The sequence below is a fragment of the Cryptomeria japonica genome, chromosome 10 (assembly GCF_030272615.1).
Source record: "Cryptomeria japonica chromosome 10, Sugi_1.0, whole genome shotgun sequence".
In the NCBI taxonomy this organism is placed as follows: Eukaryota; Viridiplantae; Streptophyta; class Pinopsida; order Cupressales; family Cupressaceae; genus Cryptomeria; species Cryptomeria japonica.
The window spans coordinates 292,209,092-292,281,180 of record NC_081414.1 but is presented as its reverse complement, the minus strand read 5'-3'; positions in this window follow the sequence as shown (position 1 = coordinate 292,281,180).

Genomic DNA, 72,089 nt, shown 5'->3' with positions numbered 1-72,089 from the left:
GGATGAATACCCACAAGTTGTTCTTGAACTCTTCTGAAGTCCGCTCTGTTAGGAGCCTAGTCTAGTTAAAGACTTTACAACAAGTTTTGCTAGGAACCGATCCTACTATGGATCAACCAGTTAAGGGATGGCTAAATACCCGGTTAGAGGTTAAAACCCTGTTAAAGGTTACCTTGTAAGAGGATTTGAAGAACTCAATGATTTTGAGTCACCCTATTAAAGGATTTACAAAAATCCTGTTAAAGCTATCTGGTAAAGGGATTTTCCATCTGTTGAAATGGTTAGAAGTCAACAGGTAATACACTGATCTGATAACAACACTTAATGCCAAGGCAGATCCACTTTAGTTCCTTTACATCTGCAATCACACTCTACAGATCTTTACTCACTCCTCCGGTCTGGCAAGAATCACTTCACATACATTCATTTGCCAACAAATTCAAATGAAAATCACCATCGACCTTATAGACAACAATAAGGTCGGTGGCCAAAACCTAAAACCCTAAGCATCTAGGTTAACAATACAGTCAGTCCAATCCTGGCTGTTTAAACACATTACATAGGGTAAAACAATCTTGAACAAATATCAATTCATTCTCCATCGTCCATTCTTCACTACTTCTGGAAGCTGATAACCCATCATGCGCTCTCCACCATTTACTAAGATTTTGCACATTCTCGAGGTAGATAGAATAAATCTTCTTCATGCAAGATCCTCAAGGAAATTCTTCATGTGCACAAGGCTGACGTGGCAACATGATGTAATCTTCATTTCAATGCTAACTCATCACAGGATGTCGTCGGTCAAATCACACAGACTTGGAATGCATAAACCGGAAACCCTGAAGGTGAGACTACCAACTGGTAGTCATATCAAATGAAACCTCGATACAAACTTTGCATATACCGGTTCACACTCCAACATACCGGTTCACTTTTTGCATATACTGGTTCATACCATCATACCGGTTCACTTGCCAGTTTGCTTACTTCAATATACCAATTCATACTTCAGCATATTGACATCAATGACAACATACAGTCCCATCATGTCATCAAGCTCTGCACATATGCCAACATCCCCATCAAAACCATCTAATCCAAGCATTTTCATAAGTCACTCCTTCCTAATAAAGTTGTACCAACATTCAGTGATCACTCCAAATGGGCTCCTACTACCTTGATATGGAACTTCATGCTTGAGTCCTCCATCCATCTCCTTTGACACCTATCTTCCAAATCCATTTATCCTCATCCATATCCATCCATGGATTTCCTCCTAAAAATCAAAAAAATTAAAAAAATGAAAAATTGAAAAAATAAAATAAAATCGTCCATTGGTGAAAACTTGGCAAACAAGTGCCTTGGACATGTACCATGATGAAAACCTGGCAAATAGGCATCATGCATAATCCCCCTCATCCTTTTTCTCTCTGCACTTGGGGGCAACTTTTGTTGGACATCTGGTTATTTCCTCCTCCATTCCATCTGCCTACCATACCCGTCATATCTTATCCAGTTCAATTCCTTCATCCTCCCTTGGATCTTGATACAAAAGAAAGAAAATCCCCCCATATATACATGCTTTGGACACCTCTTTTCCTCCATGTCCCTATCAAGTCGGCCCTTCATTCATCCTTCCTACCATCCGTATAATCCTTCCTCAATGGTCCTTATCCATTTATCACCATATCCTCATGTCAATCATCTCATCATATCCTTTCATCCACCAATCTTTATCTCTCAGTTCCTCCTATCCAGTCATCCTCCAATCCTTGGATCTCCCAGTTCCTCAATCACTTCATCCATAACCTGATTCATCCAACTTTCCTTATCTCCCAGTTCCTCCATCCCTTGTCATATCCATTCATCCAACAATCCTTATATCATTGTTCCTCCTTTCCTTCATCCATAACTGGCTCCTCTTCCAATCCTCTTTTATCCTCATCCACCCCTTTGTCCATGATTCCTTTATCCTTTCACCTCCCAGCCACATCCATAATGCTTTTGTCTCCAATCCTTTTCATCCTAGCCTCCATCCTTTCATTCCTCCCACCCTATCTTCCTATTGCCTCTTTCATCTTATCCTTGGCATCTCGCCCTAGGTTCCCCCTTGTTTTGTTTGGTGTCATCCGTCCTCCTTCCTTCAGGTGGTGAGGACATGATCCTGATATGACTAGAATGCTCTCTTGCATCCCTCTTCCAAGAGGGAAAGTGTTCTCACCTCGGTGGGAACACATTCCTGCCCGGTGGGATCGCTATCCTACCACCCTTTTGGTGGCGAGAATGCTATCCCGTCGTAGCAAGAACGCATTCCCACCTAGCAGGATTGCTATCCCAATATCCTTTTAGTGGTGGTAACACAATCCCACCATAGCAGGAATGCATTCCTACTTGGCAGGAACGCTATCTCATTGCCCGTCCGGTGGCGAGAATGCGATCCTACCATGACAAGATAGCTATCCCACCACCCCTCCATGACGAGATTTATAGCCCACCCCCATATCTTTCCCCCTATTTTTTTTCTCCTTTTTCACGTTTCCCCTTGACCCCATCTTGGGGGTGCTTCCCCCAAACCCCCATTAAAAAATATGGGGAGAAAGCACACTGATAGAAGTAGGTAAAATTTAACCTTCAAGTCTAATTAGGCTCCATATAACAACACCTCCTTCACTCAACCTTTGAATCGATTCATTTGACTCTCAATTCCCCTTCGCATTCCAATCTTATCCATTCTTCTAAATTATCCAATCACTCCTATCTAATCGAATCCTCCAATCATCATCATCATCATTGGGTTTCTTCCAATAGTCATCATCATCAAGTTTCTTCAAATCACTCCTATCTAGTTGAATCCTCTAATCATCATCATCATCATCGGGTTTCTTCCAATCACTCCTCTCTCGTCAATCAATCTAGTCAATCATCAATCTATCATGACTTTTTGTCTTGACTGGGGCAACATCATGCCTATCCCTGGGTCTTCTTTTAAGTCATCTTATATATAGTGTCATGTATATAGGTGTCATTGTACATAGGCGTCCGTCGGTCCTATCCTTCGAGATCATATCCTATTAGCTGGCTCTTCAACAATCAACCTAGAGCATCTTTGTCATCATGATTTTATTAGGTACCTTTTTTCATCCCATCATCAATCTCTTATCCTGGTGTTGTTCTGAGATGTATCCTTGTCTCCAACACCCATTGCTAGTCTTTGCAGGATGTATCCCTCCTCAAGTCAGACATCTTTGGGATGTATCCTTCCTCAAGTTAGACATCTTTGGGATGTATCCTTCCCAAGGAAATCAAATCCGTATCCTTTTGACGAAAGACATCTGAGACACTCATGTTGGTGTTGATTCTTTTTTATCTTTTTAAGCTCTTGAGGGCTCTTTTTCCTCTTGGTCTCCACAATCTTTTATATCATGGTGCGATAGGAATAACAAGGTGTAGTATCATAAAATTGTTCCTCCTACAATTTTAACCATATTTGAGGTCCTCACCTTGACAACAACATCCTCCTTCCTAGCCAAGACCTCTTTCTGCATTTTCACCCCTTGACCCCTTCCTATTTGAGCCCTGAGATAGCCTCAGGACCTTATCTAGGCCCCAAGATAGGGCAGGATAGGGCATGGTGCCCCTAACCCACCCTCTTAGGGTGGCCCCAAGATAGGTTCCCCTGACTCCATCTGCACTTCGGGATCCTAAATCTCCTTGATGTCAGCCTTTTATGAGATGAATTAATCTTGAAGAGGCATGTATAAAAGGGAGTTAGTTTTCTCATTTGCATAAGGAAGAATGGGAGGCGAATTTCAAGCGAAGGGATCATAAACAAGCATAGGCGAAGATATACATCATGAAGCATTCAAGTCTTCTTCATTCATCCATTGGAGCAATATTTCAACATTCATTTACAAGCATGTATGTGTGTTAGGGTTTTGTCATGCTACATGCCATTTCATACAACATTTGTGGTTACATCCAAGAAGCAAAACAATCATCATCAACAAGTTGCAGGTCTACAAGGTATACATTTACATTGTTTACATTCAAGCATTTGCAATTAGTTTATTTCAAGGTTGATTCCTCAACCAAAGTCAAAACCCTATCGACAACCCCTTTTCCTCTCTTTTCTTTGTGTAGGTTGTAGGTGCGTAGCTATAATTGTAGGTTTGGGCTTCATTTGCAGAGACAGAAGAACCCTTTTTGTTTCACAGATTTTGTGGAGGACCATGAACATTCCCGCCACGGTCCTGACGACTTTTCTCCAAATTTGTAGGGAAAATTCATGTTAGTCTAATTAGCTCAGATCCAAAGTTACAACACGATCTCAAACTGGTAGCTCCTCATTTCACTCATTTCCTCTCTCTTTTTTGCATAGTCAACAAGTCAACTTTCCCATTTACAAAAGAGGGTAAATCACACTTCAACCCTTGCAATCCACCTGGAATTCACATCCTTGTTTACCTTGGATTTGGATCTAGTAGATTCAAGCCCCTCTTTTGAATGTAAAGTTCCTCCAAGTGAAAATCATCCTAGTGACTTCCTTTCTCTCTCCTAGGTGGGGAGTCACTAGGGTCGAGTTTTCCACTTTACATTTTGGTGAACCTGACATCTTACACATTAATTCTAATTTCTCATTATTAGATCTAATTAATTGCAATTTGGATTTCAAATTTTTATTTCCAAGTTTGATCTATTTGCAAATTTTAGAGGTTAATTGCATAAAAACCCTAATTTTTTCATTTTGAGGAAATTAATCTTGTGAAGTGTAAAATTTTCATTACTTGTTTCAGATTTGATTTCTATTTCAAAATTGCAATTCAGATATGTCTCTTTATTATGAAAATTTAGTGGTTAAATCATAAAACCCTAATTTTTAAGATCCTTCTATTTTCGACCTTTGACTGCAAATTTGACCGATCTAGACATCTCCAAATCAGTTGTTTTTTGGATTCCACAATAATATCATAATACCTATCATCCCTAAAAATTTCAAAAAAATTTGGTCAAACCGTGTGCACTTTCGCCAAGGGCCTCAGCTTTTTTCTCAAAATTTTAGGAGATGGAATTGACTGTGTTTTTTGGCTTAAATCTAGAAAATTGGCATACTTTATCAATTTTAACACCCTCTAAGGTCGAACAAAAATTCAAATTTCACAAATTTAAATTCAAATTTCAAATTTGCAGTTCAAATTCCATTTTCCCTCCTTTACTAAATTTCTATGCATATATGGGGTGAACATTATTATGGTTAAATGACATATGCATTTCTTGTTTGATCATAAGTGCATATGGAGTTCTTATCTTATTTTGATAATTTAATTTTGAATAACATTAATGATGTTCATGATGTTATCTTTCATGCATATGATGATAATTTAGTTCTCCCTTTCATTCATAGTTATAATTTACCCTCTCCCAACATTAATCTCATTAATGAGAGCACATTGGTGCAAAAAGGGAATATGGACACTTCTTTCAAAGATCTCCCTCCTAAAGATGAATCTTTGGAGAATTGTGTTCCTTCTTCTCCTACAAATTACCTCCCTCATAAGGACTATTTGGTGCAAGAGGATGATATTCTGACTACTTATCCTAGTGATACCATACCTTCTTTTCATGATCTTCCCTCTAAAGATGAAGCATTAATTACATATGATAGTCCTTATTCTAATGGGTGTCTTGAACATAAAGATACCTTAGAACAAGAGGATGATATATTATTTCTCATCATAATGCTCTCTCTCCCAAAAATCAAGAGCCTGACAAAAATCAAATCAATGCCATTCATGTTCCTAGGAAACCAAAAATTCAACCTGATTATCATGTTGTGCCTTACACATATACTAATGAGGTAATTGATGAGAATATAAGTGAAGCATCATATGCTCTCTTAGTTCCTAAAATCCTCTCTTCAATTCACTCAAATACCCCATCTCCTGCCAAGAAGTTCCTAAACAAGGACTCTTGGAGGATGATTGGGGGTCCTTAGATTTCACTCCTACCTTTCCTAGAAAGTCTAAGATGCCCGAATTTCACATTCTAATTTTTTCTCTTAACACAAATCTTGACATTGATTGGGCCTCTTTAAAATTCAATCCAATTCCCCCTAAGAGGGAACCTTCTTTTGAACATACACATGGATGTAATGGACAAATGTTTGAATGTGAGAGACAAAGTCATAAGAAATCACACTTTCCTTTGTCCACATCTTCTTCTCCATTGTCCTGTAACCCCACACCTTCTCATTCTAATTTTGGGTTACAACAAGAAAGTGTGTTGACCAATCTTCTAAATTACAAGTTAATATTGCCTCTTTGTCCTAAATGAAGAAGAAAACATAAACAACATTCTTAAAATTCTTCTTTCTGTAAATATCATCAAACCCATGGCCATTCTACTAATGAGTGTCAAGCTTTGAAAACACAAATACAACATTTAATTGTTTCAGGCATGTTAAAAATAACATCTGACAATGAATGGCCTATTCATCATGATCATTTAAAATAAAATTCAAGTTCCTATTATGTTTCTCCTCACTATGTGACATAGTTAGCCTACTTATTGGGGGCTCTTTGTCATTTATGGTGGTACAATTTTAGGTGCAATCATACTTAGTGAGCAATATAATAGTCTATTTATTTTCATCTCTATGCTTGGGGGGAAAGAATATTTCTTTTCCTCTATCTAAGGTTTCACTATTTTCTTTATGGAGTACATTATTCATAAACTTGATGTCCTTTCTGGCATGGAGTATTCCTTCATGTGAGTGCATGTCTATTCCATGAGTGCGATCTTCTCCTTGCTTGAAACAGTACATCTATTATGAATAATCTCTATTTTGAAAACCTTTGTGAGCCTCCTTCTTCTTTCTCTCTCTTTGACAATTACCTCTTATATTGTGTTATTCATAACTTGATGTCCTTTCTGGTATGGAGTATTCCTTCATGCGAGTGCATGTCTGTTTCGTGAGTGGGATCTTCTCCTTGCTTGAAATGGTATGTCTATTATGAACAATATCTTCATAGAAGACTTTTGTGAACTTTCTTCTTCTTTCTCTCTCTTAGAAAATTAACTCTTTTGTTGTGTTATTCATAACTTGACGTCCTTTCTTGAATGGATTTATCCTTCATGTGAGCACATGTCTGTTCCTTGGCTAGGATGTATTCCTTGCTTGAAACGGTATGTCTTTTATGAGTAATATCTCTCTAGAAGTTGTGTAATTGTTCTCATTGTCCTACACTTGGGGGGAAATGATCTCTCTCCCTCTCTCTTTTTATGTGGATCCACTTTTCCCTATTGTGTGGATGGTGTGAGTTTTATTACTTGATGTCATTCCTTGTGCAAAATTGTTGGTTGTTTTCTTAAGGATTCTCTCTTATACAAGAGGTGTAAGTCCTTGATTACAACCTATTTTCCACTTGGTAATGTACATCTATGATAAATTCACCCATCCCTATTGGGGCTAAACACGAGTCATCCTTCATCAAGAATCCCTTTCACCTAGCAATAGGAGGATGAATTGCATTCTTTTTCTCTTATGCGCTTCATTCTAGAAGATGTTATATTTGTCTAAGACAACTCCTCTTGGGGGTATATGTATTTTGAACAAATATCTCTTCTCCTCCAAGGATCACCTTTACACTTACAACAAGATATCTCTTTTCAAATATCTTATCCTTGCTTGAAGAGTATTCCCTCTCATGCTTGGATTTATGACATTGTTGCATAAAGGATATCTTCTTTATGATAAAGGTAGGCATCCTTGTTCTATATTCCTTAAGATATCAACATCAACCTATGTTTACATCTTAAGGGGGGGAGGGCACCCACACTGCTCCTTTGTACTATAATTCTCTCATGTATTGTATATAATGGGACATTCTTGGAACCAGAGGGAAGCCTCTTAGAGAAAGGTATCATTACTTTTCTTATACAATGAGATATTCTTGGAACCAGAGGGAAGCCTCTTATAGAAAGATGTCATCACTTTTCTCTTGTACAATGGGTCATCCTCGAAACCAAATCATATAATCTTAGAGTTAGATGACACCACTTATTGCAGGGTGATTATTCTCAGAACTAGAGTGCAAACTCTTAGAGTGACATATCATGCCTTTCTTAACACATGTACTATACATTATATACAGGTTGTAGCATACTCGGGCATGGAATCCTATGAGGCACTTTGAACCTCACTTGCACTCACATGCGCTTGAGGTTGGGTGGAACTAACAGTGTTCTCACTCTCCTCCCTTACATGGATCACCTAGATAGGCTTTGGGGGCTAGATTTTCATGTCCTTCTCTCCATGGATTACCTAGTTTGAGGGGCAAGATGTCCATGGTTTCTCTCTTGTTTGCCTTTCTTCTCATGGATCACCAAAGTGTGTATTCATGTTCTCTCTCTTCTTCCTCTCATGAAATCATATTTTTACTATTGATGGTTCGTGGATGATGTCATCTTTTCTCTTTTATGTGATCGCTTGTGTTTATGTGGTGGCATTGGTCTTTGTGTCTTGATTAGTTATTGAGACATCTTAGTATTGAGGTCTCTTCAGCTAGTTGGTTTGTCATCTTGTGTCTTATCTTGTCATGTGTCTTTTGTGCTTTGTCTTTGTTTTGTGCATCTTGTTTCTTTTGTTTTGTGTGCTCTTGCATATGTTTGAGTGAGTTAATATCCTAGGGTTGGGGGCTTTTGTTCCTCAAGATTAGTGACGTCTTATACTCCTTGTGGTATTGCTTTGCATCTCTCATCTTCATCTCTCTCTTTCTTTTACTTTACCGACAATAGTGGTGTAAGCCATACTACCACTAAAGTGGGGGCTAAATGTAGTGTCATATAATTGTGCCTCTCGAGGGGGCATTTCTAGACATTCCTTTGTCAGGCCTGTGGTATTTTTCACTTCCTCGTTCTCAGGTGTTTTATTTTTCTTCACACCAACACTATTTTAGCGCCACCACGAAGAGGGGAAAAATGTAGACACCAATATTTGGTTAACTAATTTAATCAAATTTAAATCCTTTTCTTCTAATTAATGAATCTAATTAATTAATTCCCTATCCCATTCCTCCTAATTAAATAATTCCCCAACATATTGCCTCCTCATTAATTAACCTAGTTAATTAATCCCCATTTTGCCATCCCATTTGATTAATTACCTTTAATTAATTAAATGTCCCTTTTCTCAAAACCCCCAGGATTAATTAATTTAATTAATTAATTAGACTCAAATCCTGTTTGAGCACATGGCTCATACATTTTAACCACTTTCTTCCAAGCCTCTCCCCAATCCTCATTGGAAATATGGATGAATTTATTATGTGTTGCATTGATGTCAACACTAGCTATTATGGTTGATTATCGGCAAACAGGTTTTGGTTATCGGTAGAAGATCTAGTATTACCAACAGAAGAGACTATTTGTTGGACACTTTCGACATGTTTGGATCAATGGAGTATGTTTTTTTTTATGTGTTACATGCTTTTGGAGCATGTTTTGGTTAGTTGGTATTGAATTGGTAATCAGATGCTATCATACACTCTTGTAAACCCTTATTGGCATTGGTTTAAGGTTTAACCGACAGAGCTTTCATTGAGAAATCTTGACAAGATGCATAAGTGGTGTTGGTGTGGCTTCTAGATGGATTTCAGGATGCTAAAGATGTTCTTTGATCATGCCTCAACTGTTTGAAGGCATTGCTTTGGCGTGGTGGACCCATATTAGGTCTAGTGCCTATCTAGGTTATGGACCAGTATCATGTTAACGTGTTCTCCACACGTTACCAGGATGATTTATGGATTGGTTATTGTTGTTTTGGTCTTAAGACTACATGGAATATCATTGTAATATGGATGTATGTAATGATCTTATTGTAATATCTTTTAGGTGGCTGACCTAATTGGTTTAGGCCTTAGGGTTGGTATAAAATGATGTAAGATCTCATTGTAGATTATAGAATGGAAAGAAAAATAGTGTATCGTGGTCTTGAAATGTAATATCATATGCGAAGGAGATTTGGTCAATCATAGGTGATCGAATTGGGATTAAGGAAGAGGTCAAAGGCCTCTAATATTGAGCATAACTGAGACTATAATCAGGCATGGTAGATGCTATCTCTGGCAGTTCATTATTCTGGATTGTTGTCCATTTATCTTGAGATGGTTATTACCTCTCTGTAGTCAATGAGACTTTTTTGTAATGACTAGTACGCTCTAGGTAGTGTGCCTTCCTACATGTGCATGCCCCTCATTGTATCACATACTTTCTGTAGAAGTATCATTTGATTGTGGGTAGGCTTCCCACCATGGTTTTTCCCTTTCTGGGTTTTCCACGTACAAATCATGGTGTTATGTTGTATGGTTGCATTGTGTTTATTCTATGTTTCATTCTTAAGTTTTATTGCTTATTGGTATCCATTTCTACTATTTCGGTACTTAATATTTATGTGATCTGGTTAAAGGTTATTAAGTGGATTAATTGATATAATCTGTCAACAACTGATTCACCCCCCCTCTCAGTTGTTCATCGGTTATCCTAACAGTCCTATCCTAACCAACTCCATCCTTCCAACCCACTTCCCTTTCCTAGTCAACCCTCCTAACTAGCCTTATCCTATCCCTTCTAACCTCCCACACATGTGTGCATATTCTAACCAATTTTCCCCATTTTGAGGAAAACATCCTATTTTGGGTGGCCTTGCCCAAAATAGACATGTGTCCTTTGGGACACATGTCTCTCCCTCCAGTTTTGGGTGGCTTTGCGCAAAATGGACATGTGTCCTCTTGGATGCATGCCATCCCTCTCTCTCCTAGTTGAGACACTTGTCCCTTTTTGGAGGACAAGTGTCTCCTCTTCACCTCCCCTTCCCTTCCTCATCTCTTGTAGTGTCCCTCCTAGACTCATATTTTGATTTATTCTTTGATAGAGTTATCTATACTTCAACTAATATTTTGATGATGTTTATGACTCTATTTCTATTCAATAGACATTGATGATGCTAGATGGACATATGGTATTGATGGCTCTTGTTGATTTATGTGACTGATGATACATTATAGATTATTTGATGCATGATTTATTTTTGGATGGATTATATGCATATGATGTTCTTATATGGTTTACATGATTTTATGATATATGATGGTAGTTCTAACCCCTATTTCATGATGATGACTCTATGATATGTATTGGCACTGTGTGACTGTCTTCATGAAAGGGACGATGCCTTCTCACTCATCATGAGCATGATAAGGTGTTGCAACTCTCTTTCACTTGTCTATCATTATGATATTGCATATGTATCTCTTGTATTAATTGGTGGATGCGGGATTGCAGGTACCAGACATCGACTCCACCTAGCTTCACAAGTTTGAGCATGTCCTAATCCCAATGGCAGTTGTTGGAGATGACTTGGTTTTCCCTCACTTACTCTAGGTTTAGTTGATCACCTTGTCAATTGAGTTGTGGTGTAAGTTGTTGTCTAGTATGGTTAGTATTCCCCTTTTCGCCAGTATGATAAGTATGCGAGTGTATGGTTATTCATTTGATCAATAGTGGGAAGTTGTGATTTTTTGATTATTGGATTTTATAATCCTATGGTTGATTATTGTTGATTTATTTAAATTACTTGTGGATAATTATTTATCTAATATTAAGGTTTTATTTATTTAATTAATTATTGTAGTCACATAAATATGTCTATTTAATTAAATGAATATTTACTATTTATTTGATTAATAAACCACCAGTCACCAGTTAATTAAATTAATATTTAATTAATTCGTCGTCAAACCATTCTCTTATTAATTAAATAAATTACTTAATTTATTTCAATTAATTCATTAAACCACACCTCTAAATCAATTAAATGAATAAATCCTATTTATTTAATTTAATCCCTTTTCCTCTTTTAAATAAATAAATAAATATTTTTTTAAATCACTAAACAAATTCCCCCCACTTGCATTCTCCTACAAATGCAAGTTGCAACCACAATTGAAATAAATTAATTTTATTTTAAATAAAATCCTATTTTCCCTCACCCACCAAACCCACTTGCAATCCTAAATCCCCTTCTAGACTCTTTTAACCACTTTCTAAATTCTTCTAATCATTCCTAATTAGCCTAATCCCATTTCCTAAATATTGTTGCATTCCTAAGCAACTTGAAGTCACTTCTCAAAGCCTCCAAAGTCTTTGAAAAGCATTTAATGCTTTATGTGTCTTCAACAAGTTAACCCCTAAAGTCTTTTAAACCATTAATGGTTAAATCCACTTGCCTACATGGGTATCTACACTAACTCTTGCACAAGAGTTTACCCATTGGATAAAGACTTTATTTATTGGATAATGGATTTATTCATTCAACTCAACATTAACCTTACCTCCCAAGTTAACTCTCAGGTCATGTCAAGCATTTAATGCTTCTTCCCTCTCCCCTTAACCCATCTCATGTTGACATTTGTCATCCTAGGATTGGATTGGAAGCCCTCACATAGATCATAAACCCCTCAATCATGACCCTTGATGAGATTACTATATCTCAACCATCCATTGCTCCATTTTACCTATAAATAGAGCTCATTTCTTCATAATCCAGATCTTGAAATCTTGTATGCATCTAATTTCTAGTGAAATTTAGAGAGCATTTAGCATAATCATCTACATTTGTCATTTTGGGCTAAAATTAACATTAGATAATTAGATAATATCTTGTTTTAGCTTGTTCACATTTGCATTCTCATAATCATCCATTCTACAATCTTGAACCTCCATAAGACATCCAAAATAGTGCAAAAAGCTATTGAGAGCTACACTCATTTGGGAACTTGGAGAGGAGAGGAACAAGGGAGGAGAAGCTACAAGCATGGTGGAGGACATTTTGAGATGCCTTGTTGCATTTCTTATATTTATCAAGCTTTCTATTTTATGTTTTGTGTCTCTCTTGATATGCTTGCTTAGGATAGTGTTTGATTTGTGATTTCTAACACTAACACTTGTTTTGTTGTTTGTTTGTTCTGTGTTTGTCTTGACAATATCCTAACCATTCCCTTTTGCAGAGCATCAATTATTATTTGATTTATTAATTATTAGATTTATTATTGATTGATTTATTAATTATATGATTTCTCTTAAGTTATTATTAATTTAATTGGTTTTATTGATTTGATTAATGTTTACTTATTTAAACAATTTATTATTTATTGATGTTATTTATTAATTTGATGTATTGATTATTTGACTGATTATTTAATATATTTAATTTATTTAATAAAGCTATATAGTTATTTATTGATAATATAAAGTATTCTATTATTGTTAATTGTATTTTCTATTTTGCATGAGGGTGTAAAATAAAAATATATAAATATAACTTACCCTTCTTGGTAATTGGTTATTTTTACTTGGTAGGTAAGGAATATTATAAAATATTATATTCCTCGATCTATAGGGTAGGTAAGATATATAGTATTTTTTATTATTTTGATTGGCCGATGATAACCTATAGTTTTTCATACGAAATTTATTTATTGATTTCCTGTGAGTGTTGTTGGAACTTTTCAACGGATTTTGAATTCTGATTGCGATTGAGGATTGTTGGAGTTTGATTTGGATTGTGGATTTCTCACCTTCAATTTTCATTCCAGGATTTGTGTTTGCAGGTTGGTGGATTTTTCCAAATTTATTTATGTTTTTTGGAAATATCATGTATTCTTTGTGTTTTCAAATGGATTGCTTGTCGGGAGATTGGAATTGATTTTTGGGAAGTTATCTATGTTTGTTTAATTCTATTGCATTCCAATTAGATTTGGGAAGGGAGATTGTAGATTGTTTTGGTTTCAATTTCTGAATTAATGTTGGGAAGTGCATTGTCTGCACATTCCCTGCGAATTCTTTCCCACCCATATACAATTGTATTGGATTTTTTTGCATTGGTTATCATTATAAAGTAGAGTGAATTCCTTTTGTGAGACCTTGTGTAATAGGAGCCTCTCTTTATGCTTTATGTGATTCCATGTGGCTGTTGGGAGCTCACTAGACTCTTTGTGTGAGTGTGGGCCATGTTTCAGGTTGTATTGTGTTGTGAATGCAAGTGATTATTATGTTTGTAAGGTCTCCATTTGTCTCTCAAGTTGTTTGTAGGATTAGGCTATAGCTCTTTTCTCCTTATCCCTATATTTGCAGATTTTTGTACCTTGACTTTGTGGGACTTGCAAAATATGTTCAGTGAGTTGAATGGTGAATGTTGAGAGTTCCTACATGTTGTAAGGACCTAATCCAACCTCCTCCTTGAGCCAAATAGGTCATTTTTTCCCCTTAGAAGATCTGGGCATTAGATTGGATCATATGATCTCTTGACACCTTGATTTTGCATACTTAACCAAAAATGCCATCAAAACTACCAGAAACGCCACCCTATCAACCAAGGGAACCAACCTAGCAACTAGGAATGCCAGTATGCATACTAGGAACACCATAGTTCAGACCTAGAGTGGTGGAAAACTGATTGAGAGAGCTAACCTTCAGACTGAGAAAGCTGACCTAGGAACCAAAATGCTGACCAGCGAACCCAAAAAATTGTGCAATCATCCCAAAATGCTATTCTATGTTCCCAAAACTCTACCCTACATACCAAGGGTGCCAAACTACATACCAAGAGAGCTGAACTGGTCTGAAAGACCCAGAAAGGTCAATTTTAGTGTTGTAAAGTTCTAGTTTGGATTGTGTGAATTCCTAGAGGCATGTGAAGTCTTTGTTGAGAAATTTTAATTGGTTCATGATGTTCCATGATGTATCATGATGTATTTTGTTCTCCAGTAAGTTGGTTCATGCACTATCATTGAGGAGTTTCTTTATGTAAAAGTTGCTCTAGCAAGAGGTTGTTGCCTTGTTGTTTGAGGATTGTTTCTATGACTCCAGTGGGATGTTTTGTACCTCGCTATTGAGAATTTGTAGTGGTTTATGATGTGCTTATATTTCATGTTATTGCATTGGTACTATTCCTATGAGGCATTGGTGAAGGCTCTTTTCTTGTAATGGTTCATATGTATGCTCTATGTGCAATATGTTCTCAGTGATGTTATGTGTACTTGGAAGTCTTTTGTGAGCATTCTTTATGTGTTGTGATGTCATTTTATGTATGTTTTTTTTTGGGAAAAGGGGTAAAATTTTTATTGAGAATCAGAAACAAGAATTACAAAAAAGAATCAGAGGCCTAAGGCCCTAGAGAAAAACTACCAACCCAGCCATAGATCAACTAGCTTCAAAGCCGTCCATGTCCTCAATGAGAATCTTCTACAATTTTTGATAGTAATCCCCAGAGAGATGCTCCAAGCCTTCCACTTTCCACTCACTATCATGTTCTGAGGCCCACTTGGCCAAATAGTCAGCCACTCCATTCCATTCACGAGGAATATGGATGAAGGACACCTGCTCCATTAAGGAGCTAATTTGGAGAATCTGCTGAACAATCCCTACCAACTGCCACTGAATCCCACTCACCTTCTGATCAGACAACAAGTTAACAACAATTTGGGAATCTGATTCAAAAATCACCTTCCTAAAACCCCATGCCAAAGCCTGCTCAAGTGCATAAAGAATCACAAAACCATCCATAAAATTATTAGACTGACACCCTTTATGCTCCAAGAAGAAGAAAACTACCTCCCCTCTGCTATTCCTGCCAACACCTCCTACCCCAGCAGGGGCTGGGTTACCTCTAGATGAGCCATCAGTGTTGATCTTGATATACTCATCTTGAGGGGGTGACCACCTTCCAACGCTTTGCACCTTCTTCATAGCCCATCTACCTTTCCTAACACAAGCAGAGGCAGGAGACAACTCCTACAAGCCAAGCCTACTCACAACATCCACCTCATCTCTACCCAATAATAAATTTACCTCACATTTATCTTCCACTATCTCCCGAATCATAACACTAATCCTATTCCAAACTTGTTGAACAAACAGTTTGGCCTCCCAAAAAATCCTCCTATTCCTTTTGAGCCAGATCTGCCACATAATGAAGATGGGCCCAATATACCAGACCATTTGGAGGAAGGAGGATGGAATAGGAGGTCTGCCCAAACTGCTCCAAAACTCTACCAAAGAATCCACATGGACACAAGGATGCTTCCACACCCCCCACCAATAGTGCCAGATAAGCATAGAGAAGGGGCATCTAAAGAACAGATGTGAGGAATCTTCCTCTCTGTTACCACACAAAACACAAATAGAAGGCCCCAATAATCCTCGCTTGCGAATATTGTCCCAAGTTAGACATCTATTCCAAGCCAAAGTCTAGACAAAGCAATTACACTTCAGCCAAGAAGCATTATTCCACACCTATTTCCACCAGTTCACTTCTCCTCTCTCAAGTCTTTGACTCAATAGTTCCCCGTAACCACTAGCCATAGAAAAAATGCCCTTAGGATTTGGAGACCATGCAAGCCCATCCCTACCCTTAAGGGAGCTACAATGTCTATTGGCCAAAATGCCTTGCAACTCTACACACTCTTCCTCCATCCCAACAACCAGCCATTCATTAGGAGTCTTCCACCACTCTAGATCCAGCCAAATGCACCTATAGACAGCCTTAAAGTCACTCACCCTTGACCATCCAGCTTCCAAGAATCTTTAGCCCAAGTTTCCAAGGTTAGGAAACTGATCAAGGATGGGAGGGTATCCATCCCAAGAATCATTCTAGAAAAGAACCTCTTCCCCCCTTCTGTAGATCGAAAAAAGCCTTGCCTTAATGAGAGAAGCTCCCCTCTTGAGAGTGTACCAGATCAATGAGCCCCCTTCTAGAGGATATCTAGGGATTTCCTCCATTGGGATCCTCTGCATATATTTGTTGGCCAAAATCCTGGCCCAGCCTCGGTCCTGCTCAACACACCACCTCCAGTACAATTTAGCTACAAGAGCTTCCCCAAAAAGAATAGACTACCTTAACCCAAGCCCCTTGGACTACTTCAGGGTACAAACCAGGTCCCAATTGACCAGACTCCATTTGGAAGAGTTGAGATTACCTACCCATAAAAATTTCCTAGCTAGAGAGTCCAACCCCTTCAAGAACCACTTAGGAGCCACCTGAAGCATACATCGATAGATTAGAAGAGCTTGAACCACTGACTGAATCAGTAGAACCCTCCCTGCAAAAGATAACCATCTATGAGTCTAGTGTTCAACCTTGGAGTGGAATTTATCCAAGATCCCTTGCCACGACTCCCTAGGGGGATTGCCAGGAGAAATAGGGATACCCAAATACGTCAAGGGCAAGGAGCCAACTTGGAATCTCAAGATAAGAGAAATCCTCCTCTGAATAGACTCAGGAGTGTTGAAACAGAGGATAGAGGATTTATCCTCATTGATCATCTGGCCAGATGCTGCAAGCTAAACATCTAGAACCTTCCACAAATTTCTAGATTCATTGATTGGTGCTAGCCCCATAAGGGTTGTATCATCCACAAACTACAAGTGAGACTACGACTGTAATTCATTACCCCATCTCCAACCCTGAATAGAACCTTGGCCCACATTATGCTTAATCAGCCTCCCCAAACCCTCAACAAGAAGAATGAATAAATAAGGGGAGAGGGGATCTCCCTGGCGGAGACCCCTAGAGGCACCAAATAGCTCAGTATGGTCTCCACTGATAAGCACAGAGAAAGAGGTGGATGTAACACAACTCATAACCCACTGTACCCACTCGTCTGCAAAACCAAAAGCCTTGAGGATCTTTTGAAGGAAGGACCACCAGACTTTATCTTACACCTTAGCCATATCCAGCTTGATAAACATAGCTTTTTCCTTGGAGGTTGCCATAGAATGAATGGTCTCTGTAGCAATGAACACCCCATCTAGAATTTGGCACCCTTCCACAAACCCACTCTGCTCCTCAAAAATAACACTCCCCAAATACTTCTTCAATCTATCCGCTATCAGCTTCAAGATGATCTTATAAATCACATTACAGAGGGAAATCAAGCAGAACTGGCCTAACCGGTCATCCCCTGCACACTTGGGGATTAGAGCAATGAAGGTCACATTCAATGCTCTAAGCATCTGCTTATTCCTCTGGGACTCCTGGACTACTTCCAATAAATCTAGCTTAATTATATCCCAAAACTCTTGAAAGAATTCAATGGGGAACCCATCCAGTCCAGGAGCCTTTCCCTTCCTCATGTGGAAGACTATCCTCTCAAGTTCCTCCATCAAAATAGGATACAAAAGCTGCTCATTCAACTCCCTTAAGACAAGAGAAGGGATGCAATCCAGAACTAGATTCTCCTCCACTGTTTCCCCCTGAGAGTCCTCCCTAAAGAGGGATTGGAAAAACTGGAGAGACTCCCTAGACATCTCCTGCAAGGATAAGCACTGCTCACCTCTATCATTAAACAGAACAAGAATGGAATTTTCATGTCTTCTTGCTTTCACTGAGTTGAAGAAGAAAGCAATGTTCTTGTCCCCCTCCTTCAGCTAGTCAATACGAGCTCTTTGCTTCCAATATATTTCTTCCCGAAGCTCCCATTCCTCTACCATCTTGATAGCCCTATCTTCCTCTCTAAGTAGATCCTCAGACAACCCATGCTCCCTAATTTCATTAGTGATCTCATTCGGCACAATTTGAGTAGCTTTCTTCTCATGAAAAATGTTCCCAAAGCCTTGTCAGTTCCACTATTTAAGCTAAAGCTTAACAAATTGCAGGTGCTTGGCAAAAGAGTACATGGCAGTGCCAAAGGTCAGCCTCCTTTTCCTCCACCAGTCTGCAACAAGGACCTGGAAAGAAGGGTCCTGCAGCCACATAAGTTGGAATTTGAATGAAGGCGAATGGGCAACTCGAGCTGAAGACAAAACCAGCTTGATGGGCCAGTGATCCGACCCTCTCCAGTCAAGAATCTTAGAACTTGTGGACCACCCCCCGCCGATCCAAAAATAGGAAACAAGAAAATGATCCAATCATTCAACAATCCAATTCCCTCCCACCCTCCTGTTGTTCCAAGTGAACAAACCATTGCTAGGCTTGATGTCAACTAGCTATAGCAAGGAGATACTATCCTGGAAAAGGAAAGAAGAAGGTTCCAACTGCATTACACCCCCCTTCTTTTCACTCAACTCCAGGATGGCATTGAAGTCTCCCGCCATAATCCAAGGGTGAAAGGGGGCCAACCTTCGCATACCTGAAACATGTGACCATAAGCTTTGCTTACCCTAAAAATTAGTGGGAGCATAGATATTCAAAAACAAGATGACTTCCCTAGTCTCAAAACTAGATAGCACCCCAGATAATGAGGATTTGGAAGCAACCCACCAGACAAGGCAGAACCTTAAAGGGTTCCAAAGGCAAGCCACCCCTCCCAAGGAACCAGTTGCCCCAACACACTGACACTCACCTCGCCCCCATAGCTTTGGCACAAGACCCATCATACTCTCCATTGAAAGTTTAGTTTCTTTCAAGAAAAGGACATCAGGTGAATGATTCCTAATCAAATCCCGAACAAATTTTTGTCTAGGGCTGATGTTCAATCCCCTTGCATTCCATGAAAGCACAATCATTTAGGAGGGTTGGAAAAGTGCGAATCCAAAGTCTTCATTGATCCTGACTCAACCAAATTCTCCCCCATCAATTTGATCTTATCCAGATCCTTCTTTCTGCCAACCTTTGAGCTCTTCTCTAAAGCACTTTTCTTAATATCTCTCTGATGTAGACCTAGGTGAATGACTGACTTATTATTGTCATTTTATGTATGTTACCCTATGGCTTGGCATATAATTAGGGGAGTGGGCTTCCTTGTGATGACTAAGGTCACATGAGTTAAGTTGTTTGGCACCTAGACCACCAGGGCACTTTGGGAGTTTTCTTTTTTTGTAATTCAATGATAACATTTAATAATTGATTGGGCTTGGGTTTCACCTAATAAGATAATTCTATTTGGTTGAAGCCATATGAGATGGAAAGATAATCTCCCTTGTACTCACATAGGTTGAGATGGCTCCACATGTTTGTTAAGGGATTGTTTTCACCCTTCTTTTGTGAGGGTAGCTTGTATGTCTATCAGGAGTATGGATTGCTCTTCTTTGTGAGGATAGCATACATGTCTACTATGGGTGCATATTTACCTTCTTTGTGAGGCTAGCACGTAGGAGTGTGACTAGTAAGGATGGCCATATTCCCTTCTATATGAGGATGTCATGTGATGACACTCCATTCCTACATGTGACCATTTCCATATGCCATGATTTATTGTATGCCTTTGAAAGAGTTTATTTCTAATTTCGGCCTTGTGATGTCATGTGATTATTGTTATGTTGAGTTCATTATGTGCTATGTTGAGTCACATGGTTTTTAGGTGTCAACCTAGGTCTTGAGTGAGTGTTGGAACCCATGTCATCTCTTTGCATAGGGGTGGTTCCTATTTGGTTCCACATGGTTGGGTGGTTTGATGCCTTCTCCCATTGCCCGATATTCTTAATTGGAGTTGCATTCATGGATGTGGATTCTATTATTCTCCATTATGTGAGAAGAATTGCAGCGGATTCTATGTATTGTATTACTCATGTATTCAAAATGTGTATTGTATTAAGGAAAGGATCATGTACCTTGTAAAAGTAAATATATTTAATGTGACATTGTAAGACTAGGAATTGGATGTAATAAGATGATTAGTTCATTTGGATTATGTTGTAAGCTTCTTATATGTATATTAAAATGGAATTGCCTAAGTATCTTAGAATGGTTACATGATTCATGATAGTTAGAATTGTGTATGTTTTGTGTACTTGTCAATGGAAGTAACTCTTAGGTTATGTGTATGAATCTTAGAGGGTGGTATAGTCTTAAACATAGTAATAGATGGTTATGGGACTAGATTCCTAATGTTTAGAATGGATGTGTTATATGGGATTAGGAACATTTGGTATTGGTGCTTAAAATGAATCTAGACTATGGGATGTTACTCTTCAGTAGTGACGTTGAGATACCCTAGGGGAAAAGATGATATGATATGTTATTCCGCTCGGGTAATTGTGCTATGATATTTTATGCAATGTAGTAATTAAGATTATGATGTGAATTGAATTGATGCATTTAGTAGATGTTGTATTTGATATGCGTTAGATGGATGATAGAGTTGCATATGTTGTTTAATAGATGTGGATTTTTAAAAAAATTGTCTCCAGTGTGGTTAGATTAGGTGTATTTCTCTAGGGTATTTTGGCGGGCATTACATATTTCCTATTTAATCCCTCCATTTTTAGACAAAATGCTCTCTGATCCACCTTTTTTTAATCATACTGTCATAATGCCAAAATAATCTCTCACCATATCCATTATCATTTTCATCAAATCCATTATCATTTACATTATCATCTTCATCAAATCATGGAGCACAATTGAGCATCTGAATACGTCATCGAGCATACATAAAAATTGAGGAACTACCAAATCTAAGAAGGATTTTGGTTTGCATTTTCTATTTCATTTGAATTATGTTTTCATTTTATCGTTCTAATCTTGAGGTGTATGATGTATTGTGTTTTCTTGATTATTTAGCTTGATCTTTTAACCCTTAGTTTAGATAAACACATTTTTCATTGCACAGTAATATTCCATAAAATGTTAAGCAACAAGTGAGTTATTCTTTCCAACCTTGCTCGAATATTTAAGACAATCAGGACAAACTTGCAATAGAATTTCCTTAATAAATATTAAGGTACTTTATTTTTGTTATATAAGTGATGATAAAAAAATATCCACCACCTATCCTAAAATTTATCATTCATTTCTTAGTTTTGGCTCCAATGAATAAGGAATCTCTTGTCTCTTGTATGCATAAGTTGATTAGTTCTAGGGTCTACAAAGAACACGTATATACCATTTTTCACAATCTTTGTCTTTCACTTTTTTGTAAGATAGTTTGCCATTAAATATTAGTAAACATTTTCTCTACAAATTGTTGATATTTTTTTTTCTCACTAACTAAATTTATATGAGATATTATCGACTCCAATGATTTTGAAAGTGTTGGGAAAATAGGTGTTGTGCATCTTGCATAATAATGTTTATAATTGTAATATTTTATTTATTATGTGAGTTCTATATGGAGATTCCTTTGGAATATTTTTGAGGCCACTTGATGAGTTGTATTGTAACATTGGGATATTATATTGTATTATTTAATATTGTGGAAAGATATTTAAAAAGAGAAAATTGTCTATATGAGGCTGCCAGTTTCCTTTCATTTGGTATCCGAGCCATTGTCGTGATGTTATAACCCTAGGAGTTGAATCTATCAAATGTATGAGAGAATGAAAGAGATGTCAAGATATGAGAGTTTTGTAGGTTGTTTATTGCAAATATGAGGGTTTTGGGTTTGTTGTTGTGATGGGTTCTTTGCAGATTTGGGGTTAGAAAAATGGTGAGTCAGATGGGTTTCCTTTGGATATGCATTTAATGAGGTTTTTTTTTTTATTATTTGGAGGGGGGACGAGTTTGTAGAAATATCCTCTTGGAAAAAAAATAGTGGTCTTAAGGGCTTTTGGCCATCTCTTGTGGCGTAAGGTTGGCTTGGCTGCCTTTGCGAAGTTGTTTTTCACTTATTGCATGGGTTCTTCATTATATAATATATCATTGTAGAGATGGTTCCATCTCTTGTTTGGTATCTAGGTTTGTGGCACCATCTCTGCCTTCAGTGGAGTTCTAGGTGTTTTCACCAGCCCTCTATTTGGAGACTCCTTTTGAGGTGGAGGCTTCTCTCTCAGGGTTGGTTGAGGCCTTTGGGGTTTTAGGGTCTAAACGTTTCTTGGTGGAGGAAGAATTTCTTTTAAAAGTTGGATATTTGCCACTTGTTGTGGGTTGGAGGTGGTTGTGTGCTTGTGGGTGATTAACTAGAGAGGGATTCACTCCCTTCATTCTTATTCCTATGGTGGAATTTGAATTCTTTCGGGGGATTTATTTTTCCTATAGGGCCTATTCTTCGATCTTTCTTGTCTATCGTCCTGTAGTGTATCCCCTCATGGGATTCTTTAGTGTGTCTTCTTTAATAAAGCTTTTGGACATGTTCACCTCATTTTTGGGTGCTTCTAATTCTTTGCGGGTTTTGTTGAAGAATATCCTTCAATGTGATCCTCTTGGTAACAGGTTGCAAGAAGCCTTTCAAAATCCATTGTTTATTTTTTGCTCCTTTGGTTTCTTTCATTATAGTGCAAGGGTTCATTTCAAGAAGATGGTTTGAGGTTCCTTCCTAGAACCCTCTATTTTGATTAGGTAGTTTTGTTGTGTTGAGACCTTTGTGCTCGTCAGTTGTTGCTTTGGTCAAAAGACTCTATTCAACATCCTCCCCCAAAAGACTCTTCTTTTGATAATATATTATCAGAAATAATATATTATTTATTATAATGTAACAACATTTTTCAAAATTTAAGAATGACAATATAATAATACATCAACACTAAAAAATTAGACTATAAACTATCAACAAAAATGAAAATGTTTGGAAGATCATTGCTTGAATGCTCTAAATGACATATGTAGAACTTAAAAATACCATTTTTAAGTTACAAGTTACCACCTATACCTTAAGTATACCTACCTCCCCAAATTGACAATCCAACATATAGTAATTGATAGTTTGAATTTATAAATTTTTTTAGCAATATGAGAGCCTAACAAGCACAAGCAATAGATATTGACGATGGAAGATTTTAAAACATTAATTTTTAATTTAGATATGTCCCTGAAAAGTTCTACAAATATGGAAAATGGGATTGGGGCAACTTGATTTTTTAAGCTTTAAGGCTTTTTTTTTTATTAGCAAGGCTTTTCGTTTACAAATTCTTGCAGCTTATAAATGAAGATATGTTTGTACATAAATTCAAAATATCTTATAGATGTATAATTTTTTAATGCTATATATAGCAGTAAAATTTGCATTTTTATATTTGATTTGTGCCAAATTCATTGAATCGATCATTTGATTGGTCTGAGAATAAATGCATACAATCAATTGGCATTAAATTAGATAATGAATTTCCTTATTAGATTAATGATGTAAGTTTCATCTTTTGAGTTTTATCAATGCTAAACAGGGCAAGGATGTACCTATAGGAGAGAATATTTTGTTTACAGATATGGTTTATGTATTTGAAACTAGTCAAATTTGATTTTGGGATTTAGTTTTTTGTTTTGAAAACTTGAATAGAATATTTTTGAATCAAAATGCTCTCTTAATTGAAATAAGCATTATTTACTCTATATAAGATTTATTATGTATAGTTGTATATCTATAGAGTTTAATTAAATTCTTTCGATAAAACTAAAAATAATTTCAACTATAAGATGGTACTTTTACTAGTATATAATTGGAACTCTTTCATAAGTATATCTTCAAAGTCACATTGATTCATTCTTTTGAAGCCACTTTTGTATTTATCCTTTTAATTAAAAAATATAAGATAACTTTTTAAAAGTATTTCTCCATCCATAGAAGAGCACCTACACAATTTATTTTGAAGATAGAGTCTATGATTTATGTATTTGAAATTAGTCAAATTTGATTTTAGGATTTAGTTCTTTGTTTGTGCAAACTTGAATAGAATATTTGTGAATCAAAATGTTCTCTCTATTATTGAAACAAGGAAGCATTATTATTATTTTTGATCGGTAAATAGGATATTTATCATTAATTATTCCAAAAAGAATACATCAACCAGTTTTCCAAAAAATAACATATGATATAAGTATCATAAACAACAATGTCCAATTGCCTAAACCCTTAACCTTGTGCAATATCCTCAGACGAGCTACCCTCCCATAGCAAATATACAAATATACATCCATAATTCAAAAATAATAAAAAATATAAACAACTCCCTATCATGGAGCAGGTATGATCTGTAGACACCTAATTAATTAAATTAATATTTAATTAATTTAATTGTGTTGTCCTCATTCCTCTCATAATCAATTAAATCCAATTTAATTAATTTTATCGCTATTGTCCAATAATTAATTTATCAAATAAATTAATTATTCCCCTATTTTTCTGAAGTCCCCTCCAATAATTATTTCCTTTAAACCCACTCATTTAATTAATTAACCTAGTCATGTGATTCCTACAAATCACTTTTCCTAATCCCACTCAACCTAATTAATCCTTCTAGAAAATCTCATAATCATGCTTATCATTATTCTCCAATTTTTAATTCCCACTCATGTCACATCAACATTGAGCCTCTCAAAGAAATTCAAATTTCTTTGAATCCCTTAATGCATCCTTATTTTGGAATTTTTAATTCCTCATATTTGAAATTCAAATTTCTCCCCCCTTTTTCCAAGGAATTTTATATCCCTATTTATTTTCCCAAGGCACCCTTGATCCATGCCTTCTATCTAAAATCAATCTCAACCCTTCATGATCAAATCAATCTTGGCCCTCCATTGGCCTTCTCCAATCTATAAATTGGAGCCTATTCTCCTCACAAATTATCCACTTCTCATGCATTGTCATGCTACTATTTTCTCCTCTCTTCTTTCTTCAATATTTCAATTTAAATCTATCCAATAATCCTATCAAATCCATTATTCTTATTGAGCAAAGGAGATCAATCCACATCCAAATCAAGCAAGCAGCACATCAAGTGGAGCATCAAGGGTGCATGCTCATCATCCACTTCATCAAGCTCAATCTAGAGGAGAAGGTATAATAGCAAAGGTATAAATGATCTTTTGATGTTTTATGGTTTTCTTACTCATTTCATTATCATTTTGATCATTTGACCTTTCATCCCATTTTACCCTCTTCATTCTGGCATGCCTAGTGGGACCCACGTTCCTATTTTTAACATTTTTTTATGAGTTTGAAGTGTTTTTAGATTGCAAATTATTGTTTCAGTGAATTCATCTGCACTTCAGCACGTCCGCCTCATTGGTTCAGCATGTCCGCAGGTCAAACAACGCAGACAATTAAAAATTTGAATTTTCTGGCACCTTTTCTGCATATTTTGGTCAATCGGCGCATCTGCTCATGAATCAGCACGTGCGTCTGGTAAAAAATTTGATTTTTTCATTAAAACTGTCAAATAGCGCATGTGCAGGCAAAAAAGTGCCTACGCTCATGCCAAAATGCGTGCGCATAGCCAAAAATTCATTAAAAAGTGCAAAACAGCGCCTGTGCATGTGCTTCAGCGTGAGCTCCTCTGAATCAGCACGAGTGACTACAAAACAATGCGAGTGCCACGGGTTCAACGTGTGAAAAAACTAGTGTTCATAAAATGGGCATAACGTTTTTCTTAGGTGTCAGATTTTGAAAATTCAAAATGCATTGGAAAGGGGATTCTAGGATCTAAAATGGGTTGTCTTTATGTTTTTCATATCTATTTTCAAAAAATATTTTAACATGTGCAAAGTCAACCCTTTTTTTTGAACTTTAGATTTCCATATTCTTACCATATAAAATCAGTTTTTATCAAACTGTTTTTTGAAATTACAAAGAAAATCATAAGAAAACTGATTTTGAAATATTTTTTTGGGCTAATACTCTTTTGTTTGCAACTTCTTTTCTTTTGAATGTCCAAGATCGATTATCACAAAAACTACTAATCCATCATTCTTTTAGGTTGCCTATGGACATATGAGCAAACATTGTGTCTTTTTAATCATTTTCTTAGGAACCTAGATCTAATTAGGGGGTAAATAAATCATTACTTTTTGTGTTTGTGAAAAGCGTATAGGTAGGAGAGTATGCTCTCGTCTAGCTAGACGATCAGAAATCCAGACCCTCCAAGTTTTTCATTTTTGTTGCATGCTTACCATTAGTGGGCCTGTCCTCTCAACTTTCTCTTTGAGAAAGTAAGAGGGGAATGACCCAAGTGAGTACACCCAGACCTAGGGTTCCCAACTCACTATAATAAATAAGCCATTGATGATGAAAGGGTCAATGGTTGGGGCTATATGAGAATTCACTCTCACATTGGGTGCTTAGTAGGATCCTAGAGATCTCAATCATGCTTGCGTGACTACTACGTTCTTGGTGCTTCGTTGGGCTATAGGCCTCAATTGCACTTGCGCAACTGTGAAGGGTAGCTCCTAACAGGAAGTCATACTAAACACCTTGTGCATAGAGGCCAAAACCTTCTAGTCATTGGTGCAGGAGGTCGGACCTCCGAAGCTGCCCATATTTTTACGGCCCTTAGTAGAGACACAAAATTTTCCATGAGGAGTTTTAATGAGAATTGATTGTTGGTTGCCCTAGAGAAGTGAGTGTCATGGAGGGGAGCCAGTGGGGTCAAGCATCTAAGTGTCTTCTTTGGGTAAGCGTAGTTGGGAAACCAATTGGGATCCATTGACTATTGTCCTTGCACGCCATACGATATGTTGTGAAGGAGCATGAGTGTCTTTTGAGTCTAACTTCTTTTGACCATTTTGTTTTCTTTACTTGACATCTATTGCCAAGTCCATCCCCCACAACCAATCAATCACCCCTCTTTCCAAATTCCATCTTGTCATCATCAAATCTTTAATCCATTTCTATCTATCCAAGAAATTCTCCAATCCCCAATCCTTTTTCATCCATTCAAACAATCATCCTTCCTCAATTAATATTCATTCTTCCTCTAGTCCAATCAAATCTCCAAAATTCCAATCAATCAAATCCATCCATCTTCCTATTCTGGTTATCCAATCCAACCAATCAACCAATCTAATATAATCTAAATCCAATCAAGTCCTAATCCAAGGACCAATCCAAATCAAATCCAATCAAATCCAATCCAATCAAACCAAGTCCTAATCCAAGGACTAATCCAATCAAATCAAATCAAATCAAATCAAATCCAATCCAATCCAATCCAATCCAATCCAATCCAATCCAATTCAATCTAATCTAATCCAATTCAATCCAATCCATTCAATCAATCAACCAATCAAACCAAATCAAGTCCTAATCAAAGGACCAATCCAATCAAGTCCTAATCCAAGGACCAATCCAATCAAGCCAAGTCCTAATCCAAGGACCAATCCATTCAAACCAATTCCAATGCAAATCAAATCCAATCCAAACCTAATCAAATCTAATCCATCATCATTCTAAGCCAAGTCCTAATCCTCATCTTCATTTAACATCATCTTCATAATCTTTCCCCTCCAAAACATATTCATCCAATTCCAATCTAATCCTTCACTCTCAACATGACTACCCAAAATTTCAAAGCTTGGTATTAGAAGATGCTTGTGGAAATTCATGAACCTTCCTACCAAGTTAATCCCATGATCACCCACTCGCCTATCATACCTTCATCCATCCCATCTCAACACATTGCACCCAATCCCAATCTATACCATATCTCTTATCCTTCGTCTACCTTTGACAAGGGAAATCCATCTTATTCCACATCCATATCTCCATATTATACCTCATCCACATACTCCTCGAATCCAATATGTATACCTCCATCTCCCCTCCCATCCATATCTCAACCCACATCCTTTCACAAGACATTCATTACCTCTACTCCCCCTCCAAATCTTTACTCCATATTCCTCCAATCATTGATCCTAATTCCCCAATCTATTATCCTAATCCTCCATCCAATCCCAATCCTCCATCTAATACCAATTCTCCATCCAATCCTAATCCTCCAAAATCCATATTGTCCACATCCTCCAAATCCATCATCCATAATCTTATCCAAGACATGCTAGCAAAGGAGACAAAACCCTCACCTCAAAGCAAAGTGACCAAGTCTTCTCAAGTCCTCCATCCACCCCAATCACCTCCACCTCAAAACAAATCCCAATTCTCCACACTTCATGATACCATCATTCCTTCATCCACCCAAGTTTAAGCTTCCATACCTTCCTCCATCACACAATCCCCACAACTCCAAAAATGCCAAAAGCTTGTTCCAAAGCATGCTAGCATAGAAACCTCTTAATCTCATGATGCATGTCCCTCCACTCCATTTAATGATCCCATCCCCTCCACTTTCTCTCATGATCATATGATTCCTCTATCATTGCATGATCCTCTTCCATCTCATGATCCAATCACCCATCCCACTTCATCACATGATACCCTCCCTAGTCAAGATCAAAGTATCCCTTCATCTCCATATCATGATCCCAATCCATCTAAAGAACCTAATCTTCCTTCTACATCTCACCCCCCTCAAAATGGACTCATATCTTGTTTCTGAAATAATAAGGGTCCTCAAGATAATGCTCAAGATGTTGGTACATAATCTATTCCTCCTAAATCCAAATTTCCCTCATACAAATCAAAATCTCACTATCCCTCATCTTCTGCATCCATTTTGGGACCCTATGTTCCAAAGTTAAACCCTTCATTCCTTCCATCCATTTTGGGCCCCTATGTTCCGATTCTCAATCCTCCATCCCTTCCATCCATATTGGGTCCTTACATCCCTCCATCCACCACTCCATCACCTCAAATAATCTCTAAGAAAGATAAAAAAAGGCACACATCATTGAATGCTTCCCAACACTCTCCTTTCATCATCCCACCATCCATAAAATCCTTAAGTCATTCATCCACATGCACTCATCCCATTTCTATTGGAAGCAATTTGGATGCCCAATCTAAAAAGCATAAAGCTCAAAATCCACAAAATCAAAGGATCAACATGTCCCCTCAAAATGACATGCTCAAAAGAAAAATGTGATCCGAAAGAAAGACAAATCAAAAGGCCACAAAGGCCCCAAAAGAAAAAAAATCAAAAACTATGCGGATTCCCAAAGAAGAAATGCATCCCAAAGCAAAATCAAAATTGGCATCCAAACTTGTTAATCCAAAAGCTCCATCCATTCATAAGTCCTCAAATCCTCCATCTAACACTCCTCCATCTTCAAAATCCATTTTGGGTCCTTATGTCCCAAAATCCACCATCCCAACTCCATCAACCCCTTCTTCTATTTTGGGTCCTCATTTCCCAAAATCCACACTTTATCCTTTATCTAATTCAAAACACTCTCCCCCACTACTCCACCACCCTTCAAGGTGTGTGCCAATGTTGATCTTCCAAAAATTCTTCAAAACCCCATCCATTATCCACCATCCATTTTTCACAATCCCATTCGGTTAGTCTAATCCTTTCCAAATCTGTATCTTTCATCCTCTATCCATTTCATCTCCCCAATTATTGTTACCAACATCTATGAGCATACCTCCATTTTAAAGAAATACTAAGGGATACCATCTATGGAACCAGATGCTTGAGTCCTCCTTTCCTCTTTCACATATCCACTATCCTCCATATCCACTCATCCTCATCCTTATCCATCCAAACTATTCAAAAAATTCAAAAAAAATTCAAAAAAACAAGAAAAATACAAAAAAAAAATTTCAGAAAAAGTAAAGAAAAATCATTTCATTCAATGGTGAAAACCACTTCTTGTGGCACCTTGGGTAAGTACCATGATGAAAACTTGGCAAACAAGCATCATGTGTAATCCCCTCATCTCCTTGCACTCTACACTTGGGGGCAAGCTTCATCCACACAATCCTCCCATCCATCTGCATCCTATCTAAGTCCATTCTCCTTTCCTATCTTTGATCTTGACTATCATATCCATATCCTCCATCTCATATCCCTCATCCTATCAAAATTAATCCTCCATTCCTATCTTTCACCTTGATCATATAAGAGGCAAAACAATATATATGCATGCATGCTTTGGAGAATTCAAGCCTTAATCCTCTACCATCCATATCCGTTACACATTATCTTTCAAAACTCATACATCTTTATCCACAATTCTTGCATCCTTAATTCCACTACCTCTAGTGTGGGGCATTGTACTCCTTTGCAGCATAGTCCTTGGGTCTCCATCACCCTACCCTCCATCCTTTATTCCTCCATATCTTATCCATATCCATCCACTCCATCCACCTATCTCCTATCCAAACAATAACTCCCTCCTTCCATTCATCCATCCTCTTACCAATCTTTGGTTTTCCCTTGTCATTGGTTCCAGTCAATCAAATCCTATCCACCAATCCACCCCATCCTATCCAATTTCTAATCCAATCATATTCTCCATCTCTTCCAATTTAATCAATAATCCCATCCCTTATCCAATCCTATTCAATCATCCATCCCCCCTTTTCATCCTATCTAATCATTTATCCTTCTTCCAGTCCATCAAACTGAGCTTTCCCCATCTACCTGAGCTTGCACTGACTTGTGCCTAATCCAAGCACCCATTCATACTCGGCTAATCAAATCTTGCACATCCAACTTATCTTTTGTCATCCATCAATCAATCCATCACCCTGCCCATTGGGATGCATCCTTCCCTAGTCCAACATTTTATCCAAATCCATGTCCTACTCTTGGCAAGAGATATAAGTTGGTCATGTGCATGTTGTTTGCATGCTTGAGATTTTCTATTTGTTTTTCATCTTGTGTCCCAGGACTATATTTGTTCAGGACTGCCCTGATCATCCTATATCTTGGTATGTCTTGGCTAGTGTATAATGGGGCATAGTTTTCATAGCATGGTGTGTTTGAAGGTCCTCCTTGTACGAACTGACAACCCTGCATTAGTGTTTATCAACACTTGCATGATTGTGTGCAAGGCATTCATATTTAATTGAGCATCAGTCCATGCCTCAAATCTTCATATCATCTTGGTTCTTATAATCAGTGGTGTAGACTATCCATGGCAATATCAAATCTAGGTTTTCTCTCTATACTTGCTCAACAAGAAATCCAATCCATTTATCATTTTTTTTTCTCATTTCATTCACAACACTCCAACCCATCCTAGTTTCCTCTTTCATTATCTTCATCCTTTCATCACTTATTCTTCTAATTCCTTTCGAGAGTACACCCGTGTTCTTCAAACCCACATGTCCTCTCAAGGGGGCATACCACTGCTTCCTTGTCATCCTTCCTCCTTATCATTCTTCCTCATCCCATGACTGGGGCATCATGCTACTAGTCCTTATCCCTTTTCTTCATCTCATGACTAGGACATCATGCTACTAGTCCTTATCCTTTTCTTCCACTATGTTTTATTCTTCTTTGATATAACATCATTTCACGACGCTATATCAAAGAGGGGCAAAATGTAGACACCTAAAATTAACGAAATTAATATTTAATTAATTTAAGCCTATCAACATAATTAATTAATTTAATTGTGTTGTCCTCATTCCTCTCATAATCAATTAAATCTAATTTAATTAATTCTATCACTATTGTCCAATAATTAATTTATCAAATAAATTAATTATTCCCCTGTTCTTCTAAAGCCCCCTCCAATAATTATTTCCTCTAAACCCACTTAGTTAATTAATTTTAATTAATTAACCTAGTCATGTGATTCCTACAAATCACTTTTCCTAATCCCACTCAACCTAATTAATCCTTCTAGAAAATCTCATAATCACGCTTATCATTATTCTCCATTTTTTAATTCCCACTCATGTCACATCAACATTGAGCCTCTCAAAGAAATTCAAATTTCTTTGAATCCCTCAATGCATCTTTATTTTGGAATTTTTAATTCCTCATATTTGAAATTCAAATTTCTCCCCCCTTTTTCTAAGGAATTTTATATTCTTGTTTATTTTCCCAAGGCACCGTTGATCCATGCCTTCTATCTAAAATCAATCTCAACCTTTCATGATCAAATCAATCTTGGCCCTCCATTGGCCTTCTCCAATCTATAAATTGGAGCCTATTCTCCTCACAAATTATCCACTTCTCATGTATTGTCATGTTGCTCTTTTCTCCTCTCTTTTTTCTGCAATCTTTCAATTCAAATCCATCCAAAATCCATCCAATAATCCTATCAAATCCATTATTCTTGTTGAGAAAAGGAGATCAATCCACATCCAAATCAAGCAAGAATCACATCAAGTGGAGCATCAAGGGTACATCCTCATCATCCACTTCATCAAGCTCAATCTGAAGGAGAAGGTAAAATAGCAAAGGTATAAATGATCTTTTGATGTTTTATGGTTTTCTTGCTCATTTCATTGTCATTTTGATCATTTGACCTTTCATCCCATTTCCCCCTCTTCATGATCTCCTTTCTTTTCCTGCTAGGCATCCCCATCGAGTCTCTCTCCACTTCCTCATCGATGACATCATTGTCCTTCTCCTCAGATGGAAATCCAATCTACAGCTCCCACTTTGGTTGGCTTGTCCTCTTTTTCCTTGGTCAACCTCATTTCCATTTAGTTAGGGTGGATCTCTTCGATCAAGAAGGCTTGGCATCCACAATACACCACTTCACCACTTCCATCCACACTTCTTGTCTTTCCTCTAGGCCCTTAGAAACTCCTTTACACCATGCATGCCAACTTGCACCGCCGCCCTCCTAGCCTCCTTGTTGCAGTTGGCATTCTACAAAAAATATGGGCACAATGAGGGGTTGAAGTCACTTGCGTGGAGCCAAACACCATTCGGGCATACAAAGCTCATGCCATCACTTGTCATGTGGAGAAAACTGTCTAAACTCCCACACCAATCCTCCCTCACACACCCTCGAATCAGCCATTCTACATCCTCCTTTCTCTCGAGTTCCAGGCACCACACGATAAACATGTACGCAACATCAGCGTTTGTTTGATACTTGAACTCCCTTTAGGTATTCATCCTTGAAAACAAGCTTTACCCATGTGAGGAAAGTGTGTTCCTCGAATAGGAAGATGTTCAACAATCTCTCATTTGTAATAGGACCCCAGAAGGTGATCATACAGTGGGAAGATTTGAGGGAGAAATTCAGTTCCATCTTCACTTCTCAGATCTGCCTTGATCTATTCCTATTGTGCGAAGTAAGAAACTTGTGTTGTCTAGGCCTTTTGGCTCTTGACCAAGGCATGGACAAGAAGTTAAGTCTGGCAACCTCATGCACCCTACGAGGATAATAACTATAGTGTCAAATTAAAGAGAAGATGTGGTTTCCTCCTCCACAAGTGTGCGTAGGTGAAGGGCACTGCCACCTTTGCTCCTGTAGTACCCCTTCCCTCGATCAAACTTTTAGATACATGTTTTGACTATAGTTGAATTTTTCATCAGATATTAGTGGATACATTATATTGTGATATTTTACTTAGACATTATGCTATGATGTATTATGCTTTAATTTGAGTTTCAGTGTATGTTGTTCATGCAATATTTCCTTATTGATAGTTAAATGTTATTTTATTGGATTACCGACATGGACTAACACATTTATTTTATGCATGAGATGTGTTATGTACATGTACCATGTTTGTAAGTGTATGGGGTGCAAGGAGATGATTTTCCTTCACTCACTTTGGTGAGACAGGGAACATCACGATTCTCCTTCACCAGTGTGTCTACCATGTTTGTATATATACGCATATGTGGTTCGTTGATGCAGGAAATTGCAGGTATAAGTACCATGTCTAGGTATGAGGTGTTGACTCCACCTAGATTCACAGGTCTGAGAGTACCTTATTGACCCGATGAAAGTGGAGGAGATAGTCGTAAGGCCCTACAATTACCCCTAGCCATGCTCAATAGTGAGCCTTGTTAGTTGTTTGTCAACTTCCCTATGATTGGTATGCAGGTCATGTTTGTATTTGGTCTATTTGATTTGTGTGTTATGCATTTTGTGATTGATACACTAACTCATTTGGGTGCATTTTCTAATGAAGATTTACGACTAACTATGGGATTTATTTTGCTTTGTTGGATTTTAGAACACAATTTGTGTCAAATTTCCTTTTTTTTTGAAACCTTGCCCGTGTTCGTCAAAATTCTAACACTAGTACATTTGGAGCAGTTTTCTGACGAGCTATGGGATTTCTTTTGCTTTCTCAAATTAATTTTTTTTTAAAATTACTCTGTGTTCGTCGGAATTCCAACATGTTAAAATTTCATGGATTTTACCTGTTGATTGGCATATGTTGGTCCAATGATTTTCATAGCCTCTTTATTTCTTCTTACTCATCGGGATAACATAAGTCAATGACCTCTCTTCCTGCTAATCAGTGTGAGTTATCCTGCTAGTCTCATTGGGCATCGGGATAGCTTAAAATATGTTCAGGCGATGGGCATAATTTCCTCGATGTCTTTTCCCTCGACGTAGCTACTCCCGATACGTTATGTCTCCTCAACATAAGCTTTGACCCTTTATTGTTGTAAGCTTTATCAATGCATTTTACTTTTTCTAGTGTCTATCAGGATAAGTCTTACCGATAGCATCATCATCTATGGACAATATAAAATTTATCCATTGACGCTAGTGTGTGCTATGCCGATGGACTTCATCGATGTATTTTATCCTGATCACATGCTTCTACTTGTGTGTTACCATCAGGTTGACTTTTGCCAATAGTGCATATTTCTTATTTCACTTCGGAATTCCAACAAACACGTGGTGTTTAAAAAAAAAGTAATTATGAGCCATCATTATACACAGGCTCAGGGTGCAAAAATTGGGATGAAGTGGACACAATTGCTATAGATAGATGCTTGACAATAACTGTATAAGAGGTTGGTCCTTTTGTTCTTGTCATCAAGTTTTTTTTGCAAGTTTCTTTTCTTTCCTTTCATTCTCTTGTTCACTTTGTTTAATGGTATCCTCTTTGGCAAAATATGGATCCTCAACCTCCTTAACCTCACCATTTTGTGGCTTCCAGTTATAAAGACAAGTCACTTCATAGCTTCTAGAGGGGTCATCAATTCTTTGTGACTATAAACCCTTCCAACCCTCAAAATAACCCTTTGTATGGAAGCAACTTTTCTAGGTCCAAGGCCAACTACAAATTGCAGAGGAGAAAACATCCATTCATGTGATGTTGGTAGGTTTATGTCAACACCAACTTGGTTGGTTACTGTAACCATTACCTGTTCGACAACTTCATACTTGTCATCTAGACTAAGGAAATATTCTAGTGAATGAAGCTTCAATGATAATATCTCTTTTCCAAGACCACATAATGTTGCAACCATGGCCAATGGATTCAGAAGATACCGACCAAGAGCCACAACACACCTCACAATCCATGTTGCAGATGTTCTTCTCCCAGAAGGATTGATTGATCTATTTTTGATATTTTAAAATTATCATCTATCCATCAAGATATCCTTACTAAAGTGTTAAAATATGCCCATGTTCCTACTAGCATTCATCCTACCCAATTCCAAGCACTGGTATGCCATCTATCTGCTTTGGAAAAATATGGATCCTCAACCTCCTTAACCTCTCCATTCTGTGGCTACTAGTTATAAAGACGAGTCGCTTCATAGCTTCTAGAGGGGTCAACAATTCTCTGCAACTCTAAACCCTTCCAGCCCTCAAAATAGTCCTTTGTATGGAAGTATCTTTTCTAGGTCCAAGGGAAGCTACAAATTGCAGAGGAGAAAACATCCATTCATGTGATGTTGCTAGGTTTATGTCAACACCAACTTGGTTGGTTACTATAACCATTACTTGTTTGACAATGTCATACTTGTCATCTAGACTAAGGAAATGTTCCAGTGAATGAAGCTTCAATGATAATATCTCTTTGCCAGGACCACATAATGTTTCAACCATGGCCAATGGATTCAGAAGATACTGACCAAGAGCCACAACACGCCTCACAATCATTGTTGTAGATGTTCTTCTCCCAAAAGGATCGATTGATCTATTTTATCAAAATTATCATCTATCCATCAAGAGATCCTTACTAAAGTGTTAAAAGATGCCCATGTACCTCTTTACATTCATCCTACCCAATTCCAAGCACCAATATGCCATCTATCTATGTTTGCAAAATATGGATCCTCAACCTCCTTAACCTCTCCATTTTACGGCTGCCTGTTATAAAGACAAGTCGCTTCATAGCTTCTAGAGGGGTCAACAATTCTCTGTGACTATAAACCCTTCTAGCCCTCAAAATAGCCCTTTGTATGGAAGCAAATTTTCTAGGTCCAAGGCCAGCTACAAATTGCAGAGGAGAAAACATCCATTCATGTGATGCTGCTAGGTTTATGTCAACACCAACTTGGTTGGTTACTGTAACCATTACCTGTTTGACAATTTCATACTTGTCATTTGGACTCAAGAAATGTTCCAGTGAATGAAGCTTCAATGATAATATCTCTTTGCCAAGACCACATAATGTTGCAAACATGGCCAATGGATTCAGAAGATACCGACCAAGAGCCCCAACACGCCTCACAATCTCTATTGTAGATGTTCTTCTCTAAGAAGGATCGATTTATCTATTTTTTATATTTTAAAATTATCATCTATCCATCAAGAGATCCTTACTAAAGTGTTAAAAGATACCCATGTGCCTACTAACATTCATCCTACCCAATTCCAAGCACTAGTATGCCATCTATCCAATTTGGAAAAATATGGATCCTAAACCTCCTTAATCTCTCCATTTTGTGGCTACTAGTTGTAGTCACACAAATCTGTCCAGCTTAATTAAATAAATATTCTCTATTTATTTGATTAAAAATCCACTAGCCATCAGTTAATTAAATAAATATTTAATTAATTCATCTACAAACATTCTCCTATTAATTAAATAAATTATCTAATTTATTTTAATTAATTCATTAAACCAAATTCACAATCAATTAAATAAATAAAATCTATTTATTTAATTAAATCCCCCTATTCCTCTTTTAAATAAATTAAATAAAACATTTATTTAAATCATTATTCCCCCCCACTTGCATTTTCCTACAAATGTAACTTGCACACATTTATTGAAATAAATGAATTTTTATTTTAATAAAATCCTATTTTCCCTCACCCACCAAATCCACTTGCAAAATCTAATCCCCTTCTAGATTCTTCTAACCCCTTCCTAATTAGCCTAATCCATCCCCTAATTATTGTCACATTCCTAAGCAAAATGGAGTCACTTCTCAAAGACTCCAAAGTCTTTGAAAAGCATTTAATGCTTTGTGTGTTCAACAAATTAACCCCCAAAGTCTTCCAAGACCACTAATGGCTCTTACATGACCATTTATGGCTCTTACATAACCATTTATGGTTATTTCAAACTCGTCTCCCCAAACATTTATTGTTTTGACCACATTTATCCTTTTCACATTTGCACAAGAGTTTATCCATTGGATAAAAGCTTTATTCTTTGAATAAAGAGTTTATTCATTCAACCAACCTTGACTTTAACTCCCAAGGTCATATCAAGCATTTAATGCTTATTCCCTCTCCTCTCAACCTATCTCACATTGACACTTATCATCCTGGGATTGGGTTGAAAGCCCTCACATGGATTTGAAATCATTCAATCCTGACCCTTGTTGAGATTGCTCAATCTCAACCATCCATTGCTCCATTTTTCCTATAAATAGAGCCCATTTCTTCATAATCCAGATCCTGAAAACTTGTATGCATTTAACCTATAGACATTTTAAGAGAGCATTTAGCATAATAAACTCATGTATTGTCATTTTGGTTAAAATAAATCATTTTAGTATCAATAGCTTAATATTAACTCTTCATTTTACATTTGGAGCACAATACTACAATCTCAATCCTCCATAAGCATCCATAGTGCAAAAAGCTACTGAGAGCTACACTATTTTGGAACTTGGAGAGGAGAGAAACAAGGGAGAAGGAGCTAAGAACATGCTAAGAGGCATTTGGAGATGCCTCATTGTCTTTGTTTCATTAGTTAGATATATTAGCATGATTTTAGTGTCTCTCTTGATATGCCTGTTTAGATTAGTTTTTGATTGATTAACACTAACGGTTTCTTGTGTGTGTGTTATTTATCTCAAACTAACCTTGTCCATTTTGCAGGGCATCATTTGGTGAACCCGACGTGAATCAAAACACCAAAAATATCATCTTTTTAAAACAAACTAACATGTCTGAATGTTGAAAGTGTCACACAGGTTGTGCTTTGGCGCTATTGAACTCGTTCTAGCACTATCGATACTTATGTTTTTAGTGCTATTGTTCTTACAATAGCACTATTGTCTCAAGTTTAGTGCTTTTGGAACTTTTTTGGCACTTTTGAAGTTGTTTTGGTGCTATTAACCCTTTTTCAGTGCTTTTGCCTCTCTATCTTTCCCCTTCTTTCAGCGCGTTTGTGTTAAATAGCGCCTCTATTCAAATACAGACTAGCGCTATTGTAACAGAACATTGTACAAAACACCTTGTAACTGAAAAAGTGAAAATTTTAGGCTTGTGGAAGCCCCCCCTTAGACATAGATTTTACTAACCATTTATTGTTTGTGCAGGTTTAAAACTCACCATTAAAAAACCACAAACTTTCTTTTTGGTGCCTGAAAACTTGAACAAAAACAAAATTTTCATTGCTTTCTAGTTAGGGTCACTCATCTTTTGGTGCATTAAAACTGAACAAAACAACTTTATTTTTTTGCAAGTTAGGAAACAAACTTCGTTTTGGTGCTTAAAAATCAACAAAACAAAATTTATTTTCTTGCATCAACTTAAAGAAATTTACAATCAACACTTGTTTTGGGAAATCTAAAAAGAACAAGCCATTTTTCCTTCAAGCTCAAAAACAATTTTACTTCAAGCAAGACGTGTTTTTCATTAATCTGACCAGGATTTCCAATTTCTAGATTACAACACATTTTGCCATTGAAGTTAAAACGAACACCATGACTGTTGGAGCAACATCTCCAAATAGTTAGATCACATTGCAATGGTGGATTAATTTCGTGCTTGGCACACTTGTGCAAAAAAGTTGGTCGAGTAGTCCTACTTCTAACACACACTATCCTCTCCCTTGGCTTTCATGGTCCTAGGTGCAAGAGAAAAGTGTTAGTAACACTCAAATTTTTTTTTATCTTTTTAAGAGAGGCCTGCCAAGAGACACATCACTCTTGGGAATGACCTCGCACGGTAAATCCTTCGAGCCGCTATATAAATCAAGTGAGAGCAAAAGCTGTAGCCTTGGGTATAGCTGTTCCTACAGTGTAGCTAGCCGAAAGGACAAATGGGCCCCACCACTAGTTACAAGGCTCTTAAGTGAGTCACTGCAGAATGAACTTATGTCCAAAAACATTGAACATGACTAAACACCTCTAAGTAGTAGCCCACCCATTCCATTGATTGAGGATATTTGCGATATAATTTAGTGCAAGAGCATAGATGGTTTTGCTCCCAAGATACTCACCATACATATTTCCTTGAGTAGAAACATAGCTTTTTGAAAAGTCACTTGTGACTTGATAAAAGTGGTGACTCCCCCATCATAGGGATCATCTATTTGTTATGCTCATGCAAGACTTAGTATATCACATCCTTACCTGCCAAGGCGGGATTCATAAGGTATGTAGTACCAAAGTCGAAGAAATATCAAGATGTGGGCTAAATTTATCACAACTGGCCATTTGACCTTAGGGATAAAAAGTGTTTGAAGTGTGTTCATTTTAAAGACCAAGTGCAAATTGAGCCAACTTCAGGATTTCGAAATACACCTTAAAATACATCTAAAGGAAGGGTCATATACAAGTCGAAGGATTGGGTTGATCTAGACCCATACTCATTTGTGCCTTTGGGGCAACATTCTTGTGTTTGTGTGCTTGCTTTGTTCTCTTGTCAAAGAAACATCCAAAAGAAAATCACTTTGCAAAACAAAGTATTCATCCAACCAAACACATCAAAAATAAAGTGCAAAACAACAAAGAGTCAAATTTTATGACCATTCTTCACATCTTGTGAAAGAAGAAGTGTCATCAACATATCAACTTGAAAAGAAGACCATTAAGCTCAAAGGCTTTGATCAAAAGGAGGAAATTTTTTTATATAAATAGACAAATCTGTCTCACATAGAGTCTTTCTGCATCACATGCATCTCTACCTTCAAGGCAAAACAAATGAATTTGATTCCGAATCATTGAACCGCAGAGCTTTTATGCAATATAGAGCTCTGAGTTATCACAAAAACCAAGGAGGTAAGATTAATCCCAATGTTTTCCCAAACGTCTGTATGACATACAACACAGCTCGGGAAATACCACCAACACCCGAAAGGGAAGAGGTAGAGTTTGTCCCATTTGTGACACAAAGCTTTTATTGAAGTTAAAAATATTTCATCCATCATCTTCTTCATACATCATCACTTCATCATCAATCTGTCCCAACTCTCAAAACATTAAGAGGTTTTTGTCCCAAGATCCCTTTTTAGATATTGCTTGAAATCAAAAACATCACATCACTTTTTAGATTGTTTCTACATCTAGGATAAGCTCATCCTAAGAGACACATCTATGCAGGTTAAAACTAGTTCATGAGTGAATCCTCTCATTACTAGGTAGTTCAATCTGTAACACATCTCAGCTTTCTCTACATCTTATCACATCAAAACTTATCAAAAAAGCAAGTCAAGGAAGGAATTTCGGTTACATCCACCTTAAAAGTGCTAGAGATCTACATGCAACACAAATCACCAACCATCAATCTTTCATTTCATCAACAACTCATCATCATTTTCACTCAACTTCAACAAAAACTTATAAACAAAATGGCCCAAACCCGATCACAGTCAAGGCAATGAGAAATAGAAATAGAAGAAGAAGAAGAGGAAAATCTCAATGAATTTCAAGAAGCACTTGGAGGAAATGCGAATGAGGAAAACCCAAGTACTCCTACTCCTGCAACAATAGAAAGGGCTCAACATAACCCTCTCTTTAACAGACTATTTGATGAAATACTCAAGAGCAATGCGGATGCTCACTTCTTAAAACTCGCTCAAGAAGGAGCAAAACTCCCCTCTGACTTTGATCTTGCCCAATTAAGACAAGCATTAGAAAGACAAAGTTGCCATGAAGAGGAAAGAGGTAAAGATCCCATCAGATATAACATTCCTTGAGGTAACCCACCACCTCCTCCTCCAAATGAAATGGAGATGTTGCGGCAACAAGTCGAGAATCTCGTCCAACAGCTTCATAGTGGTGTCAAGACTAACCAATTCTCACTCAATGACATCTGTCCCTATCATTTTGATAGGAATCTTTATATGCCACCCTTTCCATGAGGATTTGAAGCACCCAAATTTGAAAAATATAGAGGAAAGGGAGATCCCCGTGATCATGTCAGAGAATTTCATTCCACTTGTCTTGAAGTGGCATATGAAGACACCTACCTAATGCACCTTTTTCCCCAAAGCTTGGGAGGAACAACCACATCATGGTTTTCCCAACTACCAGGTGGCATTAGAACATTTGAGGAACTTATCCAGAAATTCCTCGCTCATTACTCTCATAACATTGAACGCGACATCACCATGGCTAATCTATGCAACACCAAACAAAAACCAGGTGAACTATTCTTAGTATTCTTGCAACGATGGCGCCAAATGTCTAGCAGACGTTCTCTTCAGTTACCTGAATGAGAACTAGTGGAAATATTCATTTCCAACTTAAATGAAGAAATGGAATTTCACCTGGATGTCAAAGACACAGACTCTTTTAATGATATGATCACCAAAGGTTTGAAATGTGAACGGGCCCTCATCAAGAAAGGACTCATCAAAATCTATAATGAACCAAAAGATGGTCCTCGCCTAGGCTTCAATAGTGATAAACCAAACTTCTAGAATAAAAACAAGAATATCGTCAATGATGGGGTTGTGGATGCCCGGACTATCCAAAATGCACAAACTGTGGTTCAGTTTGTGGGACAAAATCCTCCACCTCAGAATAACACAAATGTTCCTTCCAATCAAGGTCACATCACATCTCACAATGAACCAAGACCTCGTCAACAAAAGAAAAAACGCACATACACTCCCTTAGGAGAACCCATTTAAACAGTATTGCGACAACTCATTTCTAAAAATTTGGTCACTCTACCTAAACTATCAAACTATGAGCCTCAGGTCAAACCGGCATGGTGGAGAGATACTAAACACAATGAATTCCATCAAGGGAGAGGACACAAGACAAGTAATTGTCACCGATTGAAAGATCTCATTTAGGATCTTATTGATCAAGGAGAAATTGGAATAGAAGGCATGACCCAAAAACAACCAATAATGATCATCTGATGTTCAAAAATCCACTTCCATCACAAGATCAGAGGGGTCCTTCCACTTCCAGGTGAGGCACTCATACCATGGATTATACACAGGCTGCATATAATTACACTGTAAATCATCTGTATGATGCTAGCGAACAAGTTGCAATGATAACCTTCAAAAATCCCAACTCAAATTGCAATGTTGTTACGCGTCGTGGTAAGCTTACCATAAAGGCAGCTCCACAAGGCACCACCTCCATCCCAAAGCAGTACAATCTTGTGGAACAATTAGATAAAATGCCTGCGCTTATATCCATTTTAGAGCTATTACGCCTATCACCATCCCATAAAACTATCTTGGATCAAGTGCTCCAAGAGGTGTTGGTCCCTGCAAATCTGAATACAGACCAATTTCAAGCCATGGTTGGAAGTCTAAAGTCATCACCTTGTCTCAATTTTTCTGAAAGTGACAACTCTTCTTTCTAGCAACCTCATAACGCTTCGCTACACATTGAAGGTTTTATCAATCAACATAGGATCAAGCAAGTCTTGATCGATAATGGAGCAGGCCTAAATATTTGTACACTATAGTTGGTCACAACATTGGGCTATGCAGTAGAATTAGTAGATCCTCGTAAGAAGATCACAATCAAAGCCTATGACGATGAAGAGCATTCATCCAAAGGAGCTGTGGTACTACCAATCTGAGTGGGCCCTGTGGTAAAACACATCATCTGTCAGGTTTTGGACCTTCCTCTGCCATATAATCTATTGTTAGGGAGACCTTGGATACATGCCATGCAAGCCATTCCATCTACCTACCATCAATGTATCAAATTCCCACATAACAGTGTAGAGATCACAATCCTGGGCAATGCAAATCCCTTTGCATATTGCCATAATATCAGCCATCAACCAGAGATTATTGTTCCTAATAATATAGAAGCCATTTCCTCCACATCATATATAAGTCCCACCTCTCTTACCAGTTCAAACACCACTATACCCAAACAAGAAAAGCTTAAGATGAAGATAGAAAAGGAAGGTCCTGGGGAATACAACTTGAGTCAACTCTTTTGTGTAGGACAAATGCCCACTTCTCCTAGAACACATGGTAAACCATAGCAATTACTCTAGCAACCATTGACCACACTAGCATGTGCTTTGACACCTTTCATCCTTGGAAAGAGTCAAGAAGAAGAAACCCAAGATGAGGACCTAGCGAAATGGATCTATAAAGATACGGATCAGTATGGCAAAGGTCTCCTCATTATGCAAAGAATGGGGTATGATGGTCAGAGTGCATTGGGATATTGCAAACAAGGATGACATGAATCTCTGCTGCCAGAATTAAAGCCCAAAGGTAATACAGGCCTAGGCTTTGAAAAAGAGATCTTTCCTAAACTCAAATTCAAAGGAAAACCCAGCAAACCACTATATCAGCCTATTGCAAAAAGGAAACCTTTTATTATCAAAGCAACATCAAACACCATCACAACTGCCCCACCAAGGCTCAAAATGCCAACACAACTATCACCAATACCATTCATCCCACCAAGCGAACCACTAATCCCATCCACAACAGCAATCCCATCAATAGTACCATTAGCAGTGGCAACTGTATCAGAACCCGTAGCAGCATCTATGGCACCAACAGTTCTAGCAGAAGCCACTGAGTCAATATTACCGATACTCCTCGTATCAGATTCCTTGATCCCCATCAACCTTCCTACAACACCAATCACTACAAAGGTACATCAACCAATCACACCTGCACTCTTTAACTCAAAGGACATCCCAGTATGGTATAGCAATCGAATGCTGGAAAGTGATTCAGAGACTGACTCACATGAATGGGAATTTGATTCGGTACAACTTAATACTTCAAATGAGGAAGACACATCACCACCTTTGCCACGCAAAGACATCCCTATTTACGGAGAAGCACAGATAAAGACCACTTGGGTTCCTGAACTCATCGAATGGAACCAACCAAATCCCCCATGTCTTGACTTCTTCCAAAATGATTAGGCTGTCATTGACTTTTTGGAAATAAGGGATAACCTACCAAGCGGGGATCACAAAGCTGGATTCACCATTGAACTTAATAGTGCAGCATACTTCAGAGCGGATGCCAAACCTTTCAGCTGCAAAAATATAACAATAAAACATGGATCTTCCAGTGAAAACCACATTGTGGCACTATTTGATCACACAAAAGTAAAAAGAAAGAGTGTATCCAACAGTGAAAACCTCTCTGAGGCACCTGAGGATGAAGGGTTTGACATTCTCCCTGCTAGTACACAACAGGAATGATCAACGATTCTCATCGAGGAAACCAAAGAATACAATGTGGGTACTCCTAACAATCCTCATATCATACATCTGACATCTCTTCTCACTCTAGAGGAACAACCTAAATTTATAGAGTTCTTTCAACAGTGTCAGATCAACTTTGCATGGTCATATGCAGACATGCCTGGGCTTGATCCTGTTTTAGTCATGCATCACCTCACCATAGCAAAAGGAGCCAAACTTGTCAAGCAGAAGCTTCGTAAGATGCATCCTCAAATTGCAGTACTAGTCAAAATAGAACTCAAGAAACTCCTAAATGTTGGTTTCATTAGACCAATTGATTATGCAGAATGGATCTCCAATATTGTGCTTATCGGCAAACCAAAAGGGGGCATCCGCATTTGTACCGACTTCAGAGATCTAAATAAGGCATGTCCTAAGGATGACTTCCCCCTTCCAAATATCGACATCATAGTGGATCTGACAGCAGGACATGCCATGCTTTCACTCATGGATGGCTTTTCAGGATACAATCAAATAAAGATCGAACAAAAAGATCAGCATAAGACAACCTTCACCTGTCCATGGGGCACATATTGCTGGAATGTAATGCCTTTTGATCTAAAGAATGCAGGAGCGACCTATCAAAGAGCAATGACCACCATCTTCCATGACATGATGCATACTATGATGGAAGATTATGTGGATGACTTACTAGCAAAATCACTCACCAGAGAAGGGCATCTCCACATCTTAGATAAAATATTTGATAGATTGGAACAATACCATGTTCAACTCAACCCAAAGAAATGTGTCTTTGGAGTAACCTCCAGGAAACTTCTAGGATACATTGTCTCAAGCAAAGGCATTGAGGTCAATCCAGCAAAGGTTAAAGCCATCATGGACATGCCACCACCAAAGAATATCAATCAGCTAAGGACATTACAAGGGTGACTTCAATCCATCCAAAGATTCATTGCACAATTGGCTGATAAGTGTCACCCATTCACACACCTACTACACAAGAACATCCACTTTCAGTGGGATGCCCAATGCCAGCAAGCTTTTCAGACGCTTAAAGACTATCTCATGAATCTACCATTGCTGATGCCACCAGATCCAAGTAGACCATTGTTACTCTATATTTCAGCAACAAGTACAACATTGGGTGTACTACTGGCACAACATAATGTAGAAAGAAAAGAGTGTGCTATTTACTACATATCTCACACACTGGTTGGCTATGAACTCAATTACACACCTATTGAGCGAGCTTGCCTAGCAATACTCCTGGCAGCCACTAAACTAAGGCACTATCTATTTACACACAAGGTACAACTCATTGCAAAGATTGATCCACTCAAGTATTTACTCAACAAAGCAGCATTGACAGGTCACTTGGCCAAATGGGTGATGATTCTCAGTGAATTTGACATCAAGTATGTAGATCGTAAAGCTATCAAAGGTCAAGTTATTGCAGATTAGTTGGCCGATGCACCTCTTATAGGTGATCATCCTCTCATTTCCAATTTTCTAGATGAAGAGATATTCATGATTACTACAACACAACCATGGAAACTATACTTTGATGGTTCATACACTAGGCATGGCTCGGGGGCAGGCATTCTGTTTATCAGATCTCAAGGTGATAGCATCTTGAAGTCTTACAGGCTCACATTTCCATGCACCAACAACATAGCAGAGTATGAGGCCTTGATCATAGGACTTAGGCTAGCAGTACAATGGAAATTACAAGCACTGCAAGTATATGGTGACTCACAACTGGTCATTCAACAACCAACCGATGAGTATCAGACCAAGGATGATAAGCTCATGCCATATAAGCAAATGGTGGACAATTGAAAGACATCATTTACTGCTATCACTTTTGAGCAAATACCAAGAGATCAGAATCGAGCTGCTGACGCTATGGCTACCATCGCATCTCTCTTAGATCTTCCACAAAATTCAACATGCTACAAGTTCTTGGTAGAACAGCTTTGGATTCCTGCTTATGATATCCCCGAATCCAAAATGATATGTTGCCTTGTTGGTTTTGAATCCCCATGGTACGGTGAGTTCTACACCTATCTCCATGATCACACCCTTCCTCCCAACCAATCGAATAACAAACGTAAAACCTTTATTTGCCAAACTGCTCGATATACCATTATTGCTGAAACCCTATACCGCCGCAGTCTTGATGGTACTCTCCTTCGATGTCTAGAACAAGGTGAGATAACAAAGGCTTTGGAAGAAGTCCATGAAGGAATTTGCGGGATTCACTCAAGTGGTCCGTCACTAGCCAAGAAACTCCTGCGCAATGGATACTATTGGCCATCTATGGAAAAGGATTCCTACTACTTTGTCAGAAAATACAAGAAATGTCAAGTTCATGGAGACCTGATACATGCACCAGCCCAGGAACTACAACCAATCACAACACCATGGCCTTTTTGTCAATGGGGCCTTCACCTTGTGAGTAAGATTCATCCATCTTCATCCAACGACCATAAATTCATTATTATCGCCACCGAATATTTCACAAAGTGGATCGAAGCTGTTCCACTTACCCAAGTCACCAGCAAGAAGATCGCCTCAATCATCCTCAACTACATCATCTACCGGTATGGTGTGCCCATGTCCATCATCACAGATAACGGTCTTCCTTTCAAAAATTAGGATGTCCGTGAACTTTGTGAGAAATTTCATATCCAACACCGCTTTTCCACTCCCTATTACCCACAAGGCAATGGTCAGGCCGAAGCATCCAATAAAAACATATTAAGAATCCTCAAGAAGACAGTCAATGATGCCAGCCGTGATTGGCATGTTCAACTGAATCCAGCGCTATGGGCATATCAAACTAGCATTCAAACCCCTACAGGTGCAACTCCTTATTCATTGGTCTATGGTGCTGAAGCTATCTTACCTATTGAGGTTAAGATACCATCCTTATGGGTTTCCTTGCACAATCTCATCGATGACAAAGCCTACAGAGTATCCCATCTTCAGGACTTAGAGTTACTTGATGAGAAACGACAAGCTGCATACAATCACCTCAAATCCTATCAGCAGTGCATGAGTAGAAGCTACAATCACTAAGTTAGATCTCATACATTTGAGGTAGGTGATCTTGTTCTACAAGAGAATCCTCACAACCAACCACACAGAGAACATCAGGGCAAGTTTGAATCAAATTGGCTTGGCCCATATGTTGTCACTACTATATTCGGGTCCAGGGCATATCAATTGGCTACATCCGAAGGAGAACCGCTTGTAGATCCAATCAACAACATGCACCTCAAACGGTTCTATACCTAAGCTGTCTAGAGCATCAGGCTCCCCTACATACCAGAAAATACCAAAAACATTTAGAAAAATGTCCTGAAGAAATACAAAAACATTCAAAAAGTAAAGAAAAATCATGCATTCAAACGATGAACAACCACTCCGGTGGCACCTTGGATAAGTGCGATGGTGAAAACCTGGCAAATAGGTGCCACTCGTAAAGACAATGGCTCCAGTATCTTTTAGGCTCGTTATGATCACATTCATACATACACACATCCGTCCATCTAAACCATGGCTTGTTATTTGATCTGAAATCAGAGATAGTACTTCATGCGTCTTGCATCCCACTTTTTCATAGTCATGTCTAAACTTGGGGGCAATACCTCTCAATCTAGTTGATGGAAGTGGATTCTACATTGCTTATGATTCATTGGCAAAAACATTCAAAAGTGTCTCACAAAATCCAAAAACATTCAAAAATGTCTCACAAAATCCAAAAACATTCAAAACTGTTCCACAAAATCCAAAACATTGAAAAACCATCGAAAATCACACAAAAACATGGCAACACCTTGTACATACTCATCCACACAGATACAAAACAAACATTTGTGATATACTCCACAAAATGACTACTTACCAATCAAACCAAACAATCGACATCAACAATCAAAACTATCTTCAACAAGGATGCATCCTTCCTTACCCAAACAAAGATAAAAGTGATGTTTTCTTTGACAAGAAAATTATGTTAAGCTATCAAATACTTGGTTGCTTTGTGAGTACAATCATTTGTTTATCTGTATCGGGATCTTGCAACATTGTTTGTGTATCTTCGGTGCATTTATTTCTGATGAAGTTCTAGGGCATGTACTAATGGTGTCTACGTGGGAAGTTCACCAAGCTACGTGATCTTATGCCAAATGCATTCATAGATCATTACGGCTTGCTGACTACAACATATACCTCGACCATATGGGCATGAACCATTACCAAGGATCCTTATTCTTTATTCTTTATGTATATACTGTTTGTTTGTAGGTACAATGCTCATTCTTTGGTTCCTCCTACCTCATCCCAACTGGATAAAGGTTTTATTTCTTAGTACGGTATGCACTTGTCTTAGGATATGATCAGCCTAAGATCAAGGAGGACGATCCAAGTCATGCATGAAAGGAGATAATCCTTGTCTATTCCGCAAGCAATACTCTGGTCGACTTGACCCTTATATCAAGTCATTTGTATTAACTTGCTATATAAAATCCATGTAAGGAATACTCAGGTCATCTTGAACCATTGTGTCAAGATGCTTGTATTCTCTTCCAACATTTTAAAGCTCAATGATGAAAATAGAGCACTATGGATCATCATTCCATCTCATCTGTTTATATCTTGCAATCTGTTGCATATCACCCATACATTCATTCATATGTAGGCTTTTACATGAAAAAGTGACCATTAAAGCTAGTCTTGGATACAATCATGACCGAGTACTCTGATACATCATCAATGCATCATGCAAAGTCTTAAAAACCTTGCATTCCTCATGGTAATATCATCATCGCATTTAGATGCATCTTGCATTAAGTCCATTCATGTCATTTTAAAACTTACTGTTGCATATAGTTCATTTTTTTGACATTAGTTTTCATTAAATCATTTGCATCATTGCATCAATCATAAAAATTAGGTTCATTCATGGGATCAAATTGTCTTTGATTGTTTTATTAACATTTACTATGCATTCATTTAGTGTCAAAATTATCCATCATCATTTCATTATCCTTTATCGTTTATCATTGCATACATTCATTCATCCAGTTATTAAAGTATCTTATTAGGCTCATTTTAGGATTCATTTCACATTACATTCATTATCCTCTTTTTAATTGCATTAAGGTGCAGTTATTAAAACCAGGAGTTGTATTATCATCATATTATCATTTTTACTTAAAACATAAAAAAGCATTTAGAATCATAAAACCATTTGTTTCCACAAACACATTGGTTCATGTTATATATCCATTATACATATGCATTCATTAAGGCATTATCATATACACAATTGTACTTTACATTTTGTTTATCCATATTACATTCATCTAAAAACATCTAGATGCATATCCATACATAAAATCATTCATTCAACCATTGCATTGAACATCATCGCATAAATTATCATTGCATAGGAAACACCAAAATCCTATTCATACACCATTATAAGCATACATCATCATCATGGCATTACATACATAAAGCATTACATCAAAAATCAAACAAATCATACATATATAAACCTGCATTCATATGTCAATATCCCACATCATAAATCATCATAAAAACATGCATAAAAGAAACATCTCATCAAATGCATACATATACACATATCCATCTAAGCAATAAATCATCATCCTACATAAACATCCATACATATCAACTGCATATCATCACAAATATGGGATCTCCTCATATATATCATCTCATATATCAGAGTACAATGAAGTCTACAAAAAATTGACTACCAAGAGCCATCCAAGATACAGTCCAACAAATAAACTATGATACAATACATATATGCAAAAATGCTCTCTCAAATGCCACTCTGGCCAGATGCTGTACCACCACCACCATCGCCACCTGCTCTCCCACTGGTGCCTGCACCACCTGATCCATCTCTCTGTGGAGGCCTCATCGAACCACCACTCCCTCTTGCATCCCCTGATCTCTCCATCCGTAGAGGACCCATCACACCCCCACTGCTCTGCACCCTCTGCGATCATTCTGATCTGGCCTGCCACATCTGAGAATAGCTAAGAGCTCGCTGACTAACTGGCACAACCTACTCATATAAACCCCGCCAGTAGTCTATCTCTGCCTGTGCTCGTTGCATCTCCCTCATCACCTCCCCTGTAGGACCTTGCACTCCTACTCTGACCCAGACTCTCTCCTGTAGCTTGGCCAATCTCTCCAGTACACTATCCCTCTCTCGCAGCACCATTGCTAGCTTTGACTCCCGTGCAAATAGCTGCACATCCCTAGCTGCCACCTCCACCTCCAAATCCTCTATCCGGGTCTCCAAGCGTACTATCATATGATCTCGAAGATCTCTAGTGGCTCCCTCCTCGGTATCCATAGCCACCTCACCTGTACTACCCTCTCCAGTAGTCCCCTCCCCTCTATCCATCGGGACCACCACCTCCTCCACCACCACCTCCACCACCTCCTCCTCCCCCTCCTCCTCCCCCTACCCTCGGTCCTCGACCTCCTGCTCTCCTCCATCTCTGTCCCCTCTCATCCTCAAAATCTGGGATCGGCGAGCTGCTGGATCCGATATTTGTAGGATCGGGTGCGTTGCCCGATACTGCGTGTACTCATCTGAAACCCCTACATCCATGACCCTCGGTCGTATGTCCCACGGTCTCACCTGTAGTGTACGGAACTCTACCAGTGCCTGATCATATGGTAGCACTAGCCCCCATGCATACCTCTCCCGAATAACCCAAGCATACTCTCCTGATCCATTGGGCAGTCCCTGTTGCCATCCAAACTGTCTCATCACTCTCCTAGGTACTTGTCTCTCCACATGGTACGAGGTCCTTCCAATCAGGAATCGAGTCATAAATACATAGGGCAATGCCTCTGCATCATCAACCCATGGCTCACACTCCAGGTATGGTTGCCATATGACAACGTCCAGATCATCCAATGCCCGCTGCCACCACTCTAACTTCCCCAGGTGGGGCTGACTCATCATGTCGCTATACATGAACATATACGGCTGGTCTACTGCACAAAATCTTAGACTCACTGGTCAAGTTATTGGTAGGTGCTCCCAGGCCCAAATATGCAGCAACGTCATGCCCACTGCTAAGGAACCCCTCTCCCGGTAAACAACCTCATGGAGCTCCTGGTACAAGTACACTAGCATGCACAACCCCCATGCAAATTGGGTCCCCTAGGTCACCATCATCTCGATCACCTGCCCCCACCCCATGGCCAAACCATGTGATCGCTTGTCTGGACAAAGAAGTCCTCCCACAATACTTGATAAAACTACTGGAAGAGGCTCATATAACGCTGCTATCTCCTCCAAGGCAATGGAGCCATCATCAATAAAAATGTCCTCATAAAAAATCCTCTGCACTACAAGAGTCCCCCATGATCTATCATATGTGACCAGCTCCCCTCGAATCAAAATCCACAGGATGTGCCACACATCCTCCAAGGTCACTGTCATCTCCCCCTGTGCTAGATGGAAGGTGCATGTCTCACTATGCCACCGCTATGATAATGTTGTGATCAATCCATGATTCATATGAATCACAGGCATGTGCATCACCTCATATAGTCTAGTCATGACAATGCAATCAATCTCTGCCTCTGACAATCGATCCTGCAAACTCTATGTCACAGGATGTCGCTCGTGTAACTGCAACACACCTGGCTCCTCCTACACATGGACATTCATCAATCACTATCAGTTGTTTTGTTTTCAAACTTTCTTAAGTTTAAACCTAGACTATCAACAGATACTTTAATCAAGTATCTTCAGGTCTCAACAAGTAAGCAATCATGGCCACCTAGACTTCAATGAGCATTTATCCTAACAAATGACCTAAGTCTCATTAGGCTGCTATGGTTCAAAACAACTCTCACTTCACATTGCCATCCATCCATCATCGGCATCGAGAGATTTTCTTCATCCAAACTGGGGCATCTCTTTATCCTAAAGCAAAAGCGCTATTTTACCAACAAAAGCGCTAGTTTCTCTACAATAGTGCTACAACCCTAACAAAAGCACTCAATCAACTATCCCATAACGCTAAAACTACAAATGCCCTAGAAAAACTATACAGTAGCGCTAATAAAGATCCATAGCACTCAAACAAGCCCTCAATAGCGCTTATTAATCAAAAGTGCCTAAACTTGCATACCATAGAGCTACAACACAACAAAAGCGCTCAAACAATGGGGTAATAGTACTATTGCGGCACAATAACGCTAGTTTATGGAGCAAAAGTGCCAAAACCATAGTTCCAGCGCTCTTGCTCCGACTCGACTTAGACTCAGCTAAAATGTATCAAAAATGCATAAAAATTAAAAATTCAAATTTGCATACCGCTGGTCCGTAGTCATCTGGGCGCTAAAATCGTCGGACTCGCTCAAATCTGTGCTCTGCAATCGGTATCGACATCCTGACTATTGCTCGCTCCTCCAAAAGGTCACTATCAGAGCTCTAGTTTCACACTGGTCACGGTCACAAATGATCCTGTTTTCACCCCTTTCACCCCATTTATACCCTTCGTTGTCACCGTAACTTCACCCCGCTCATCGCCGTGGTCCCCATGAACTTCCCGAGCCCCCCATTTCTCCATTTTCCCCCCGTTTTCTTCTATTTTTCACCCGTATGGCTAACTTCTTCTCTTCTAACACCCTGCCAATTTTCATTCTTTTTTGAGAGATCGTCTGATTTTTTGAACTTTTTCGGCCCATCTCTCGAGGGGGCATACCACCCATTAAATTTACATTTTATGGGGCATTTTCTCACACTAGTTTTTCTTTCTTTGAAATGACGCGATAAACCGCACCGTCCCAAAGAGGGGCAAATGTAGTCACACAAATCTGTCGAGCTTAATTAAATAAATATTCGCTATTTATTTGATTAAAAATCCACTAGCCATCAGTTAATTAAATAAATATTTAATTAATTCATCTACAAACATTCTCCTATTAATTAAATAAATTATTTAATTTATTTTAATTAATTCACTAAACCAAATTCACAATCAATTAAATAAATAAAATCTATTTATTTAATTAAATCCCCCTATTCCTCTTTTAAATAAATTAAATAAAATATTTATTTAAATCATTATTCCCCCCCCCCCACTTGCATTTTCCTACAAATGCAACTTGCACACATTTATTGAAATAAATGAATTTTTATTTTAATAAAATCCTATTTTCCCTCACCCACCAAATCCACTTGCAAAATCTAATCCTCTTCTAGATTCTTCTAACCCCTTCCTAATTAGTCTAATCCATCCCCTAATTATTGTCACATTCCTAAGCAAAATGGAGTCACTTCCCAAAGACTCCAAAGTCTTTGAAAAACATTTAATGCTTTGTGTGTTCAACAAATTAACCCCCAAAGTCTCCCAAGACCACTAATGGCTCTTACATAACCATTTATGGCTCTTACATAACCATTTATGGTTATTTCAAATTTGTCTCCCCAAACATTTATTGTTTTGACCACATTTATCCTTTTCACATTTGCACAAGAGTTTATCCATTAGATAAAAGCTTTATTCTTTGAATAAAGAGTTTATTCATTCAACCAACCTTGACTTTAACTCCCAAGGTCATATCAAGCATTTAATGCTTATTCCCTCTCCTCTCAACCTATCTCACATTGACACTTGTCATCCTGGGATTGGGTTGAAAGCCCTCACATGGATTTGAAATCATTCAATCCCGACCCTTGTTGAGATTGCTCAATCTCAACCATCCATTGCTCCATTTTTCCTATAAATAGAGCCCATTTCTTCATAATCCGGATCCTGAAAACTTGTATGCATTTAACCTATAGGGATTTTAAGAGAGCATTTAACATAATAAACTCATGTATTGTCATTTTGGTTAAAATAAATCATTTTAGTATCAATAGTTTAATAATAGCTCTTCATTTTACATTTGGAGTGCAATACTACAATCTCAATCCTCCATAAGCATCCATAGTGCAAAAAGCTACTGAGAGCTACACTATTTTGGAACTTGGAGAGGAGAGGAACAAGGGAGAAGGAGCTAAGAACATGCTAAGAGGCATTTGGAGATGCCTCATTATCTTTGTTTCATTAGTTAGATATATTAGCATGATTTTAGTGTCTCTCTTGATATGCCTGTTTAGATTAGTTTTTGATTGATTAACACTAACAGTTTCTTGTGTGTGTGTTATTTATCTCAGACTAACCTTGTCCATTTTGCAGGGCATCACTAGTTATAAAGACAAATCGCTTCATAGCTTCTATAGGGGTCAACAATTCTCTGTGACTGTAAACCCTTCCAGCCCTCAAAATAGCCCTTTGTATGGGAGAAACTTTTCTAGGTCCAAGGCCAGTAGATGCGTAGGAAGTGAATAAGGTAGCCAGTAGCTACACAGGAGGTGAAATAGAAATGAGGAATCACTTTGAATAGAAATGTGATGTAAGTTTCATCTTTTGAGTTTTATCAATTTTAAACAGCGCAAGGGTGTACCTATAGGAGAGAGTATTTTGTTTACATATATGGTTTATGTATTTGAAACTAGTCAAATTTGATTTTGGGATTTAGTTTTTTGTTTTACAAACTTGAATAGAATATTTGTGAATCAAAATGATCTCTTAATTGAAATAAGCATTATTTACTCTATATAAGATTTATTAGGTATAGCTGTATATCTATATAGTTTAATTAAATTCTTTTGATAAAAATAAAAATAATTTCAACTATAAGATGGTACTTTTACAAGTATATAATTGGAACTCTTTCATAAGTATATCTTCAAAGTCACATTGATTCATTCTATTGGAGCCACTTTTGTATTTATTCTTTTAATTAAAAAATATAAGATAACTTTTTAAAAGTATTTCTCTATCCATAGAATAGCACCTGCACAATTTATTTTGAAGATATAGTCTATGATTTATGTATTTGAAATTAGTCAAATTTGATTTTAGGATTTAGTTCTTTGTTTGTGCAAACTTGAATAGAATATTTGTGAATCAAAATTTTCTCTCTATAATTGAAACAAGGAAGCATTATTATTTTTTTTTATCAGTAAATAGGATATTTATCATTAATTATTCCAAAAAACATACATCAACTAGTTTTCCAAAAAATAACATATGATATAAGTATCATAAACAACCATGTCCAATTGCCTAAACCCTTAACCCTATGCAATATCCTTGGATGAGCTGCCCTCCCATAGAAGATATACAAATATACATCCATAATTTAAAAATAATCAAAAATATAAACAACTCCCTTTCATGGAGCAGGTATGATCTCCTTTCTTTTCTCGCTAGGTATCCCTGTCAAGTCTCGGTCCGCTTCCTCATCGATGATGTCATTGTCCTGCTCCTTAGATGGAAATCCAATCCACAGCTCCCACTTCGGTTGGCTCGTTCTCTTCTTCCTTGGTTGGCCTCATTTCCATTTGGTTGGGGTGGATCTCTTCGATTGGGAAGGCTTGGCATCCATGATACACCACTTCACCACTTCCATCCACACTTCTTGTCTTTCCTCTAGGCCCTTAGAAACTCCTTTACACCATGCATGCCAACTTGTGCCGCCGCGGCCTCCTAGCCTCCTTGTTGTAGTTGGCACTCTAGAAAAAATATGGGCACAACGAGGGGTTGAAGTCACTTGCATGGAGCCAAACACCATTCGGGCATACAAAGTCCATGCCATCTCTTCTCATGTGGAGGAAGTTGTCTAAACCCCTACACATCCTTGAATCGACCATTTTCCATCCTCCTTGCTCTCGAGTTCCATGCACCACGTGACAAACATGGACACAACATCAGTGTTTGTCTGATACTTGAACTCTCCCTTCTGGTATTTGTCCCCAAAAATAATCTTTACCCGTGTGAAGAAAGTGCATTCCTTGAATAGGAAGATGTTCAACAATCTCTCATCCATAATCCTAGAAAGCCATCATAGGTCACGAATCTTTGAGGGAGAAATTTGGTTCCATCTTCACTTCTCAGATTTGCCTTGATCTATTCCTGTTGTTCGAAGTAAGAAACTTGTGATGTCTAGGCCTTTTGGCTCTTGCCAAGGTGTGGACAAGAAGTTAAGTCTGTCAACCTCGTGCACCCTATGAGGATAATAACTGCAAAGTGGAATTAAAGAGAAGATGTGATTACCTCCTCCACAAGTGTAGGTAGGTGAAGGGCACCACCACCTTTTCTCCACCCTGGATGAGGTCGCGTCCTATCATGTCGTAGTGGACACATGCATACCCTCCCATGCTTGAAATGTCCATCCACCATCCTTCACATTTACTCCCTCCCCCCATCTCTCCTGGCCACTTACCATTACTGCATCTATCCATTGGGATAGAAGATTTCCCATTTGATTTTGCCTACTTGGAGTTCAAAAGCTTGGTTGGTGCATTTATCAGCTTCTTGGTTTCCAATTCTCAATGTATGTAATATCTTAAGACTTTGGAATTTGCTTACGATATTCCTGACCCACTTCACCTCCCTGACAATCTTCCAGATCTAGGTGTCACCATGACTAAGCACTTGTATTATGACTTGTGAGTCACCCTCCAAATGTAATTTTGTCACCCAAAGTTTTTTACCAAGCTAGACTGCCAACGAGGCCACTTTAATCTCTTCTTTGTTATTGGCACCTTGAGGCAGTCGTAGTCCACCTCAAGCTAGAGTCACCCCATTACTATCTCTAGCAATACAACCTGCACTTGAGGGGTCTCAGTTTCCCTGAGATGCTTTGTCAAAGTTTATATTGATCTATCTCGGCTCCGGTGGAAGCCAAGCAATAGGCAACATTGCAGAAAGAGGAGGATTATCCCTCGAAGACCCATTAATGAGGACAAGGAAGCATTATTTATTTTATATAAGATTTATTAGGTATAGCTGCATATATATATTTTTGTTTATTTTTTTTAGTAAAAGTAAACTAATTTCAACTATCATATAATAAGGTGGTACTTTTACTAATATCTAATTGAAACTCTTCCATAATTATATCTTCAAAGCCATATTGATTCATTCTCTTGGAGTCACTTTTGTGTTTATCCTTTTAATTAAAACATATAAGATAACTTTTTTAAAGCATTTCTCCATCTATAGAATATCACCTAAATAATTTATTTTGAACTGGTACTTTTACTAATATCTAATTGAAACTCTTCCATAATTATATCTTCAAAGCCATATTGATTCATTCTCTTGGAGTCACTTTTGTGTTTATCCTTTTAATTAAAACATATAAGATAACTTTTTAAAAGTATTTCTCCATCTATAGAATAGCACCTAAACAATTTATTTTGAACATATAGTCTATGGTAGATTTCTTATAAATAGAATCACTAACATAGTCAATAACATAGTTATCAATGAAAGTTGATTCTTGGTGTAGAAATAGCACATAAAAAATTTAATGTGTTTTTTTAAATTTCCAATGAGCATATATAATATTCCTCATAAAATTAGGATATAGTCAACAATTTGATTGTAGATAATTTGATTATCAATAGTGATGAGATCATAAGAGATTTTTGTGAACATAAAGATGAGTAATTTGTCATGTTTCTTTCAAGGAAAAATAATCATCTTACAAAAAACATAGTAATATCCATAAAATGTTTTTTATCATAAAAGAAACAAACCAGGGGTGTTTACCCTATACAAAGACAAGCCAAATAGATCACTTACAACTGATCAAGAATAGACCACTGATAGAAGAAGGCCCAAAAAGACAACTTACAACTCTCTATCATAACAACTATTAACCAACATTAAGAGTAGGGAGAAATTTCAACTACAACTCGGGGAAGAGTATGGGAGGAGGAGGAAGAATGGTATCTCCTCCATTGAAAAACATATGTATAGACAATGCTATCATTTGGAACACCATCACAAAGGAAACCAAGAGGGAATATTCTCTTAGTGAGACTATCAACACAAGGAGAAAAATCCTAACAAGGTGACACATTAGCCACTAAATCCTAGAGTAGAATAGGAGCAACAGGTATAGAAGGGTCCATGGGGGTAGAGGGGGATGCACTGGTAGAAAGAGGTAGAGAAGGATCCATCAGCCCTAAGAAGGAAAAACCAATAGTAGGCAAAACATCATCTTCAGAGAAATCATCATTAGCCTGTGAAGAGTTATCAGGGGAAGAATCAAAAGTCAAGACAATCAAGTGATCACCATTAGCATCCCCTCACCAAGTGGTAGTTCCTTTATACCATGAGAGAATTAATTTGTGGCCAAGTGACCAGTAGAGAAGTAGCAATAATTTTGAAAAATGGGGTCCTCATAATCCTATGATTGAGTCCATGGCCTATCCCCAACCATGAGGGCCACATCTCTAGGAAGGGGTATGGAGATGTAAATATCAATAAGAATGCATGCAAGTGTAGAAATACCCACAAAGGTAGGGGATCATCAACCTTCAATAAACATCCAATAGAGTTATTGATAGCCTCAAAACAAGAATATTCCAAAAAATGAAGGAGAATATTGGGAAGATGAACCCACATCAAATGCACACTGAGTGGTTCAATAAGAGGGTCAAAGGAGATAGTCCAGGGTTTAATAGAGAGAGGATGATCATCCCAAGCCCACAACTTTCTCAACACCAAATCACGGTCAATAGAAGAAATAAAAGAAGCAAAAAGAAAGCCTTAGCACAAAGGACAAATTGAATATTACTAGTTAGCAACTAAGTGCTTCCAATAATCCATCACCCGTTGATAAAGATCAAGGAGAGAAGTCCAAAGATCAAGAAATCAACACACAAAACCACATCATTGATAGAAATCCATATTGTCCACCACATCATGGACACAAACCACAATAGGGGATGTCTTGGCACAAGCAAGAGGATGAGATTTTCCCTTGGGAGGAAGGGTAACAACAGAACTAGAAACATAAGAAAAGCTTTGTTCATTAATAGTAGAAGAAGAAGATATCAAAGTAAACACATTAATCAAAATGTCTCCTATGTCGTTTGCTCATGAGATTTTGAATGCTCCCTCTCATAGGATTTCAATTGTTTCTACAATGGCTCCTATTATCACTAGTTTCTATGCACCTCCTCCAATGGTTGTTTCTACATTTAGATCTAGGCTCTTTGGTGTGGATGTTGTTGTGCCCTTGGTGGAATCTAGGTTGCAAGTTCCTGAGGTTTTGAGGGTGTCTCTTCCATAAAATGTTAAGAAACAAGTGAGTTATCCATTCCAAGCTCGATTCTCAAATATTTAAGACAAACTCTCAATAGAGTTTTCTCAATAAATATTAAGGTACCTTATTGTTGTTATGTAATGCCCCGCCAGGAACCCCAAAGGAATACCACACATCAAGGAAACTAAGGGTGAAATATTTTTTTAAAAAGTATAAATCACATTAAGTGCATTAATTACTACATTGTACTATAATAACACAAGCGGAAGAATAACACCAAAATTCCTAAAGGGTTACAAATGAAGAATTAAATGAAAGGTTAAATTCCATAATTATGATTAATCCAATTAACCATCATTTACTCATTGAACATAATAAACCATATACCATAACAGATTACACCATTTAAAGATTGAAAGGATAACAATAAAATTTTCTCATTAATAAAGCATTTACACAAATCATATAGATAGCTGATAAATAACATCCAAAACTTAAGATTGCATTGATCAATAAATACACTGCTCTCAATAACACATGAACAACTTACATCATTACCAGTTACAAGGTTACATAATTTCATAGATACAATGGACCAGATAGGTCTCCAAAGATCAATAATCTCCAACATGAGATAGAGCATGAGTCATGAACCACAAGAACACCTGTGAAGCCATCCCCCGCATGAAGGTACGAACAAGAACATCCAATGGGAAGTGGTACTACCACTCGACCATGTGATCCCAAAATGGAAGCACCCCACCATGCTAGGAGATAGCAGAAGACCCTCAAGAAAGCATAAGCAAGACATGGCTGACCAAACAATACGACTCCATGATAGTACAATATGACTCCACAATATCCCAGGTGAACTCAACATCACAAAACTCAAGTGACCCTAAAGAGACAGTGTCATCGCATAGCTTATGATGGTTACCCTAGGTAGGCCTCCATAGGTCCCAACCCCCATCCTGGGTTATCTTGGTAGCTTTTCCCCAACCTCTGGCTCCATCTAAGTCTCATGCAGACCCTGCCAACACTTCGTGAAGACAAGGTGGTCGATTTGCCATTCCAAGCCTTTCCACTACATCTTGAGCCTATACGAGAACTCAACCATGCACGGGGTACAATATCTTATATAATGTTATAAACTACCCACCCCCTAATCAATTATTAGGTTATCACTTATTAACTGACTTTCGAGGGGTTATCTTGCCAACCTCTTTGAGTACGGCCCCCACTCAAAAGCCACTCTCTCATAGGACACTAAATGAACATGGTCACTCTACGAGGACCCTATGGTGAAACAAACAACCATAACACCACTATATAAATACAAGTGGTGAAAAACAAAGTGTAGCGTCGTAAATTGTACGCACTTGCTAGGGTGGTACAATTTCACACCTAGTTTAGCACCTGCCTTGGCGCATTTTGCATTTTGCATTACATTTCCCCTTTAGCACTTAATTAATTAAATTAATTAGGTCTAAGGTTCTATTTCATCATCTTCCACATCATAAAGTTGGGCCCTTTCATTAAAGTGTGCCCTTTCCATTTTATTCCTCCAATACATCATTTAATCAAAAACCCTAATTAGGTCCTATTTTGAACTTGGGGGCTTGATTTCGGGGGTCAAAACATCTCGAAATCACCTGTAACTTCGGGATTCTCTCTAAAATCATCATATCCGACGACCTTGAAAATTTGGTGAAAAGTTGTCGGGACCATGGCGCCCGGAGAGGACCATGGCGCCCAGAGTGCACATGGTCCAGGACATTTTTCCCAAAATTTTAGGAGCGCGATTCAATCATAAAATAAAGCTTAACCCCAAGAAATTGGTAGGATATTCAATCTCTAGGTCGGCCAAAAGTCGAAATTAAGACCTAGGGTTTCATATATAAGAGCTCTCTTTCTTCATTTGAAAGGATCAGAATTTTGGCTTTCGAGGACCTTCTATGCAGCGAAAGAGCAGATCTTTGAAGACTTCAATAACATTCAACATCCATCCATCAAGCATTCATCAATTTCATTCATTTAGGGCTTGGGAGACATTGAAGAACAATAGGAGATTACCGACTGAAGATTGGCTTGTACTCCTCCCTTGAGGGTTGGGTATGATTTCATGTTGTTTTCATGTCTTTGCATAAGCTTCAATATATCTTTTATTCATGCTTTAGATCACTTTGCATCTTGATTTAGAGCATTTACATTATCATTTACAAGCAATTAGGGTTTACTTTCTAGGTTGCTCTAGTTTGCTTTCTTGCATTTAAGGACCTTGCACACACACTAGGTCTGTACACACAATACATTTTACAATACAACTTGGCTATTCGTGGAGGTGGAAATCACCGAAGTGGGGGTTTGACTAAGGCAAAACCCTATATAGCTGCCCACCACACCTTTTCAGATATAAGTGCAGGTTTCGGAATTCGGACGACGCCGCAAGTTACAGATCCGGAAGAAGCAGACGGAGACCGAATAACACACCAAATCTCAGAGCAAAATACCAGGACAGGGGCGTGGGGCACCCTGGTCCTGCCAGGACAGGGGCGCTAGGTGCCCTAGTCCCTGGGATAGGGGCGCTGGGTGCCCTGGTCCTTCTGACAGCAGTTTTCAGTATTTTTGACAGCTTTGCAAAATAGCAGTTTCCAGAGCAGTTTCAGGGGCAGAATCAGGACAGTGGCACCCGCGCCCCCGTCCTGAACATTTTCAGTCAGATTTTAACTCCGGGTACGCATTTGCATTCTTGTCTTGTCCTTGTGTTTATAGCTTTCCATTGTTTAAGTTCAATTCTTCAATCTTGTTATTAGTTCATACTTGCACTTTGGGGTTAGGGATTGAACTTGCATCATTTTATCTTTCAATTACAACAAAGGAATAGAAATCCTAATAGGTAGCCCGTGGCTCTCTCTTCCACAAAAAGAAGTAGCCAATTGTGTGATACCTCTAGGCTCTTTCGTATTCCACAAATGTGTGATTGAAAGTGAGATTAGGGCATGTTTGCTTAGTGTCACTTTTTCTCCTACACATTTTTGGTGAACCCGACGTGAAACTTATTATTGCTTTCTCTTGCATTGTGTGTTTAAATTTTATGCAATTTCAAAATGTCAGATTTTTATTTGCAAGATGTTCATATTTGTGATGATTATGAGTTAGATGAAGCTTTAGATGAATTTTTGAAACCTAAATATACCAAACCTTCATTTTACCAAAAACTCATAAACATTGTTACTATGCCATTTCATTGTGATGAGAATGATAAGTCGAATGATTCCTCTCAAGGGTACATTCCTATCAACTCTTCCACTAAATCTAGTAACATGGTCATTTTCAATGATCCTCTTTATGAAGAGATATCTCCTTTTGATAAACCTTTTAATAGTTATGATCATGCTTTGTTAGATGATGCCCTTGATGTATTTGTGGCTCCTAAAAAATGCTCCCTTCATGAGGATCCTTTTGTGCAAGAAGATGACATTATCCCTACATTTCCTAGTAATGGCCTTTCCTTTTCCAACAAAATTCCCACTAGAGATGATGAATTAATGATAAATGCTTACCCTTCTCCTAAAGTTTGTCTTACCCATAAGCATCCCTTAGAGAAGGAAGATGAAATAATAAGCAATTTCCTTAATTCTCTCTCCCCTAAAGATCATATTGAACATATTTTGAGGAAAGAGGATGAGTTTAACACATCTATTGATGCTCTCCCTCCTAAGGATGAGGAATTAATAAACAATGTTATCTCCTCTCCCGATTTTGACAATACTTCAAACATTCCTTTCAACAACTTCACTATTTGGGATGAACCATTAGAAGAAGGTATAGATTATTCTCTACCCCTAGCCAAAGGGGATGAAATCAAGATTGGAAACTCCCTTGATAGTTTCTCCCCTTCCTTGAATCTCAATCATTCTCCATCTAAAATAAAGCATCTCCCTCTCCTCAACTTGGTTCTACTCATAAGGAAACCCTAGTTCAAAGCAAGATGGTTAACATTTCTTTCAAAGATCTCCCTCTCAAAAGTGAGACTTTAGAGAGTAGTGTTGATCCTTCTCCTAGAGAGTTTATTCCCCATGTAGATCCTATGATGATAAAGGATGATATGACCTTTCCTAGTATTACTCTTCCTACTAGAACATGAATGCCTATCCCTTGTCTCTCTCCTAAAATTGATTTGATCCGTGATAAGATTTTAGTGCAAGAGAAGACTATCAATAATTCTTCCAACACTTTTGTTCATTCCTCTAAACCATCCTCAATCAATTTGATACATGTGAATGAGATACCTAACAAACCTCTCTTCACTGTCCAAGGTGCTTGTCCTTCTCAAAATTCTCAACCTTTAAATAAGCCTATCTTAGTGGTTCAAGGTGGTTATGCTAATGATTCTTTTTGCACACCTAAGAAACCTATTATTACTGTGCAAGGAGGTTATTCTACTAAGAGCCCTTATGAGTATGCTAAGCAACTAACTAGAGAGAGTTATCATGCGGTTGCCCATACTTATAACACAAGAAACAATACGCAACCTAATCCTCCTCTAGTTATCCCCACTTCGCTTCCTCCTTCCCAACCTATTCTTCCTCAAGCTCCTCGTATTTCACAAATGCGTAGTAGGGACTATGATCTCATAGAACAACTTAAAACTACCCCTGCTAAGATATCCCTTTGGGATTTGATCCAAACTTCTTCTGCTCATCATGGAATGTTACAAGATGCCTTGAAAGATTTGAATGTTCCTCCACCTAATACATCTAGTAATATAGTGTCTTTGGTTAACTCTATGATGAATCCTAAAGCTCAAATTGTGTTTACTCAAGATGAATTGCCTACTAGTGAAATTCAACATCAATATGATCTCTTGATGATTGTGGTTATCATAAATGACACTGCTATAAGACGAACACTGGTAGATAATGGCTCTGGCCTTAATGTGTGTAGCATTAATCTATTGCATAAAATGAATGTGGATACATCTCTCATTGAGCCTGACTCTCATCCCATTCGAGGCTTTGATAATGTGGCTAAGTCTTCATTAGTTATTATCACCTTACCCATCACAGTGGGACCCGTTACTTTGCCTACTCCTATCCATGTTATGTCAGGAAATCTAACATACAACTTGTTATTAGGGAGACCTTGGATTCATAGTATGCAAGCTGTCCCCTCTACATTGCATAGACAAGTTAAATTTATTTATAACAATAAGACATATACCTTGATAGGTGATACTAATCTTCAGGCTTGTTTGCAAACATCTACTTCCAAAGGGAGTTCTTCTAAATCTTCCTCTTCTAATGGCGACTCTTTAAACAAAATACCTATGGATGAATCATCACCCTCTGATAATCAAAATTCTTTGGATGAGTCTAAAGCTCCTGAAGAAGATCCTTCTCGACCTGAATCTACACATGAAAAGGCTTTTGATCCTGAGAAGGTTCTCGCAGAAGACGATTGGGGATCTCTTGATTTTAATCCCACCTTTGTAGGTGAGTATAGGGTTCCTCCTAGAGAGTTTAAAGTTAAAAAGAAGGAAGACACTAAAAATCAATCAATCTTACCTGAACCTATAAGCAATAATTTTGTGGCCGCTTCTCAAACTTCTTCTCCTCACACCTCTAATTATGAAGAGTTTGATTCTTTGTCTTATGAAAAACCACCTTCTCTTCCTGAAATGGCTGATCGTTATGGTCGTGGTTTTCACATTTTTGCTAAGCATGGGTATCATGGGAATGGTTGTGGCGCTCATGAACAAGGGATAAAAGTTCCTCTAGAGACTAATTTTCACAATTATGCCTTTGGACTCGGCTATAATCCCTGCAAATGTACCAAAGCATCTAAAAGACCATCTCTCAATGTGAATGCTATATTTAGTAGTGATGATGATCTCACTTCAACTAAATCATCTTCTACTTCTATCAACTCTCATTCCCCTCATAAGGAAATATTGGCGATGAACAAATCTCTTTATGACTCCCCTCAAATTTCTAAATCCACTTATGAATCTTTATCTCCTATTCATCATAAGGTCCTTTCCCCCAGGGATAAGGCTCTAATAAATTACACTCATCCCTCTTCTAAGATTTCTTGTGACTTTTCTTCTTCAATTTTTATCATTTTATACATGTTTTTGATCTCACTTATAGTTGAGCATTTAGCATGTCATATTCAAATACCTCATTCAGTTTATCATGTCTTTAAATAACATTAATGGCTATTATGTTGCTCATCATTATGTGACATTGGTAGCTCATTTACTGGGGGCTCATTGTCATTCATGATGGTACAATTTCAAGTGCAATCATATTTTTTGAAGCAACATAATAGCCTAATTTTCTTGTTCCTATGGGGACAAGAGTGATTTCATACATCTCTTCTTTTGCTTATGTCCAAATCTCTCCCTAGAAGATTGTGTAAGTCCTTCTCATTGTCCTTATCCTTGGGAGGCAATGATCTTTCCTTATTTTTATCTAAGGATCCACTTTTTCCTATTTTGTGGATGGTGTGGACTTTATTACTTGATGTTATGCCTTGTACACATTTGTTGTTGTTTGTTCGAGGATTCTCTCTTACAAGAGGTGTAAGTCCTTGACTACAACCTCTTTTGCACTTGGTAAAATACATCCATAATGAATTCACTCTCCCAATTGGGTTAAAAAGAGCGTCATCCTTCATTAAGAATCACTTTCATCTCGCAAAAGAAGGAAGTATTGCATTCTTATTCTCTTCTTTGTCTTATTCTAGAAGATGTTATGTTTGTCTTTTGTATAAAGATCTCTTCTCCTCTAAGGATCTCCTTTACGCATATTACAAGATATCCCTTTTCAACTATCTTATCCTTGCTTAAAGAGTGCAAAACTCTCTTGCTTGGATCTATGACATTGTTGCATTTTTGGGGTATCTTCTTTTGTGATGAAGGTAGGTATCCTTGTTCTAATTTTCTTATGACATAAACATTACACTTTTTGCGCAATGGGTCATTCTCGGAACTAGAGCACAGACTCTTAGAGCGAGATGTCACACTTTTGTACTATACATATATAGGTTGTAGCATACTCAGGCATAGACTCCTATGAGGTGCTTCTAACCTCCCTTACACACACATGCACGAGGTTGAGTGGAACTAGCGGCATAAGGCTAGACTTTCTCACTCTCCTCCCTTACATGGATCACCTAGACAGACTCTAGGGGCTAGTTTTCCATGTCCTTTTTCCCATGGATCACCTAGACAAGATCTAGGGGCGAGAAGTCCATGTTTTCTCTCTCACTATTCTTCTCATGGATCACCAATGTGTGTATTCATGCTTTTTTCCTTTCTTTTCTTCTCTTTGCATTTTGTTTCCATTTACATCCTTCATCTTGTGTTAGAGAACTCTCAAATCCTCACACTCTTTGTTGTGTTGGAATTGAGATTTATTCCTCTTTCTTACCAAATGATTCTCCATTAGTTTTTGATCTCATATCAAATCTTCTTGTGAGCATTTGTCATCAATATTCTTTAACAATTCGAAGTGGTAAACATGATACCCTGTTTCAACTCACTAAAATTAGCAAGCCAAAACAGGGGGGGACATATAGCTACCCTCAAATTTTCATCACCTTCCTTAGTAAGCATTAGGTGATTTTGTGATCTAACATGTGGTTTTGTAGGGTGCGGTTCCTAACTATGTACTGCAGATACCGCTGGGGGCTTCATTCGACAGACTTATGGATATATCCTTTTTCAAATAATGTTTACTTTTCTGTACTTTAGCTTGCATATGCACGTAGTGTTCATATGACCGCTAAAGTGGGGGCTAAATGTAGCGTCGTAAATTGTACGCACTTGCTAGGGTGGTACAATTTCACACCTAGTTTAGCACCCGCCTTGGCGCATTTTGCATTTTGCATTACATTTCCCCTTTAGCACTTAATTAATTAAATTAATTAGGTCTAAGGTTCTATTTCATCATCTTCCACATCATAAAGTTGGGCCCTTTCATTAAAGTGTGCCCTTTCCATTTTATTCCTCCAATACATCATTTAATCAAAAACCCTAATTAGGTCCTATTTTGAACTTGGGGGCTTGATTTCGGGGGTCAAAACATCTTGAAATCACCTGTAACTTCAGGATTCTCTCTAAAATCATCATATCCGACGGCCCTAAAAATTTGGTAAAAAGTTGTCGGGACCATGGTGCCCGGAGAGGACCATGGCACCCGGAGTGCACATGGTCCTGGACATTTTTTTTGAAATTTTAGGAGCGCGATTCAATCATAAAATAAAGCTTAACCCCAAGAAATTGGTAGGATATTCAATCTCTAGGTCGGCCAAAAGTTGAAATTAAGACCTAGGGTTTCATATATAAGAGCTCTCTTTCTTCATTTGAAAGGATCAAAATTTTGGCTTTCGAGGACCTTCTATGCAGTGAAAGAGCAGATCTTTGAAGACTTCAATAACATTCAACATCCATCCATCAAGCATTCATCAATTTCATTCATTTAGGGCTTGGGAGACATTGAAGAACAATAGGAGATTACCGACTGAAGATTGGCTTGTACTCCTCCCTTGAGGGTTGGGTATGATTTCATGTTGTTTTCATGTCTTTGCATAAGCTTCAATATATCTTTTATTCATGCTTTAGATCACTTTGCATCTTAATTTAGAGCATTTACATTATCATTTACAAGCAATTAGGGTTTACTTTCTAGGTTGCTCTAGTTTGCTTTCTTGCATTTAAAGACCTTGCACACACACTAGGTCTACACACACAATACATTTTACAATACAACTTGGCTATTCATGGAGGTGGAAATCACCGAAGTGGGGGTTTGACTAAGGCAAAACCCTATATAGCTGCCCACCACACCTTTTCAGATATAAGTGCAGGTTTCAGAATTCGGACGACGCCGCAAGTTATAGATCCGGAAGAAGCAGACGGAGACCGAATAACACACCAAATCTCAGAGCAAAAGACCAGGACAGGGGCGTGGGGCACCCTGGTCCTACCAGGACAGGGGCACTGGGTGCCCTGGTCCTTCTGACAGCAGTTTTCAGTATTTTTGACAGCTTTGCAAAACAGCAGTTTCTGGAGCAGTTTCAGGGGCAGAATCAGGACAGTGGCGCCCGCGCCCCCGTCCCAAACATTTTCAGTCAGATTTTAACTCCGGGTACACATTTGCATTCTTGTCTTGTCCTTGTGTTTACAGCTTTCCATTGTTTAAGTTCAATTCTGCAATCTTGTTATTAGTTCATACTTGCACTTTGGGGTTAGGGATTGAACTTGCATCATTTGATCTTCCAATTTCAACAAAGGAATAGAAATCCTAATAGGTAGCCCGTGGCTCTCTCTTTCACAAGAAGAAGTAGCCAATTGTGTGATACCTCTAGGCTCTTTCGTATTCCGTAATGTGTGTCAAAAGGTAGGATTAGGGCATGTTAACCTAGTCTCGCTTTTTCCATCGAATTTTCATCACCTTCCTTAGTAAGCATCAGGTGATTTTGTGATCTAACATGTGGTTTTGTAGGGTGCGGTTCCTAACTGTGTACTGCAGATACCACTGGGGGCTTCGTTCGACAGACTTATGGATATATCCTTTTTCAAATAATGTTTACTTTTCTGTACTTTAGCATGCATATGCACGTAGTGTTCATATGACCGCTAAAGTGGGGGCTAAATGTAGTGTCATAAATTGTACGCACTTGCTAGGGTGGTACAATTTCACACCTAGTTTAGCACCCACCTTGGCGCATTTTGCATTTTGCATTACATTTCCCCTTTAGCACTTAATTAATTAAATTAATTAGGTCTAAGGTTCTATTTCATCATCTTCCACATCATAAAGTTGGGCCCTTTCATTAAAGTGTGCCCTTTCCATTTTATTCCTCCAATACATCATTTAATCAAAAACCCTAATTAGGTCCTATTTTGAACTTGGGGGCTTGATTTCGGGGGTCAAAACATCTTGAAATCACCTGTAACTTCGGGATTCTCTCTAAAATCATCATATCCGACGGCCCTGAAAATTTGGTGAAAAGTTGTCGGGACCATGGCGCCCGGAGAGGACCATGGCGCCCGGAGTGCACATGGTCCAGGACATTTTTCCCGAAATTTTAGGAGCGTGATTCAATCATAAAATAAAGCTTAACCCCAAGAAATTGGTAGGATATTCAATCTCTAGGTCGGCCAAAAGTCGAAATTAAGACCTAGGGTTTCATATATAAGAGCTCTCTTTCTTCATTTGAAAGGATCAGAATTTTGGCTTTCGAGGACCTTCTATGCAGCGAAAGAGCAGATCTTTGAAGACTTCAATAACATTCAACATCCATCCATCAAGCATTCATCAATTTCATTCATTTAGGGCTTGGGAGACATTGAAGAACAATAGGAGATTACCGACTGAAGATTGGCTTGTACTCCTCCCTTGAGGGTTGGGTATGATTTCATGTTGTTTTCATGTCTTTGCATAAGCTTCAATATATCTTTTATTCATGATTTAGATCACTTTTCATCTTGATTTAGAGCATTTACATTATCATTTACAAGCAATTAGGGTTTACTTTCTAGGTTGCTCTAGTTTGCTTTCTTGCATTTAAGGACCTTGCACACACACTAGGTCTGTACACACAATACATTTTACAATACAAATTGGCTATTTGTGGAGGTGGAAATCACTGAAGTGGGGGTTTGACTAAGGCAAAACCCTATATAGTTGCCCACCACACCTTTTTAGATATAAGTGCAGGTTTCGGAATTCGGACGACGCCACAAGTTACAGATCCGGAACTAGAGCACAGACTCTTAGAGCGAGATGTCATGCTTTTGTACTATACATATACAGGTTGTAGCATACTTGGGCATAGACTCCTATGAGGTGCTTCTAACCTCCCTTACACACACATGCACGAGGTTGAGTGGAACTAGCGGCATAAGGCTAGACTTTCTCACTCCCCTCCCTTACATGGATCACCTAGACAGACTCTAGGGGCTAGTTTTCCATGTCCTTTTCCCATGGATCACCTAGACAAGATCTAGGGGCGAGAAGTCCATGTTTTCTCTCTCACTATTCTTTTTATGAATCACCAATGTGTGTATTCATGCTTTTTTCCTTTCTTTTCTTCTCTTTGCATTTTGTTTCCATTTACATCCTTCATCTTGTGTTAGAGAACTCTCAAATCCTCACACTCTTCGTTGTGTTGGAATTGAGATTTAGGCCTCTTTCTTACCAAATGATTCTCCATTAGTTTTTGATCTCATATCAAATCTTCTTGTGAGCATTTGTCATCAATTTTCTTTAACAATTTGAAGTGGTAAATATGATACCCTGTTTCAACTCACTAAAATTAGCAAGCCGAAACAGGGGGGGCATATAGCTACCCTCAAATTTTCATCACCTTCCTTAGTAAGCATTAGGTGATTTTGTGATCTAACGTGTGTTTTGTAGGGTGCGGTTCCTAACTGTGTACTGCAGATACCGTTGGGGGCTTCGTTCGACAGACTTATGGATATATCCTTTTTCAAATAATGTTTACTTTTCTGTACTTTAGCTTGCATATGCATGTAGTGTTCATATGACCGCTAAAGTGGGGGCTAAATGTAGCGTCGTAAATTGTACGCACTTGCTAGGGT